We start from the raw sequence: 72,089 nt of genomic DNA, 5'->3' as shown, positions 1-72,089 counted from the left end.
CCTCACGCGAGACTGGGTCTTGTTTGTGGAGACAGCCAGGTAGTCAATCAACAATGACATTTGATTTACAGCGAAAGCAATCATCAGCCAAACATGGTTGCTTTTAATATCGAATTTCAATATTCAATATTGATCTTAATGGTGTTGAAATTAATTCCTTACTGCACTGTGATATATTCAACACATCGCAACCTTTTAAACGTGATGTCATGCCTTTTTATTCTTTCCTTATTTAAATATTTGATAAATAATTTCTTTTTAATGTGTATATATAAATAAATATATACATGTACTTTATTTCCTTTTTAATTTTTTAGGCTGATTCTATCAGAGACTAGTAGTTTTCGCGTCAAGATTTATAACACATATTGACGAGTTTGTCCTACGATTTCATGTTTAGATAAAATTTAGTAAAGTTTGATCCAATAATTCCTGTTTATAACCAAAAATAATCTCAGTCAGTTACACGAATGTTCTATCCAAATATTGAAATCTGATCTCTATATCCGTGTAAATTTACATTTCAATGATCCCCTGTTGTTGAAATAAATTCATATCTGTTTGACTCGTTACCGACCTTAGTATTGATACTCTCCGCCAGGGCCGCGCTTCGTCAACAACAGAAAAAGGGGCGATCACCGATCTAAACTTGCTATCTGCACGTGCTACGCCGACAGAATTACGAAGTGATCAGCCGACTTGTTGATAAAGCTTCCGCTAGAAGTAACAGAAACAAAGAACAAATTGAAAAACATTTAAACTGGAAGTCATTTGGACGATGCAGGGGATAAACCGGAAGTCACTTTAAACATAAAGAAAACAGGAGGTCACTTTAAACAATGTGTAAACAATGCCTTATAACCTGGAGTCACATCATTTCTCTCTACTAAACTTTGAATCGGATGTATTGAAGAAAAGAAAAAAAATACATCTAACACAAACCGGAAGTCACCATAAACACGGTATAAACAGGAAATCACCATGAAAATGATTCACCCGATGTCGCTAAGCAAATGTATGTCGTCTGATTAGCAATGGACAGAATGCAACTGTCCATTAAATGACCACTGTGTGTCAGTATAGGTCACCTGGGGCAATGTCAATGACCTGGCGTCCTGTTAAGTGTTAGTTCACAATTTAAAAATTTCTTGCCTCGTCATTCATTAACTGTGTTGTTTCATATAATGTCAAGTGATAGAGCCTTGGGGCAGACGTTTCCTAGATGTATCTATCGATAATTACGTCTTGGGATATTTTTTCCATATAACATTACAAACAATTGATTGAAATGTATAATATATACATATGTCTATACTGAGTTGTCTAACATATATTGTAAACTGATCCAGTAAAGGTGAGGTGTCTTGTCAGGAATGGGTCACGATGTTGGAACGTCCCAAATGAGCAATGAATCCCCTATCAATATTGATAACTATAGTCTGTTATAGACTGCTGTGTCTAATAATAGCATGCTGCGCGCTAGAAACATTCTATTGGTAGCACAAACAATATCAACGCCAAGAATATCGATCATTATTTCATTTCTTTGGAAGAAGAAAGTGGGAGGATGACGAAAGCAGTGCGTGATAGAATATAATCAGGACATGTTCTTCCTCATAACATGTTTGTCAACAACAGTACGGGATATGTGGATGATGAAATAAGATATTTTGAATTTGGAAGTAGTCTTTCTCTGAGGTAGAAAAACATTCTGCGATGTTTGAATTATAATTAATGTTTTAAGAAGTTTTCAACGCAATCATTTTGATAAAAATAATAAAAAATAAAAAGAAATAAATTTTTTTAAAAAAAAAAGCAAAACAAAAAAAAGAGAAAGATTTTCATGCTCCAGAGAATATTTCTACTTTAAAGTCAGTATGTTCCTTTGAAATTGCCTGTTTGGACCTTAAGATCACTTTTTTAAGTCCTGTTTTTTGTTATTTTTTGTGTTCCGTATTTTCGCGCGTTGCACTGCCAATCCTGTCCCTTTGTGATCAACCTCCTGTCAGACATGGATTTCGACCTTATCAGAAAATCACGATTATCTTCATTTAAAAAAAGTTAAATGTACAGAAGATAAACCAATTGAGGATAAAAACTGCACTCCGAAATCCGAAAAAACTGATATTGTTTCCTTTCCCGACATAATCTGAATTTTTCATCATGTGATGAAAGATTTCAAAGGTTTCATAAAACGCCTGTTTTCTCGGATCAAGAGATCAATGTTTCCAGCATATCAGGTATAACAAAATGATTCCTCCACTAAAACTGCGCTTTTTGTGGTAGAGTCATTTAGCCGATTACAGGCTTCCTTAAAGAAAATTATTTACAGGTTTTTATATGACTACAAATATTTTTGTTTGAAATTACGATTTTCTGCGATGTTAATGGCTTTAGGTACTATTTAATTCGATCCATTATGGCTCCAGTGATATAAAAAAAACAACCTGATATATATTATTGATCTGTTTCAGAGCAATCAATAAAATCTCCATCCTAGTAAAGAGTTCCAATGACCGATGTATACTGAGCTCCGGCCGGAAGTGCGTCATCACCAGTCGCCGTAGCTGGAGAAGGACGACCCGTTTGGCTCTTATATAGGCAATAAATCAGACTTGTAAACGATACAAGTGTGTATTGTTTACGTCTTTGCAGGAGGTGCGCTATCTGATATATATATAAACCTTCATTTGTGTCGTCACGGGCATCTCTAGGTTTTCACAAGTAATCACTAGATACACATCACTCACCATATTCGCTGAAATCAAATTTGTCGCCTACGTGGTATACATTCTTTTGTTCATTTGTTACTAAAGCAATGAATGTTACTGAAAGCTATTGTCAACCTTCCCCAACGATTTCTTTGATGTTTTTCGTACGCAAATTCGTCATTTTACTTTCTTTAGGAGAAGCATGTAGATACACCGTGTATAAAACTGAGCAGACAGTTCCATTAAGAATCAAACATTTATGTACCTCAGTATAAGATATCCATTTTCTTAAAGTAGAATTTGACCTTTGACCGTACAGATACCAAGACAAATAATAAACGGTTTATGTTTTTTACGAGAAGCTAAAGGCAGATCGTGTATAAATCGTGCAGAAATTACCAATAATACCCAATAAATCTATGTACCGCAGTGTACGTCATACTCTGTCATAAGTTAGAGTTTGACCTTTCACCTTTGGAGACGATTCCAACACAAAATGATGAATGGCACTGTTGACTCACGGAAGTTGAATGTGGTTTTTTCTATGTAACGTCGCACAGAGGACTTAAATCGTTTACGGACCAAGTACGTCCTCATTCACTTTAGCTTTAACTTCTGTCGTTTAGGATGAAATAAAACCATTATTTACAGATGCCCCGTGTAGTGATTTTTTATTCGCTCAAGTTCACAACCACTGTGGAGCACCCGAGTAAACATTTAAAAAAAATTCAAATCGAAATCTAGGCGTGTCTGAAGTGTCAGATTGGACTTGGTGATATGAATAAAAGGTTTGATGGTTCTTTCATTCTTAGACCACTATTTGTATTTAAGGTTCCTGATAGTGGACATACGTAAATGATATGGACAGGTAAACTTACCTGGTTTTATACAGGTATAATGTTTACAGGTATAAACACACATCTATATACATACCTGAAATACACAGGTGCTCTGTGGTAACTGTGCATGTATACAAACATAGATATATATACATACAGCCACAGGTATGCTCAGGTGTATCTGTGTACCGAGGTAATACACAGGTAAGATCAAAGCTCTCTCTGATCACAACAATTTTACAACTGTTCACACAACGACGTGCCAGAAAGACGTGGGACTATCTATGCTATGGCGACTGCTGAGGTGATTTTTCAAATTATTTGTCCATTTTTTCGCTGTCGTATATTTGTCGTATACAGGTCGAGCTTAAGACTTCAGCTGTGGTGTTTCTGATCGATCTTCGTCAACTGACCGTGTGTGGCTTTGAAGCTCAGCGTTCAGTTATGAGAGTGAAGGCAGCGCATTAAACATCACTGTAGCCTTGTTGGTTCTGTGGGAACAAGCGGGTGGCGTAATGTTGTCGCGAAGTCAATATACTTACGAACGTTGTCATCTATATATTTTCTCTATGATAAATGTGTTTTTTTAATATTTGGACATATTCTATTCGAGTGGTGAGTTATATATATATATATTGTTGTTATTTTCAGTGAAATGAAATGTTATTCAATACTATTTTTACGGAATTTTTAAAATTAGGGAATTAAATCGGTGATATCAGAAAAATATATTATAGAATTGTAAATTTCCGTTTTTAAATTTTGCCGTTATGTATTTTTTTGGTACTTTTTTTGTTGACTTGTGACAAATTTGCCTTCATTGTATTGATAACTATCTTATGATACCAAAAATATGAATTATTGAAGTGCGACATTTAAAACTGACGTCTCAGGTTTCAAAGTAATACAATAAGTTGTATATAAAAAAAACCTTGTTGGAGACCAACAGGACAAAATCTTTTTGAATCTAAGAAGAAATCGGATACGGAGCTCATGGTGTTGTTAGTCCGAAACACAAGATTGGAGGCTTTCAAATTTTGGCTGTGCTACTCAATAATTTGTCTCATCATTGTTCAGGGTTAAAAGAAATAGCTTGCTGTTAAAAGTATCAAATGTTTGTTACATGTTTTGAATTTTATCGTCCTTGACGAGAAAATCTGGCGCGGAATATATTCAACAGATAGAATCCATACACATTCTGTGTATTCATGTATATATACATATATATACATGTGTTTGACAAATCATTGACTCGTAACGAACTTCGTGTATTTACCAGATCTTAAAATATGTTATATGCATTGATTGGTCTCAGAGCCAAAGGAGTCGTTAAGTCTATTATCAATATCATCGAGCTATATTTTCTTTTATTTCAGAAATTGGACATGTGTATAGATGATGGCCGATACGCCAAACAGTGCTAGAAGTCACGCTACAACAGAAGATAGCATTGTCAGTCCGGTTCCATCCATTCACGGAGACGTTTTGTCCCGAATCAACGAAAGTTACAAAGAATCGAAAGCAAACCAAATTTTCCGGCTTCTTCAAGATCAAGAAAATTTGAATAAAGTGTTTACGTCGAAACCAGGTCGACGAAAACCGACACGCAACGACGAAGACGAACACAGTGACGATAGTTTGAGTGAGGATTCTTTGAAGGAAACTGAAAAACGACTGTCGGTTAGGTTGTCGTTACATAGACAAAAAGGCGGGAGGTCGAAATCTTCTATGGGATTTTATCATAATGGTGATGATATAAGCTCAGACGAGGACAACGAGAAAACAAACGAGATGGCAGAACAGGAAAGACAGATCAACACAAGGATAAATAGGCCAAAATCGAGCTATGTTAGGCGGACCACGATGTGCCAGAGCTACGGTGACAGTGACGATGACGCACGTGCACAGGTTCGTCCTAAGTCACGTTGTGGGATTCGAAGCGGTGACCCACGTAGCCGTCGAATGGTTCTTAAAGAAACCAGTTACAATCACCAACAGGAGGCTCCAACCAGAGATTCTGTCGACGAGGATTTTGGAAACGATTCTTTAGACGGAACACGGAATTATGACAAATATGCGAACACACGATATGCGCCAACGACTGGCCTTATTCGACAGCGGTCACGGATTCGAGGGTTTTGTGATACCAGCATGGCGACCGATATGTCAGTTTCTTCGTCAAATACAGACGTTACAAACTCTAATAATAACTGCCACATTCAGGAAGAAACCACGGTTCTCTCTATAGATCCACCGGACTCGGCACGAGAATCCTCGCCTATACAAAAACACCGCAGGCAACAACTGAAATCTGCACGGTCGAATAGACCAACATCTGAAAACGTGTTCTTAGTACGACAGCGGACGGAATCCCGTCTCCTGCGAGGATCCCACACAACCACGTCCAGGCCCAAATCTGATAAAACTTTATTAAATGCGTCAGGTAATACGAAATCGTTATTGTCAATCGACACGAGTCCAAACCAGGGTCCGACAGTGTCAAAGACTTCCCAGGCACAACAGGGCCCTATAAACACACTTACACAACAACAACGTTTTCAACGAGACAGCTATGACCGGAAACCGCAATCGAGACCGGTCTCTCGTAGGAGTTCTCTTCGTGCCGAAGGGTCAGGGCCTGTTAGAGGTCCCCCAAAGAACATGTCTGTGTACGGGGGCAGAACACAAGCAATTGGACTGATGAAATTGCCCCCTTTAGATCCGGCCGTCAGTCAACGAGCCGAACGTGCGCTAGTCATACCTACGGGAGAAACATGTGCTTAAGTAAACATGGACACTGCCACGTACTTCCTTATAAAATAAATAAGATGTACTTCCAGTCTGACATTGCGGGGAAGATTCATTGTTCGAAAATATGGAGATCCAACATATTATTCCAGCTTGAGATATACATCAAATGTTGCACTGCGTACAGTACTTTTAGGTCGGGTTGAGTTAAAGAGACATTATACTGCCGGAAAATTCCTCCCAGGAAACATGACAGAAAGACAAGTCTTCATTCCCAGCAATGGAAGAATCGTATATATGAACATTTTCTGTGGACGCATTTTGCTTACTTTCCCCTTTTCATGAATAGGAACTATGGAAGATTTTAAATGTTATGACTTTCCATAAAATTATTTGCTTGGTGCCAACACTTGTTGTCATTGCAATATAATACACTAGGTATGGCGAGACATCACTAAAGGTTCCGATGTGCAATTTCCATACAAGTGATAATTGACAGAAGACACGTGATCCTAAACGGAAGTGACAGATGTGTCTGTTTCATTTTCTGAAATAGAAATAATTGATGGATTACAATTTCAAAATCTGAAATAAATACAGGTACGTTCAATGACGATTAAACCATTGATATTTAATTTCATCGCAAATGAAACATTTAAAAGATTAATTTGGAGGAGAAAATAAACGATAAGTTCTTCAAAAACAAATATATGATCAAAAGAACACAGAGCTTGATTAGTTGTCGCTTTTCAGCCAGTCTACAGTTCAAGGTAACTTGTCAACAGACAATTACATTAAAAAAATAACGATACTGGTTATTTTCAACATATTGTCAAACAGATACAATTCTTCACTCTCAATATCAATGTTATGATGGAAATTTAAACTTGTTATGAAATCCATATTTCCCTGATTAAACACGTTTAATAAATGTTTGATAACATTGTTTGTTGTTTACTTAAGTGTTGTTCGAGTAGTTATCATGTGTATCTTGGCAACTTAATCACTGTGAACCCAACGTGACCAATTCCTTTCAGAGAATGATTAATTTGTCAATTCAAACATGATTTAAGCAGAACCTATCGACTTGATTTCTTATCTCCACGACCAAAGTCCTACATTTAACGAGAATGTGTCATAACCCGGTTTTATACAGAAGAGGCACGTGTACACATATAAAAAGTTTTGAATTAATGTTTCATAACACCATGAACTTGCATAATGTTTTTGCGGTTCCTCATTCAATTGGCATAACATCCAATCCTTGGTTGTGTATACATTGTAAAGTAGGCCCTTTAAGTATCTGTCCCCGAATATCTTTTATATTTCCGTTGTAATGGCGGTCTCCTTGCTCACGACTTTTTGTTTATACAGAGGCAATCGAGCACCAGAAAGCATCGTTATGTACTTAACTTTCGAATAATTGAAACTACATTTTTCAATGCAAGTGTGTTACATGTATCTTAATGCAGTACATTTTCTCTTTTTACTGTCACTTAAAATTCATTATCAGGCCGTTTTCAGAATAATACAGTATATTAATAGCATGTGTCATAGACACGTGTCACAAATAGGTGTCTTAAATATGGACTATTTGACAAATGTCAGCGGTATCGTAACACACAGAATAAGTTTTGCACTGTTGGCCGGACAGACGTTGTACGCCAGGTTTTGCTAGGTCATGGTCTTGGTTGGACAGACGTTGTACGCTAGGTTTTGCTAGGTCATGGTCTTGGTCGGACAGATGTTGTACGCTAGGTTTTGCTAGGTCATGGTCAGCAAGTGAAATCACATCATTTCATTTTGACGTCGGAAGTTCTGACTGGCACCAAGGACTGCAGGATCTCGGTGAAGTGTATTTGATAAGACACCAGCAGTTTTCGCTAAGGATTGTCATCAAAGACAAGCGCAATAATTAATCGTGGTTTAATGAATTCTAAAGATTCAAATTATAAACTCAAAAGTAAATTTGATAAAAGGCAATATACACTGTTGCCGCTTTTTTTCTTTCTTTTTTTTTGTGAGTCACGTGCCAATATTACTAGAATGCGGCATTATGAATATATAATGGCGCATTGGACATGCACCAGGGAAAATTGACATGAAAATGTGTTGCACATGAATGGATACATATCCTGAAGGACACAGAACGAAGAATTAACCAGAAGCCGTAGTTTGCTTGCAATTTACCTGATTAAGCTTTTGGTTTTCAGAAAATGTGGAATTGGTGGCACAAGAAGCCATTAATTATGAAAGACACAAGAAAAAGTCAACAGGATAAAATTCTTTTTGAGTAGGTGCTATATTTGACAGCATTTGACGCTATTATAAGTTCAAATAATATTTTTACCTGAGAGTCAGATCATTATTTATAAATGCGAGTTGCTATCTGAAAAAAACAACTTAACACATATACGCTCATGTATGTATAACATTGTTTACAAATCTCCATGGTTACCGCTTTATTGATATCTTTCATATCATCACACGGACTACATCTTTATTTTTCCCGGCTGAGTTTTAAACTATACACAGATATATCATACATTTTTTCAAACGCAACGAAACTGATCAAAGATTTTTAAAGCTCTTTTGCTCGTCTATTTAACGATTCAACGATTATTGAGAGGTCGATAGGAATGATGAATACGTTAGATATACAGTTGTGACTGATGCAGGGTTGTGTGTGTGTCGGAGTGTTGTGTCGTTGCTACATGCGCATACACACTATCACCACACGTGTGACATGGAGTAATGCTACACTCGACAGATGGCCTGTCGGAGCAGCATGAATAAAATATGTAGAATAACTTATTTACTTTTTAACGAGAATTTCTGATAATTAATGTCTTGTTGACATACACACGTAATGAGTCTACTATTGTCGTTATATTTGACTTGTCATGGTGTGAGGCATTCTGATGTAAGAATATTTATCTCCCATCCAAAACTTCCTAACATCAGAATTGTTTAAAAATATATATAGATAATACAGGTTCTATTATGTTGTTTCGGCAAAACTGTAACTGATAATTGCTTCTGTACATCACATTAAGATCAAAAGCATGTGGAAGGGGACCACAAACTTACAATCTAGCATTGTTCAACTGTACCTGTATCCCGTTACAAGAATTCTGGAATATTTTCGACGAAAAATATTGTGCCATTTCGTATAACGCATACAGTGACGACATCGTATGTAGTGTTTACAGATGATCCTATCTATTTGTGTAAGCTTATCTAATTAAAGCAGTAAATTTGTATATAAATATTTGAATTAGATTTGTTTGTGAGAGGGGACATTGTCAACATCTGATTGTCTGGTGATGATTATTCATTTTATATCACCAATGAAACAATCGTTGTGTGTTTTGACACTAATAAAAAGGTTCTGAAAAATAAATAAATAACACAGATTTGCTCCTATCGAAAATCCTTAATTATCGTACGAATAAAAACTCCTGTAAAACTCGACATTTTGAAAAGTTTGCGAGAAACTTGATGTAATGGGGGAAAATGACTAATTTAAAAATCGTACGAGACTAATTTCGGTAACATGTTCACAATCACCCTATGGTAGAGACACGGGGCCTAAATGGTAAGAAGTTACAACTTAAAAGACACACACATGGTGATATTGTCTGGCGAAGCTACTCAGTGCATTTTTACTATATATCATAAATCATGATCTAAAAAAGACCAATTGATCGTGGCGTATTATTCTGCTAAGCTGGTCATAGGTATACATTCTATACAAACGGTAAACTTCAAAGGCAGTTGTCTTGTGTCTTTTATTTACCGACAACACATACTTCGGACGATTAGCGAAGAATTATTTTAAAGCTAATTCCATAATTATGATATTTTAGAAATTATCTCGTAAAAATGGTATTACTTTTTTCACATATGGTTTTAGTAAACAGGTGTTGATTATAGGCTATGTCAGAGTGAGGCGACAAATTTACAGAGATGTTGTTTATTTAAAAATCTCGGTAAGCACGCGAGCTGTCTATGCGTGGACACCGAAACGTTTTAACTCTACCGTATGCTTGAATAGGGTGTCCGCCGCCACAGCGATACCAATCGTGTTGAGAAGTCTTATTGAGTAATATATCACAGTTTGATAGATTCAAAACAGGTAACTAATAGGATTTTCTGACCGTCCACTCAGATGCTACTGACGTAGTACATTTAAAAATATTATTAAATACTTGATCATAAAGGGGAAAATTGATATTGTGCGAGTGTATGACTCCGCTACCCCTATTAGCGTGGGATTATTGCATATATCGTATCATTTTTGACTGGATCTACTAAGAACACATGAACTTTATCAATTTGGTAGCATAAAGTCATATCCATACAAATCTGAACGAACAACAGCACAGATATCTGACACCGCACAAGTTCCTTTATACTTTTTTCAGTCACAAGTTCAACTGACCATCAATGGCGTAGCGATAATGTTGCTTGTATGCTTAAGCATACATTCGAATTCCATTGAGATATTTTCTTACTTTTGTTTTTACTTTACATCGCCCCTAGACCCCCGCCACCCCATCCCACCGAAGCTTCGCCCCTAGACCCCCGCCACCCCACCCCACCGAAGCTTCGCCCCTAGACCCCCGCCACCCCATCCCACCGAAGCTTCGCCCCTAGACCCCCGCCACCCCAACCCACTTAAGCTTCGCCCCTGGACCCCCGTCACCCCGCCCCACTGAAGCTTCGCCCCCTGGACCCTCTCTTGTGAAAGCATACACTTCTAAAACATTTGCTGCTCCACTGACCATGACGTTGACTTTTGACTACTTCTTTCCCAGAGTTGGTCGTTGGTTGCCACTGAAAGAAAATGTCAATCGCAAGATTTCGGCACAATCTTCAGGATTTCTAAGTCATTACAGGAATTCCCTCCTCCCCGAGATGTTGCATTTGATTGTATGTAAGGAACGACAACTCCAGGCGAGCGTAAAGAACGACAACTCTAGGCGAGCGTATGGAACGTTAATTCTGGGTAGGGATGGCAGTCGAAGGTTTACTTTAAAAGTTGTTCAGGCTTATACACCGATAATATTAATTGACTGCATACATTTACATGCTTTTTAAACAGAAAAATAGATATTGGGTTTATTTCTTGCTAGAAAAAATTATCTATATCCATAAAAATCGATAAGAAATAGGTTACAGTTTATATGCATTATTTTTTCAAGATTTTTTTTCTGTTACGTTTTGTAAACAACAATTTGAAAAGCTTGGAATGGATTAGAACTAGATCAGAGTAATGTAATTTACGACTATCGACAAGTGCAATTAAGGCCGTATCAGCATAATAAATCTGTTTTAAACGACACCGCATTAATTACTAATTATCAAGATAATATACAGGTAAATTAATGAATTTTCTTTAGCGCACTGTTTATCAAATATTTGTATAACAAGTCGATGATTAATGACCAATAATAAAACTTGATTTTAAAAGGTTTGTTAAATTGAAAAGATGTGAAAAAACGATGTCCTAAATGCATTTAATACTTTAATTCTATATTTCGATTTTTTATTTCAATGAAAATCATGGCGTTTTGAAACGAACTCAACGATTCTATCATAGGAATGAATTAATTGAATCCTTGAATTTTTTCTATTTTTTTTTTTTTTTAAATTTACATAATAAAGTAGACAGTCTATTTGACATTTTGAGTGTTAATACGACGTTGCAATAGCCAAGGTATCACGATTGTAAGCCACCTTGAATATATTCCTTAGTGCAGTAGCACTGAAAAACGAAAAATTGTAGGGACAGGTTTGGGAGCACTTATACCTAAAGTGTGAAGAAATATCAAAGGATGAAAAACATTATCATGGATGGGTGCAGGAGGTGTAACCTTTCGTTGAATCGACGCTTTTTGTGTCGTGTCCTCAGATTCCAGAGGCTGATTGTGCCTATCTTCGTACAATCGATGGCTTTCTTCTGTGTCGAGACAATAGCTTGGAGACACATATATTCTCTTTTTCAATTTGTTACAGACGTACTTCTGAAGAGCAAAGTAAATAAATTAGAAATGATGATGAAGAAGAAAGTGAGCTTTCTATAAATAGCCGACAAAGTAAGCAGATTTTTAAAGGCGCCTTCCTGATATGTATACACTATGTAAAAGTGCCCGAGAGGCATATCGACAATAGGTCCAGTGTTATAGTTCAACATACATAGGTATAAAGACAAATTACATGTACAAATATTGTTCTAAAATACTCTATGGTCATTGCGGTCAATACAGCCATTCACATGATTATAGTGGTCAGCCGGCCACATTTTTGTTTTCCCTGACCACGTACGTTCGATGGTCTAGTTTTCAAAGTGATCAGTTTAAAGGCCCGTATCATTGTGTATGTATTACAGAACCAAAATGTTTATATTAGAAATTTTTGGGGGACACAAGTCCGAAGCGAACCATATCTATATTTGTCTAACAATACACGTTTAGATCATTTACGATGTGTTGCAAACCGATTTGGCTAATTTAGCTGATCATCAAGTGACCTTGGAAATCTGGCCGTTAGCCAGTACGAATTTACACGACGTAAGTAAAAGTATATATCACAGCAGTTTTTTTTCTTTATAAACTTCAACAAAAGTTCTTGCTCGAAAGCGGAAAAAATAGATTACGATTTCTATGGTAATGCAATAATCATATAACGACCGTGGTGTACGTCATCAAAAACTGCTTTGATTTAATTCATGGATCACAGAAAACAGTGACGTCATCGATGTCCGTTATTTCACTACCATGATAATAACATAATTACGGGTTAAGTAAGAATCGGTTTCACTTTTCGTAAACAAGTGAAAATGTGGTTAACACTTGTCGAACTTAACGAGGCCTATACAAAATGATGTTTGTGGGGTTGATTTTTACAAAATATCTGATGTAAGGTAATCTGAAGGTATTTCTGTAGCGTTCTATAAATAATCATTACATTGGGATGCCCCTGAGTTCAGAACGTTATATGATCTTTCGTTCTCTACAACCATCAATCGACTTTAATGGTTGGTATTGCCATATTAAAATTGTCACGATTTTAGAAAAAGTAAAAAACAAAAGAATTTGTCTTTCATGGACCAAAAATTATTCCCACAATATCTGACTTTTTATCGAAAAAATAAAGAAACGCTACATCGAAAATAAAATAATCTTTTCACGATTTCATCGCAGGAACAGGGTAAAAAATCAATTGCTATATTTGGTATTATCATACGTTTGGCCTGTGTGCTGCGTTTCACCTAGGTATTGGTGATCACATTCAAATATAAGCATTTCGAAAACTCGCATCTGACGTGTCACACGAATGTGTATATATAAGCATATATAATGTTTAAACGATTTTCAATAGGAGGTAGGAAAATTAAACCAACTATTTTTAAGTACATGTCAACACAAATCTTACAAACATTTAACAAATACAACACTCCTACTGTCGTCAATCGTACACAAATAAACATAACCAAGTCAAATACTGTGTCGAATGGCAATATTCGAGAACCGGTGTCAGGTGAAGATATTACCCCCTGTATTAGACAAACATCCATGCATTGATACAAACAATTATAGAAGCATCTTGATAGGCATCTATGCAAGCCATAACTGACATACACTAATTGACGGACATTTGTTAAATAGGGTCATTATTCGATTACACACCGGTAAAAGGAAGTGACGTTGTCAGTGTTATGAATAAACATTCTCTCTGATAACCGACAGCGTCATTTGAACCATGGCACTACTAGACGTTTTAATGAAGTCCTGTGGAATGTTAATTAGGTATACTTAGCCAACTTTTCGTTTAAACTGTAAATGAATACGTTGTCGTCGTCATCGAACCGTCAGAGCAGAATAACGACGACATATATCGATCTATTGAATTTCAGATCGAATTGACATCGCATTATCTTAGGAACTAATAACTCGGTGGTACCGCTGATCGATAATAAAATGTTACAAGGTTATTTATAGATACATATATAGATACACATTCAAACGAGGCGTGTTTTGTCCTCTTAATGAGATACACAAAATATCGTCTTAATTTCAAATCGAGATTTAATTAATTTCAGAAGTCAACAACGTTGTAACCCATGCAATTATCGCCCGTTTTAAAACTGTTAATATTCAATTATCTCCTGGTAATTGGTACATAATTGGTACATATAAGTATGTAATTAGGTCACATATCACTAAAGGACAAATGGACATATAAGTATGTAACGAGGTCACATATCACTGAAGGACGAATGGACATAAACGTGTGTAATGAGGATTTTGGTGTTGGACGCACGAACGTATACATCTATTAAAAAGTCAGTGATATTGGATACGAAGACATAATTGTGTAATGCGGCCAGTGATGTTGGACGCACGGACGTATGCATCTATTAAAAAGTCAGTGATATTGGATACGAGGACATATAGTTGTGTAATGCGGCCAGTGATGTTGGACATGCGGACGTATAATTGTGTAATGCGGTCAGCAGTGTTGGACGCGCTTACATAGCCGGAGTCGGACGCGTGGACTATTAAGTGAGTCAAGCGCCATATGTCGTGACTGATGCGCGGACGTCGTGTCTGCTTGTATAAGTGTAATGAGTACAGCTGTTGTGGACAGGGCCCATACCCGCTGTAGGTAGACATTGTTGAATTTTGTCCAAATCGTACTGATGTTTATCGTAATTACGTATATGCAGTACTGAGAACATTCTGGACATGAAACGTTAAATATGGACAGATTGCCAGATCTTCCATTTATCTGTGTCATGTTCTATATATAGATACGTATCTAAACTCACGACACGTGCCGTACAATTCATGTGATACACAGCGGCTACGTCACTGGTCTTATCTCCAGAACCATTCCTAATACAGAATATCGTTTGACCGACTAACGAGTTCATAGAATTACATTATTATTGTACATGAAAAGTAATACCGGATCAACGGTTTTTTTAACACATTACGTGAAGCTAATACAATTTACCTATATAGGTTGCGCAAACCGAATGGTTCGATAATAGCTATTAAAAAAAGAAATGCAACTAAAACGCTCGTCTATTGTGTATTTGAATACCCTTTCAGGTTTTTGATTGTTTATTTTATTTACATGTGTTATTCGTTGTTTTGCTTCCATGTGCCTATGTATCGAAACGGATTTGATTATTAGACTCATCAGAGTGCCTATTGCCTTGCGAAAACACAGATGGGCAGTGATAAATTGAATCTCTTAAAATATTCATAAATAATTTTGTAAACAAATCCTAAATTTGTCGATTAATTGTGGAACCTAACACACTGCTAGAACAGTTACGCGGCAGTGGAAGTGTTGCTAGGGACGCTTCTACATCAAGGTTTCGTTGCCAACATGTACGACAAGTTATGAATTGATTCGTTTATATTTGACATGTAATATGATTAAATTTTAAAAGAGGAACAAATATCAATAAACATCATCATGGGATTTGGTTACACAATAGAAGTGGCAGGAAAAACGTGACGTTTCAGTATTGTCTTATTGTAAACAAATTTTTTTCACTGTTGTAATTTTCAAATGACATTTTCATGACAGGAATAAAAACACGATAAAAATGTCCGAGGAATATCTATAAATACACAAACATTTTCCTGGATTTAACGCGAAAGTGTTTCACAGAAATACAGAGTTTGGGTTTGTATTCTGTTCCTCGAGAAGTCAATGACTGACGGACGCTGGCGTGATCTTTCGCTCAGTTGAGTTTACGTTTATTTGACATGACGAGTTACGAATACAAATGTTCTGTTTCGTTATGACTTCCAGTTCCGGTTTACCTAATGTAGAAATTTAAAAATCACTTCTTTACCGAATAAAGTCCGGAAACATACCAATGAGAAGTCATTGAAATGTCTGTTTCTTAGAGATGTTATCATGTGTCAAGCCAATAAGTGCAGTACTGTCCATTAATTATACAGAATCATAGAACGGAATGAAATTCTCAGGCAATCAACCTTACAAATTACAGCATGTTTGACAAAAACCTTGGAATCCGCTTCGTCATCAAATGTGCACTGCTTACCGTACACAAATCACATCACAATACATACCTACAAACATCAGACGCGAAATAGCCACGCTGGGATGAGTTTTGGGTGCAACGGAATGTCGAGTCATGAGATAGGTAATTTTAGCCAGTCTTAATTGGACGGACAAAGGGCTTTTAATTAAACTGACAGCCTGTATCACATCAAACCGCCCCAACTATAGCATATTGCTTACCAAAAGATTGTTCAGTGCCCAAAGCGTGCCCTTATCACAAGATATCGATATATTCGTTTGTCAACAGTTTCTGTAGGAATTCTTATACCTATTTTTGTGATATCTTTTGTCTTGTTTACATTGTAATTACGGTCAGTCATCCATTGCTCCCCGCACTGGCTGACTTATCGCACGCGAAGGTAGGCTTTGGAACTGTTCGGTGTTACCTCATTTTGCCCCCTATCAAATAATCATACGAATCATATTTAAATAGATAACCGGATATTTTTGAACCCATGATATTCGACTTACTGATTTTTAATGGATAAAATATACTTTTATATATTCAAGTATGGCCTATTGGTGAAAAATATCAGATGTTTACTTTTAATTAGAAAAGATTATTCATTAGGGGGTGAAATTCAACATAACGCCGTATTTCCAGCAATCTTAGTGACGACACCCACTTCGAAACAATAACAACTATTTTTTATGCACTGCCAACTATTTCCTATCTCAAAGACATGATCTAAACAAAATACAACATGTATTCCTGACAAAATAGAAACAGGAAAGATCCGTTGGTCCTCTGTTTTGTTTACATAGAACCAGTTCAATGATGAAGTTATTGACAATGCTTTAAGTTCAAAACGCTAGGCTAGCAATATTCAATCAAAAGCAAAGACGGCATATAATTGAAATTTCATCAAGTGCTTTTATCTTCTATTTTTTGCTTGAAATTAATAAATGAAAGTGAAGTTCGAAGGAAGTTTATATTTATATGAGTTCCGAAAAGCAAAGTAGACACTCGGAATGTTTTTATTTCGACGGTGATTATTATGCCACAACATCACGATTATAGAATGATGTTGAGGAATAATTTTTGTGGTCAATTGATTAATTAATTAATGGGAGATAACACATATACATCTAGTTGATTAATAACGAAATAATCTTTAATTAATTAAGGGCGATAACTCTGTCAGTCTGTGTATATGTATATTACAAAACATCCAAAACAAATTATCTCACAAAAAAATTCAGATATGCATTGATAGTGAATACATAGTGAATGGATATGCCTGATAAATAAATAAATAAATAAATAAATAAATAAATAAATCTTGATCTGGTTCCACATCCCTTGTCGACATGCAGACACAAGCAGCACCAAGAACTAAACATAGCGATATACTTTAACATGTACAAAGTGTATATATATAGTGTGTATATATATAAATAAGCGACGATTCTGTGTAACAGTCGTTATTAAAGTAGCGTTAGATTCTAGAATAAAAAGCTACCGATCATAAAGTGTCCATTCCCAGACGTCGGTGTTACGATTTATATAGTCGTTGCCGAGATTTGCTGTTTGGCATTCATTGGAATTCGTTATGTCTAAGATTAGCCATTAAATAATTGAAAAGCGTGCATAGGTTGCTACAGAGGACGGTATGACTCACGTGACAACGTACCAGATACGGTTTCACTTGACGTAAAAGTTCCCGGAGTTTTATCTTTTCTCTATAAACCAACGTACCACTACCGGGTTTTCATCTTCAGGCTCGATAACGTACCCAGGGACATTTGATTTGTATTCAATCTAAAAGGCCATTACTGACATGACTAAACTGCTTGTGTGTTGGAACAGACTGATGCCAGGTTCTTTAACAAGACTATTGACAAAGACGGAGAATTTATGTTTTTGTTTTTCTTTTTTTCTTTTTTAATTCTTTATGAAACACTTTTCTTAGAATCCCGCAGCTAAATACCTACAATATGCAGGTATCATTTTTTTTATTTTGGTTTTTGCAAAAGCCTTAGGGAATTTGTATATTTGTTTAGGAATATAATTTCTTATAAGAATGAGTCACTGCTTGGTGTATTTGGGGACCTGATTCGTGATGTTTATCGAGATCTTCCAACACCATTGTCTTACACAATACATTATTGCATTCCCCTTCATTATCTGTCATTTAGGTTCCGACGTCTCATTCCTCCTTTTTCACATCAGACCTGGTTACCTTTGCTAAATCTTACCACCTTAGAATCGTTAACCATGGCAATGTTAGACTCGTTTACCATGGCAATGTTAGACTCGTTAACCATGGCAATGTTAGCCTCGATTACCATGGCAATGTTAGCCTCGATTACCATGGCAATGTTACACTCGATTACCATGGCAATATCTAACACACCTTAAGGTAGGTTACCATGATATTATCTTACCACAGTAACATTTTACACACCCCTGGCTCTTTTATAAACTCTTAATTATTCCAATGATATATGTATATAGATTAAAAATATTTTTGATTTTAAAGCCCTTGATAACCTCCTTGAAAAAAATCTTATGCCTGTTTATCAGATTCATGAAAGTTAAAAAGGCACAAGAGGAGCAGAATACTCATAGAATTACATATTATAAACTACCTCTCTCTGCCATGTTCTCCATTAGCCTTGATCTAGATTCAGTTAACAAAATATCATTGTTGTTTGTGTGATGGTTCAAGAACCTGTGGAACAAAGACGGCATTCATTAGTATGCTTTTATCTATTCTCAAAAGTACGAAGGGAACATGATTTTGGATAACGTTAGCTTTATCTGATAGCAATCACCTACTTCCTGATAACAACCACTCACTTCCTGATAGCAACCACTCACTACCTGATAGTAACCACGCACTACCTGAGAGCAACCACGCACTATCTGATAGTAACCACGCACTACCTGAGAGCAACCACTCACTACCTGAGAGCAACCACTCACTACCTGATAGTAACCACTCACTACCTGATAGCAACCACTCACTACCTGAGAGCAACCACGCACTACCTGACAGCAACCACTCACTACCTGAGAGCAACCACTCACTACCTGAGAGCAACCACGCACTACCTGATAGTAACCAAGCACTACCTGAGAGCAACCACTCACTACCTGATAGTAACCACGCACTACCTGATAGTAACCACTCACTACCTGATAGCAACCACTCACTACTTGAGAGCAACCACGCACTATCTGATAGCAACCACTCACTACCTGAGAGCAACCACGCACTACCTGATAGCAATTACCTATCTCCTGATAGCAACCACTAACTACCTGATAGCAACCACTCATTACCTGAGAGCAACCACTCACTACCGGAGAGTAACCACTCACTACCTTATAGCAACCACTCACTATCTGATAGCAACCACTCACTTTCTGTTAGCAACCACTCAATACCTGATAGCAACCACTCACTTCCTGTTAGCAATCACTCACTACCAGATAGCAACCACTCACTTCCTGATACCGATTCAAATCGGACGTACATGTGTTATTCGTGTCTTTAATGGAAATCCAGGAAATTAAAATGTCTTCAATCCATAAAATGTTTGTCCTGATGATCTCTTTAACAGTTGTGTATCATTCTGGTTATGACATGGATGCTTAAGGTTATTTTGTATCCTATGGTTACCAAACGTTACTCTTGTTAGCTGATTTACTGCAAAAACGAAACGGCCTTTTAGACATCCTAAGGGAAAGTTTGTCGTCGAAACGACGCGATTTTTTCTTGTGGCCTTGTGACTAGCTAAATAGTTTGCACCGAATGCACACTTTTTATAGCTTACTCTGAATTTATACAACCATAAGTTTTATTAGGTATAAAGCTTCTCATAATAAAATACACTTTTATGACTGTTGTCTGTATGTGATATTACCAATAACAAATCTTGTCTATATGCATTGGTGACGTCCCGTGTTATGTAATCAAGTGCATTCAATAATTCATCATCATTCGTCAGCTCATTTTGTATGGATACACCTAGTAACGGAAGTGACGTCAGGTAAAATCCCTTGAAACGTGTGGTTTATTCTATCGCTTCCACTGTCGATGTCTTTATAGATGTATTTCTATACATGTTAATGAGTATCTATAGCAATATTACCGCAGCTGTGTAGCGATGAATGCGGCTGCATAGCTCAGTGTAAAGATGATTAAGTCACGAAGTGTTTGGGTATATATATGTAAACAATAAGCATTACGTTGTGTCACGCAGGCATAATACTTTAGGTATTTCAAATCTATTTAAGAACCACATGCAAAATTAATTTTAAGAAACTGCTTCATCATATTTGAGATCCAAGAATATCAAGACGAGTCATTGGAAGCGCGGTCACGATGTCCTGTTTTGGAAAATCTCGGAAATCATTAAAACGTTTAACTTAACCAGACACCGAGATGTGCATCATTTAATAATTCATTAGAAAATCAAACTATTTGTATGACTTGTTAGTCACATTTGAACTGTGGATTAAGCCGAATATTTTTCCTCGTTGGAGGCGACTAATGTGGGACCTCTATGTCATCTAATTCATCGAAAATGGCGATTTTTAAGTGTTTTAGAAATCCACAGAAACTATTTCAATCCTACAAAATAACGAGGAAACGAAATGCTAAAAGATAAGTGATTTCAAATTTAGATCGATAATAGTAGGAAAAACATGAACAGAAGGAAAAGAAAAAACAGGAGACGAAAGAAAATGATCCGAAAAGAACACCATTTCTTTTCCCCAAAAAAGTTACACTTGTAAATCTAGGCCAATCATGAGCCGTGATACGCCCTTCAAATTGAAAAATGAGTCTCCAAATACGATAAACAGGAGGTCGATATATTCACGTTAACCTTAGACGTGTGATCCATGGAGCATATTGAACATTAGAGATAAAGCTTTGTTTGTATAGGGACTCAGCAGTGAAGACAAGCATGCATCAAGATTCACCGACTGATGTAAGATCGCCCAATATGTTGTATCTATTGGATGAAAGGATAGAGATAGGATTATTAACACTGTCAATCACAAAGAAGTCTTAACCCGGGCAGTTTACATAATAGTTAGTTGAAAGTGTTGTTGAAAACTGCCATGGACGTTGGGATTACTATACTTTGAAGTATTGCCATGAAAAACAGATTCGTTTTTGACAATCATAATCTTGTTTAAACTAGAATGAGACGTTTATGTATGATGTTTGACGGATTTAGTACTGTTAGAACAGGTGTCAAACCTATTTCTTCTTTAGTTTACTCGATTTTAGCGCATCATTACGAAGTGCACGAATCTACAACGAAAGAATGGTCTCGTTAGTTGTTGAATTTGATAAGTCCCCGCAGTTCGTCGTGACCTCCATGTCACATTCGTTCACTTACTCGGTTCAGAATAGACATATGATGATTTTCTGAAATGATCATATACATGAAAAAATACGAGATTTATTGAATTTTGTGGCTTGTTCCTCTCCCCTTCTAGATTTTGACGTTTCTTTCGATCACTTTGATTTTCCTGCCCTTTAGGTTTTAAATTTAGGCTGTGGAAGCATGATTGACGAGTCCTACAAGAACGAAACAGCTGTATGATGCAGTTTTACAAAAAATGTCTAGTAATATTTTGGGTTTTATTTGATAATGGTTCACAGCTACTCCACTTGCACAGCATTACATTTGATGCTTAGTCAATATTTTCTTTCAACTGACTTGTCAGTGGTGCTGACATCCCGGTTCCCGTTTTGAGAACATGACATTTACAAGAGTTTAGCTAAATTTTGTAGAAATGACAGAAAATTTAGTTTGTTATCCACGTGCATTTTATTGAAAATATTCATCATCAAACAGGTCGGTTCTTGTAAACATTGCACATGCAGTGAACTGTTTAAGGACGTGTGGCAATTTGATGTTAAATGACGCACCTGCTGTGGAACATTAAAGTTTCATATATACATGTACAACAAAAGAAATTCAGTGTTTCAAAACAATTGAATAAAACACCTAAAAATGTAAAATAAACATTGAAAGTAATATTCTCAGTTTACAAAATGATATTAGGAAACATGAGAGTATACCGTTTCTGTTCAATAGGCGTGTTGAACTATTAAAATGCATGACAATGGAATATGTAGCTTAACATGATTAATGTGGCATGTTTTATCGATAATATCTCCGGAAATCTACCATGGAATTGATCGGTACAGTGTTACGACAATGGATGAGCGGATGTGCGGTCTGGACTCCATTAGTGATCAAACTCTATTAGGTATCTTGTTTTTAATTTGACATATTAGAATAATAGGACCTCAGGATTTTTATTTTAATTGTGTGGGGCGAATATCGTACGACGCAAAATGTGTTTGTATTGTTTTCATTTAGGATAGAGAGAGAAAATGTTTTCGGGGGTGGGGGTTGTAGGGAGGTTGTAGGGCTGATAGGGGGTATCAAATTACTTTTTCTGAAACATTTCCTTGCACATCGTTGAACAGTATTGTTTTTGTGCGGCCTTAGTACTTTCTTTAACTTATTTTAAAATCAATTTTCATTATGACTCCCTGTCTACTTTTCAACTTCCAACACAAACCTCCGGATATGAGACCAAGATACAGCTTGTCAAATAATCATTTATGGTCAATGTCATCCATGTATATTCTGTCGGATGCTGAATTCCTCACTTTCTCTGTCTTTGTAATGAACGTTTTTAAAGTCGTTTTAGATAGAAACTAATTATGTGCTTGATTACAAACTTTCATTTTTTGATACAAAGTAAACAAACTGTGCGGTGAAATGTTTGTTTCTGTAATCTCCTTTAAGCTAGTCATCCTTTGATCTCATCTTAATTTGCTGGAAAGTTTGGTTTTATTTATCTATTATTAGCCGAATATCTGACCAGTGGCCACTGCTTGCTGGAGGAACACGGCTGGACAAGAGATATCCGGATAAGGTTTGGTGTAATTGCCTCAACTTGGCTGCAAATATTAACGTGAATACTGCCCTTAACTAAACTCGTGATATTTTCTATTATTTTTGTATTACAGGTTCTCATTTATAGCGCCACGTTAGGTTGGCTGTTCTGCTTCACAGCAATCTAATTTTATAGATAGGTCCACGCAAAACGAGGCGGTATTAATAAAACAAGTTCTAAATCATAGGTTTATTGATTTTAACCCGAAGATCAATCATCCTTATCAAAAGATTTTCATCTCGACATAGGAAACTTTCTCCTGGAGATAACAAGTTATAGCTGTATAATTCACGCGGTAAATCAATTTATAATATAATGTTCCCCACTCATTGGCACGTGGTTGTCATCGACGCTTATTGAAATCGAAATTGATATGTCAGGTAGCGTATCACGGTAAACGTGGCTACACCCACTGCCAATTATTATAGGAACATCACTGAAATAAAACATGGCTTCCGGCCTTCCCATAATGCCTTATCGCACGAAAAAGGGGAAGACCGGAAATCAAACCACACTACAGCGGTGATTTTAGTATCAGGAATAATTTGTGGAAAGACAAAAACAGCGATACATTTCATAAATCATAAATCGATCAAATGAATTTCCAATCTTTTATCTGTTTGAATCATCAAGGGAGAGCGTGTGGTATCTAGTTATACTTAATTCCAAGACAATTCGTCACAAGACAACAAGAATATGCTATTAATATTTGATATAATGAGGACAAAATATGAACAAAGGAAAGGTTTACACGGAGATATTTGAAAAGGTTCAAAGAGAATGAGATGATTTGTTCTGGAAAGGTAGTAATGTTCTGCTTCATCGACGACGCTTGACATGTTAATCTAGATTAATCCCAAGATATATTATAAAGAAAATCAGATTTAGTAACGACAAAATACTTTAAGGCACCGTGCACATCTAACTTCACATCTTACAAGAAAATGGAATCCTCACACTGACCCTAATCCTTTAGCAACAAGTTCATGACCACGAAACTAGCCCATAGTCTTCATCAACCTATATACATTGCAACCATTGTAAGTGTTGGAAAAGCTTAAATTTATCATACTTTACTTTCAGATCTACGTGTTTGTTTTCTTCTAAGCAACGAAATTAAACTACTAGAAAAAGTACAGAAACATGTGTAAATATAACTTATATAACATATCTTTATCTCTGACAAATATATGTGAAAATCAAAAAGTGACTCATAAACCTTAAAAAGTAAACCGTCATTCTCAGCTGTAGGCTGTCTGAATTCTTATATATAGTTCTGTGTTCAGCTAGCCACCAGACTCCGCTTCAAGCCATGTCTGTTGACGGAGAGACTATGTCAGTCAACAAACACACTAATAAATCGTGTTTTACACCTACTGCTTGTGTTGAGAAATCACTGAGGAGTATGTGTATATTTTATAAAAAACACGTTTCCTTTTTTGAGAGAATACCAATCAGGTATTTAAAGTTAACATCTGATTGTCGTAATTTCGTCGTTGAAAAAAAAAAAAAATATGATTTGATTACATTACGGTACTTCTTGCTTGTAATAACAGTGACATTAGCTACAGCTAATGACGTCATTGTAAACATACATATTTGATAAAGTAGTATAGACATCGAAAAATAGATATTGAAATCATAAATTTATAGATTATAAACGGATATCGATTGGAATATCAATCATGGATTTCTATTCAAATGTTTCAGTAACAATCTGTTTGGCTATAAATATATATGCCCTCTGTCTACAATTATTTGTTTTGTTTTTGCGTGTGTAGTTAGCTTGGCGATCGATTTCACTTTCCACATTAAATAAAATAATTTCTTTAAAAAAATGAATTTTGTTCGTTGCTTAAAAAAAAAAAAATAATAAAAAACACCTCCACAACCACCACCACCACCACCACATCAACGACGACGACGATGACAACAACAACAATAACAGCAGCAACAGTATTGAGCTGGATACTCCAGTGATAGAACGTAATTGAAATTTTTGCTTTAAAAGAATGTTATATGTATTTTCGCTATTGATACCAAAACTAGTTTTAAACTTTGATCTAAAAGTTGACATAACACGCAGGCAACTCAATTATTGTTATCAATTTATCTGTTGATATTTCATCGAATTCTTGATAAGTCATTAACCTTCATATTTCATTTGAAGTGTGAGACATCTTTGTGTAGCTATACAAAGCGATTCTGCAAGTTTGTTTGCATTTCAAAGTGAAAAAACGGTTTCTTTCTCTATGTTTGGACCTTGGAGTTAAAAGGTCGATACGAGTTTTTTTTTCAGCTGGCGTTGTCGGCGACCTTCTATTGATAAAACGACACAAAATACCCTCAAAGTGATGTACGATTGTCACTGTATTTGTATGTAAATAGCTAGGTCCGTGCTGGTGCGACGCCAACACGCCATCAAGATATTGACCGTGTAACCATGGACGAGAATGACCTATGTGATTTATACTCTCAAGGTTGAAGTACATTCTACATCTGTGTGATATGTTTCTATAATTCAATATTGCTTCGATTTTAATACATCCATTGTGAAGATATACGTACAATGACGTTAACGAATAAGGACAAAGTTCTTTAGAAAGGATTTTGATTAATTTGCATAATTTCGTTATTTTATCAAACGGACTCCCAGTATTGGTGTAGAGACAAATAGAAGACTATGTCAGATTCCCAGCATGGGTGTATAAACTCACTCAAGGCTATGTGAGACAACCTACATGGGTGTAGAGACCCACACAAGGCTATGTGAGACTACCAGCATTGGTGCAGAGTCCCACACAAGACTATGTGAGACTCCAAGCATTCGTGTAGAAACCCACACAGGGCTATGTGAGACTCCCAGCATGAGTGTAGAGATCCACACAAGGCTATGTGAGACTCCCAGCATTGGTGTAGAGACCTACACAAGACTATGTGAGACTTCTAGCATGGGTGCAGAGACTCACTCGAGGCTATGTGAGACACTCAGCATTGGCATGGAGACTCACACAAGGCTATGTGAGACTCCAGCATTGGTGTAGAGAAACAAACACAAGGCTATGTGAGACTCCCAGCATTGGCTTGGAGACTCACACAAGGCTATTTGAGACTCCCGGCATTGGTGGAGAAACCCACACAAGGCTATGTTAGACTCACAGCATGGGGTGTAGAAATCCACACAAGACAATGTGAGACACTCAGCATTGGTGTAGAGACCCACTCAAGGCTATGTGAGACTCCCAGCATGAGTATTGAGACCCTCTCAAGTCTATGTGCGACTTCCAGCATTGGTGTTTAGACCCACTCAAGGCTATGTGAGACTTCCAGCATGGGTGTAGAGACTCACACAAGGCTATGTGAGCCACTCAGCATGGGTGTTTAGACCCACTCAAGGCTATGTGAGACTCCCAGCATTGGTTTAGAAACCCACACAAGGCTATGTTAGACTCAGAGCATGGGGTGTAGAGACCAACACAAGACTATGTGAGACTTCCAGCATGGGTATAGAGACCCACACAAGGCTATGTGAGACTCCCAGCATGGGTGCAGAGACTCACTCGAGGCTATGTGAGACACTCAGCATTGGCATGGAGACTCACACAAGGCTATGTGAGACTCCATGCATTAGATAAGATACCCACTCAAGGCCATGTGAGATTACCAGCATGAGTATTGATACCCACTAAAGGCTATGTAAGACTCCCAGCATTGGCTTGGAGACTCACACAACGCTATGTGAGACTCCATGCATTAGATTAGAAACCCACTCAAGGCTATGTGAGACTACCAGCATTGGTGTAGAAACCCATACAAGGCTATGTGAGACTCCCAGCATGGGTGCAGAGACTCACTCGAGGCTATGTGAGACACTCAGCATTGGCATGGAGACTCACACAAGGCTATGTGAGACTCCAGCATTGGTGTAGAGAAACAAACACAAGGCTATGTGAGACTCCCAGCATTGGCTTGGAGACTCACACAAGGCTATTTGAGACTCCCGGCATTGGTGGAGAAACCCACACAAGGCTATGTTAGACTCACAGCATGGGATGTAGAAATCCACACAAGACAATATGAGACTTCCAGCATTGGTGTAGAAACCCACACAAGGCTATGTGAGACACTCAGCATGGGTGTAGAGACCCACTCAAGGCGATGTGAGACTCCCAGCTCGGGTGTAGAGACCCACTTAAGGCTATGTGAGACTCCCAGCTCGGGTGTAGAGACCCACTCAAGGCTATGTGAGACTTCCAGCATGGGTGTAGAGACTCACACAGGGCTATGTGAGACACTCAGCATGGGTGTTTAGACCCACTCAAGGCTATGTGTGACTCCCAGCATTGGTTTAGAAACCCACACAAGGCTATGTGAGACTCAGAGCATGGGTGTAGAGACCAACACAAGACTATGTGAGACTCCCAGCATTGGTGTAGACACCAAAACAAGTCTATTTGAGACTTCCAGCATGGGTATTGAGACCCACTCAAGTCTATGTGAGGCTCCCAGCATTGGTGTAGAAACCCACAGAAGGCTATGTTAGACTCACAGCATGGGGTGTAGAGACCATAACAATATTATGTGAGACTCCCAGCATTGGTGTAGAAACCCACTCAAGGCTATGTGAGACTCCCAGCTCGGGTGTAGAGATCCATTCAAGTCTATGTGCGACTTCCAGCATCGGTGTTTAGACCCACTCAAGGCTATGTGAGACACTCAGTATGGGTATTGAGACCCACTCAAGTCTATGTGAGACTCCCAGCATTGGTATAGACACCGACACAAGACTATGTGAGACTCACAGCATGGGTATTGAGACCCACTCAAGTCTATGTGCGACTTTCAGCATGGGTGTTTAGACCCATTCAAGGCTATGTGAGACTCCCAGCATTGGTTTAGAAACCCACACAAGGCTATGTTAGACTCCCAGCATGGGTGTAGAGACCCACACAAGACTTTTTGAGACTCCCAGCATTGGTGAAGACACCAACACAAGTCTATGTGAGACTTCCAGCATGGGTATTGAGACCCACAAAAGACTATGTGAGACTTCAAGCATTGGTGTAGAGACCCACACAAGGCTATGTGAGACACTCAGCATGGGTGTAGAGACCCACACAAGGCTATTTGAGACTCCAAGCACGGGTGTAGCGACCCACTCAAGGCTATATGAGACTCCCAGCATGGGTGTAGAGACCAACACAAGGCTATGTGAGACACTCAGCATGGGTGTAGAGACTCCCTCGAGGCTATGTGAGATTACCAGCATGGGTATTGATACCCACTCAAGGCTATGTGAGACTTCCAGCATGGGTGTAGAGACTCACACAGGGCTATGTGAGACACTCAGCATGGATGTTTAGACCCACTCAAGGCTATGTGTGACTCCCAGCATTGGTTTAGAAACCCACACAAGGCTATGTTAGACTCAGAGCATGGGTGGAGAGACCAACACAAGACTATGTGAGACTCCCAGCATTTGTGTAGACACCAAAACAAGTCTATTAGAGACTTTCAGCATGGGTATTGAGACCCACTCAAGTCTATGTGAGGCTCCCAGCATTGGTGTAGAAACCCACAGAAGGCTATGTTAGACTCACAGCATGGGGAGTAGAGATCCACTCAAGGCTATGTGAGACTCCCAGCTCGGGTGTAGAGACCCACTCAATGCTATGTGCGACTTCCAGCATTGGTATAGAGACCGACACAAGACTATGTGAGACTCCCAGCATGGGTATTGAGACCCACTCAAGTCTATGTGAGATTACCAGCATGGGTATTGATACCCACTCAAGGCTATGCGAGACTCCCAGCATGGGTGTAGAGACCCACACAAGACTATGTGAGACTCCCTGCATGGGGTGTAGAGACCCACTCAAGGCTATGTGAGACTCCAGGCATGGGTTTGGATACCCACACAAGGCTATGTGAGACTCCATGCATGGGTGTAGAGACCCACTCAAGGCTATGTGAGACTCCCAGTATGGGTGTAGAGACCCACACAAGACTATGTGAGACTCCCTGCATTGGTGTAGAGACCCACACAAGGCTATGTGAGACTCCAAGCACGGGTGTAGCGACCAACACAAGACTATGTGAGACTCCCAGCATGGGTGTAGAGACCAACACAAGGCTATGTGAGACTCCAGGCATGGGTGTAGAGACCCACTCAAGGCTATGTGAGACTTCCAGTATGGGTGTTTAGACCCACTCAAGGCTAAGTGAGACTCCCAGCATGGGTGTAGAGACCCACTCAAGGCTATGTTTGACTACCAGTATTGGTGTGGAAACCCATCCAAGGTTATGCGCACATAGTGAAACTGAACAAAACAAGGGCAAATTAATGATTAATACATGAAAGTATGGTAAGAACGGATGTTCTGCTTCATCATCGACGTCTGCGCTAGAGACTTTGTCCAATTTTATCAAATGTCTCCATGGTCGTATGCGAACATCTGGACCATGGCAGAAATATTCTTCTCCGACTCGTACACTGAATAAGACAGCAGATACTGCTAATAATGTTTGTTTAAGATATCGTCCACAGTGGATCCATTGTTAGCAAATAACGTCGCCTCGGTGGATACGTTCGTCAATGGAACCCGTCGTAATTGTATACTGCCGTCAATGATTACTGACCTTATTGTCAATGGATGCTGCCGTCAACGGATACCGTCGTTAAAGGATGCCGTCATCAAAGGATACCGACATCAGTGGATACTGCCGTCAATGGATGCCGTCGTTTATGGATACCGACGTCACTGAATACTAACCTTATCGTCAGTGGATACTGTTGTCAATGGATACCGTCGTCTATGGATACCGTCGTCAATGGATGCCGTCGTTAATGGATGCCGACGTCAATGGATACCGTTGTTAATGGATGCCGACGTCAATGGATACCGTCGTTAATGGATACCGACGTCAGTGGATACTGTCGTCAGTGGATACCGACATCATCGGATACAGGCATCAATAGATACAGACGCCAGTGGATACTGTCGTAGATGGATGACGTTTCAGTGAATAGACAGAGCAAATACTAAATATTTCAGTAGTTTTGCCAATATCGTGCACTAGCATGTTCTAGAGACTGGCGCGCCACATTTAAAACTGAATTCTATTTTTGTTTTGTATAAGTGACAATAAATCAAAGCACGGCTCAATCGTAAAACACCTACTGTAATGTTACCTAGGTGACACACACGTAAAAGTGTAGTTAAACATGTACATAATCCTCCTTGCCATCAGAACCATCTATGTACGATCGGTACACAGTTGAATTGAAGCAAATGGATAATCTGGCTAGGCAGGTGACAGTATAACTCGTAGATAACCTTGGAAAGCTGATGAAAATTTATTGCCTGGATTAACATCGCGCAAGGGACCGTTTCAGATGCCTCTGGTGACAGTCAAGCGGAAGGCCTAACGACGGCATACGTTTGGATTACTAAGCAGGAGGAACCTAAGTGTTTGCCCTAGAATTGATCGCCCACATGTTTTACCAGGAGATCTGATCGCAGGCAAAAAACCTAAAAGGTGTTGGAGTAATAAGGTCTCGGCCTCCACTTGCCATATTTTAGAACCTCCTTCAACGTCATCAGGACACAGACTTGTTGCTGTTGATCAGAAGAATTAATTTTCAATCCTTTTGTGCTTTATTCTGAGATGTAATTGATTATTCATTTGGCACAAAGAACACACAGGATATAAAGATTTTGCATTAGAAGTTAATAAAAGAAAAACCGAATAAAACTGTTGTTTAAGTCATGTGAGAACTCTTGATTAGTACTAAAGGAAAAACGGCACAGTAAACAGAAAGTCAGGAAAATATGACTTAAAGATTATCAAACTAGCTGTTGCATTAACTCCCGTATTGCCCTTACCTCAAAATGCAATCACCTTTTTTAAGTTTGGAAATTGGATAGTTTTGATAGCATGTGGGTGTATTCTGAACCAGTGTAAGACGTTGTATGATAGTCTGAGACAAATCTCTAGCACCAGGAAGTAAACGAAAGGAAGGAAACTAAAGCTTACAAAGACTTTAGATAATGATTTTGTCTTTAGACTTTCAAGGAATTTTCATGTAAAGACTACGTTTCTCTAGGGTTATGATTTTCGGGGTTTTCTTATGCTGGATTCATTACGAAGTTTTCTTTCTAAATATTATTGTCGATGAATCTGTTTTTCTTGTATCTTTTCGGAAAATGCCGTAACCATGGAAATTGGATTTTCGGCTGACTCCGACTCACCAGAGATGCTAAGGGGCCTACATTCTGATAACTTAGAGGCAAATGAGGAATTCAAAAGCTGTTCGAAAGAGTTTTAGATTGGGATATGAACTAGCACCAAAATCTAATACTGTGTATTTCTTGAACCGTGCTTGAAATCGAATGAAATTAACATTGGCATTCAGGTTACGGCAAACTTCGAGGAACATAAGCCCACCAGCAGTTTGTAGCGTATATCACTTATTATCTGGAAGATTATACAAAAGACACATAAGTGAACAGCACCTTTCAATATAAATTCAGAGCTACGAACAGTGGAGCCAATGAAGAAACCAATAACTCTTAGTGTGTATGAAACCAATTATTTGTATCTTAATAAGACAAATCACTGCGTTCATATAAAGATTAAATGAAATTTTGATTAACAGAATCTACAAAGAAGTGTAAAAGAGATGATATTTTTTATAATATTACATATTATAATAGAGAATTTATTGTTGCACATCAGTGCTTTTGATATTTCGCTTTCGCTTGTATTATACATAATGTAGTTTCTTACCTATCATTGGCTCTCCACGCGTATTAACGCGAAAATAAATACCACGCGAAATAAAAGTGATTTAAAGTATGTTACAAAAAAAACGGGTGACTGACAAAAAAATGCGTCTATTTTTAGACAAGCCGTATCAGAAACATGTTTGTATATCCGCAATATTCATATATGTATTTAATCATAATAAATCATTTTAATGTTCATTATATTGGAATATTAAAGCCAAATTGTGTTTCTGAAAATATATCTAACAATATTAAGATCTCTATTTGGGAGGTAATTGGTCTGTTCAAGGTAAAACGTTTTGTTCTCGTCAAACTAACGTGTACAGGGATGATTTAACACTAAGGTAGACCAAAGTATCTGTTGTGGGAATACAGATTGACTCGTCCCCAGGACAAACTTGTTTTTGTTTATTTTAATTACATGAGCTATTTCCTGAATTCAACAAATTAATTAACGACCTAAGGTCTACAAAATGGGTGCCGATTTTAAATTTAGTATATCAAGTATGCGTCTACCTGTGATTAGAGATAAGATAATGACCACAGACTGAAGAGATGGATTAATCAAACCCTCCCGACAGGTGTGACCACGGACAGACAGGTAGGAGCTATTAATATTGACAAGGTACTCGTGTTTTGTTTTAAAATCATAAAAAAGAATTTTTTTAATCAGCAGGTATCCAATTGCCATCTCTATGTAATTAGGGACATTGGGTACACTGATGTGACTTGACGTCACTTTAAACCTGTGTATTGTCAAACCCGCCCTCTTTTGTCCTGGGACCATTGCACATATCTGAGGTATTGTTGTGTTTTTTCAGGGGTATGATCTCGGTTCATTAGTCAACCTGTGTAGATGTAAAGGTTGTCTTCTTAGGGCAGATTTTAAATATCTTTCCCTTTGATCAAATCCTCCTTGAAATCTTACACTAACGACTCTGGAAGTATTCGTTGTTATATATGCAGGTTATGTCCCGTCTTCTCTTACCGCCAATAAGACCACACGGACGATCACGTGTTCTTAAAACTTCCCGTAAATAAATACTGTAATACCATAGTAACAGTGCCTTTGCCCTTGATGACCTTTCTTCGCCGTACATGGAGATTTCTGTACCAATAAGTAACACACGGGGTCATATTTCGAAAAAAATAATCTCACAAGTGAAAAGCGAAAAAGCGATTGAAACGTTGAAAGTGCCGCTTTTCCTGTCATTTACTTTATTTAATATAAAAAATATCGATGAAAAAAACATTCTTTGAGACCGGAAAGGAATTGTTAGAATGTTAGAATACCCTAACAGTTTAAAAGTTATCTAGGAAATTAAATAATAAGTTTGCCGTTTACTATAAACGATCTCATGTTTCCATTTGAAAAAAACCAAACAAACAAACAATAATAAAAAAGAAGCACACACACACACACCACCTCACACACAGAGAAAATGAAATGTAATGGGAAGGCTTAAAATTAAAATCCGTCCACTTTCGCGAAAATTTATGTGTGGTTTTCGTCGATAAAGATACAAAAAATCATGTCCAGGTTGGAAGTAAAAAGTTAGTAAACAAACGTCTATTCAATTATTGATATTGCTGAAAAAATTATAAAGATTTTTTTTTCAAAACGTTGATATTGGTGGCTTGTTCTGTGAACTTTCAAAGATGTACTTTTTAGTTATTAGTGGTTCGTCAATAAAACACGATAGTGCGGAACTGTAATACGTCACTGATACACAACACAGATACTCGCAATGAAATCGACATCATTTGGTAAACAATACCAGTCCCTATTTTGTGTTTTCCGCAAATTCAATTATGTATAATCAAATGGAAAATGGTAGACAATATATGCAGCGTAACCAAGCCCTCGGCGATATTTGAGATTTTCATTAATTATAAAAACTAGACAGAGTTGCTTGCTGTCAGAATCGCTCAAACGACACGACCATAAAGTAATAGACATTTCTCAGGTGATGTCGATATTCAGATAGAATCAATTTCATATCATCAGTTGTTTGTCGCAACGCACCTTATCTCTATGGCAACCAAATCGTTTCCAAAGAATTTAGGAATAGATAAAATATTATGTAACAAAAAATAGACCATTATATACGATAAAATGTCATTTAATGTGAAAGAGATACTAAAACAATAAGATTTATAGATTTGTGCCGGAGTCATAGATGAATGATTTGATTATATAACATGCTAATTAATTGGATTACAATCTGCCAAATGCTTTTTTACATGTCGATATGCAGTGAGGCTATCACAGGCAGAACTCCTTCAAACACAGCTTAACGGTGTATATTCCAAGCGGGCAATGAATGCGTGTGTCGATTTTCAAGAGAAATGTTGACAAATACGACGTCACCGAATACAATAATTTTTTATAGTTGACAATAGAACACAGGTTCGGTATACATCAAATAAACCGTATGCATGATGTAACGGCTTAGTAAGCCCTTTATGCAAATCTCCAGAAGCAAACTCCTTGGCCGTACGGGTTTGTGATAGTCTCTACTGCCTACCAGGCAGGCTACTGCCAACAAGAATTGGGGTATTTCTAAATGGTGCTCTATGACGTGTTCAACTATTTCTCGATCTTGGATCTGACACGAGGTATCGAGGGCGATCTGTGAGTGTACGTCACTAATTGTACAGATAGATATTCAGTGCTGCGTGTTTTAATGCTGCCCCTTAATTGACCAGATTTGACCTTATGACAAAAATAGCATTAGATCTAAGTTACAATCCTGATTGCCGTGTTTCGGAACAAAAAAATGTATTGTTTTGTACAATAAAGACGGAGACATTCCGAAACTCGAGACTGATGTGATAGCTTGCACAACAGTCATTGGGTCACACAGTGCGAATGTAAATTAAGAGAAAATTTTCTATTTACGCCAAAATTAAAGAAATGTTTTCTTTATTTTTCATCCTTGGGTAAGAAAACCTTTGGCCTTAATTACAAAGAAACACTTTCCACTTCGAAATTGATACACAGTAATCGGGCCGAAATAGTAAATCTAGACACTTGTGACAAGACGTTTTCTAAAGCTGAGAGATGAACAGAGATAACTCTCTTCAAACGGTGATTCGTCTTTTTAAAACATATCTCATTTAATTTATCACTATATCAGGCTTACTTTGGGGAAAATCTTTATGATTGTCAACCATAGTAAGGAAATTCTTCTTGACAAGTCATAAAAGCCGTTAAAATGATTTCATAGCTCTGTATATAAGGTTAATAGACTCTAGTCCTCATTTTCATTCTATCCGAAAGCGATCGGTTGTCCTCCTTTAGGAATCCGTTGCATTCACTTGTATAAGAAGAAATTCCACTTAGATATTTCTGTGCAAGAACAGGCGTGGTGAAACGAAAACTTTGATTGTCAAATGATTTTAGTTTGTTTTGTTGCTAAGATAATGTATTCTTTGGCTGCAGTTCTGAGACAAAACATCTGTAAGACCTTGTCACAGAACTGAAGTTCTTTTGAAATAAATTGTTTGGCGTACATAACTACATCGTTAGATCATACCAATTGTCTCGAACCAAGGAATTATTCGTAAAAAAATCCTTGTTTTCTGTTGTGTTTTTTTTTCGAGAAAAACATTACCAATTTGCGGGTGTCGTTGTATCGTTTCCAGTGGTGTTTGTGTGGCCATCCGATCTTACGCTTTAATAATTTTTCTATAACTGTAAATAACTTTTTTCAAGAGTTACTTTTTTTGCGGTTTTACGAAAGTTTGAAGAAAAGGAGATGTTGTTTTCGTGGAAGTTATAAACAGGACAGTCGTTCTTCTTGATCAAATTTATCTTCAAGATATCTTTTTTCACAGTTCAAGAAAAAAGCTAAAATAGGATCCCTCGAAAACAAACCTTTACAGTATGCTATCATTTTTGTCACTAAATTATTTTTAACACATTACACGAGTGTGAGATTATTCATTATGTAACCCGTATATATGTAATTATTTTTGTCAATAAAAAAATCTTTTGTTGGCGATTTATTAAATTTCATATTACAATAGCACAAGTGTAAAATTCTATTTATTGATAAACCCATATTTCAAACAAATTAGCAAAAGCTTCCAATATATCAGACTTATGTCTACGTGGACGATAAAATCACTTGACGTCATCAAGATGTGACTTATTTATGACGTCACAATATTGCTATTCCACATGTACCTTACGACATATGACACAACAGGCCAGCTATGTGATAAAGCTAGAGGTAACCTTTTCTCTTCGCCGTCTTTAGCTATTTGTTCTTAGATAAGGTACCAGGGTAAAAGTCTACATCATGAATATGGTGTCGCCTAAAAAAAATAAGAAAAAATGAGGCACACCAGCCGACACAGAAAACAATCAAAGTTTCTAGATAAATATTTCTTTATTATCGAAGTCTGTAGAAAATGATGACATGACACAAATGCAGAGAACTTTCAACATCCCTGAGAAAATTCAGTCTTCACTTCGGTACCATGAATATGGAGGCAAGATACGGATACACGCTACAGTGTCACCTCGTTACACTGCCCTTCGTTTCAATGCTCATTTCACAAAAGTATATCATTTTCCTTTTTCTACCTGACAAATCCTTTGACATGTTACCGAGACCAATTCTGTATGGGCAGTGTAATGAGACTTTTACACTGTAGCGTCATGACAAAACAATCGATGATTTAATGTATTTTTTACACCAGCAAAATCTTTTAAAGAGGGACAAGACAGTTTTACAGATACCTTACTATAGAGATATATTTACACGCCGAGATAACATTCAAGACAGGACTTTACGACTTTACCTTTAGAATCTGAACACACTTATTTCTTTGGGTTTTGGTAATAAAGAAAAACCCGTGTCATATTTCACAAATCAAGAACAGACATATACGTACATATCAGTAAAAGATTAAATACCCTCAACAGGGAGATATTTCATTTTCTGATCGTAATCATTGCAGTTACTAAGTAAAAAGGTTATTGAAAAATAGCCCAGTCATAATCCAAGTTAACATCTGAAAGCTATTTATAAAAGCGTGTTTATTTCTGTCTTGTTGGACTGTAGGTCCTGTATCGGTTTTAAAGGGCATTCATTTCATTTTTGACTTTTTACCATGACAATCAAGTGATATCAAAAAGTTAACAGGTACAACGGAAAACATACACAAGTTCTGACTACTCCGCCGTTGCTGGGCTTTGTCGGGGTGTGGTGGAGGGGTTGGGGTGTGAGGAATGGGGTATGGACATGGATGTATGGGGTTTGGAGCATGGGGAAGTGAACAAGGAGTGTGGAAACGAGATATAAGGAGGCGAAGAGAGAAAAGCACTGAGGATACTGGGATACTGCATGTGTGTATGGGGGGGGGGGGGTGATAGCGAAAGGGACTTGAAGAAATTGGGGAGGGAAGGGGAAGGAGCATAAGACAGGGAATTGAAGACAAAGACATCGGGATGGTGAGACTAAGAAAGAGCAAGGGCAAGGGCATAGGGACAGAGGTTTTGGAACGGGAAGGGAGAGAAGGGACAGGGTAAAATGACGCGCAATATTCAACTCTGGCGGACACTAATATGGCACTTTAATTATTGGCAGCTAATTATAATGGAATAATAATTAAATGATATGCACGAAGTTTATCGATATTGCCCGATGACACTGGAGTTTAATTTGGAATGGGATCAAAGCAGTGTCTTATCAACCTGCTTGTGTGTAGGTCGTCTAACGTGGCACCGAATTAAATCATATGTAGTAGATACTCATAATACATGTTTACAATAAAAAAACCTGCTTAAATTGAACAATTTCTAAATAAAAAGGTAGAGTTTAGAGTGGTTATGTATATCTGCCGCGTGATTAGGACATAAATCTCCAATTTAAACAGGTTTTCACTTCGCACTCTGAAAATTGATTTAATGAGTTATGAAGTTCTACAGACCACCTCTGTTCTTTCACAAATGTTCCATCTCACGCGCACAAATTCGTCCGTCTATTTTAAAGCTATCTTCGACAACCCAACATGCTTTTTTTTGTCTTGGGCTGGTACCTGACACAAATGTATCAATCTTTTTTCTGACGTCCTGGCAGTATATCGAGTTGAAGAGACCACAGAAACATTTTGAACACATTTTCACAAGTCGATGTAATCCACAGGCTCTTCAGCAACAAAACTGTCATCAGAACTATTTGGATATGGCGGAGTAAGTGACGGTGATGGGGCAGAAGGCCGCTCTGGAATATCTTCACGTGATATTGGCGGTAACTGCTTAGAAAGTTTTTTCATGTTAGCTCTCTTTCCATTTAATTTTTTTGATGTTTTGTTTGGTTTGTTGCCGAAGTCATTTGGTTGCCGTGGCAACGCATTATTTCTGTTACTGTCAGAACCAAGATTGCCATTTGGCATTTGACCGTTCCACGAACTGAGAATAATGTGATCCTTAGTTCTCTCTCTTGCTAATGTAAGCACTTCCTGTAGCACTGGGTCCTGTCGAGGGTCAGGTTTATTGTTCAGAAAAGCTACTTCATTGTCAATCAAAGCATCATCATACGGAGAATTAATATTTGCTCTGTCAAAGTTAGAAGTAACACCGACCCGCGTGCTTTCACCAATGCCTGGAAGGGGCGCTCTCTTCTGTAAGCGAATGTTTGTTGGTTGTCTTTCATACTGATATTCGCGTATGAATCTCATGAACTCTTCCGTGCCGGGGTCAGGTCGTTTCATTGCCACTTTGCGACTATGATTTTGGGTCTGGTGATCTAGTCTCGGAGACAATGATTGTTGTGGTGGCCTCATGTTGTCGCCGTTCAGTCGTTCCATCAACTGATTGGCCCTTCGTCTTGGACTCAGGAGTTGGAGTTCCTCCACTCCCCCACAGTCCTCTCCAGCACTACTCAGCACCTACAAACATACATAAAAATACATTACAATAGAAGATAACATAAAATTATCATGTTTTTCAAAATTGTGATGTCAAAACGAAAAATGCTTAAAAACGTTAATTTCTTAAAATCATGTGAACAAAAACAAAAATACATTACAATAGAAGATAACATAAAATTATCATGTTTTTCAAAATTGTGATGTCAAAACGAAAAATGCTTAAAAACGTTAATTTCTTAAAATCATGTGAACAAAATGGTGGAATAATGTAATGATAAATGTCAGAAAAATGTTGATTTCATTCTTGAGAAATACAATATACAATTACATTTCCAATGCATAAAAGGTTTTGTGTGGACGAAAAGGTTTGTTCTGTTTACATTTTAAAGTGGAATTCGTTGATTTACAGTGTACATTAAACACCAGCTGGTGTATTACTCCGCCCTGGTTACTTTTCGGATAAGTTGGCATTATTCCGCCAATTAACTTTTAAAACAAATTTGCATTAATTTGATAATTTACATTTATGTCTCGAATTTCACAGCTTCATTACAGTACGGACTAGCCTGTTTTGAATTGGTATTCATTTGTCATCATGGATAAATATCATTGGCCTAATTTTGACTTAAATTACTTAATCATATAAGACAGGTTTGAACAATTTCATGAATCTTTCAGCTAGATAATTTACCTTCGATAAAGAGATAAATAAAACACACCGGTTTAGTTTACATGAGGAATGTTAACATGTTAACAATCGGCTTTAAATCACGAATATTCATCCTGTATCTGCCAGGACCTGATGATCCAGAAAACCTATCATTATTGATATCTATATAATAAGTTTGACAATATGGTTATATTTAAATTTATATTAGAATAATATTATTGATATTATTTTTTCTAAATTTCAAAAGGTATCATCCTTCCAATAGCGATGAAATGTTTTGATCAGAGTATACCTGTATTTCACTAAATTAAACTGCTGTACATTTCACATGCAGGTATAAATTTCAAAATGTAGATTATACATGTGTGAATTACAGAGTATATATTACACATGTATGAATTTCAAGAATAAATTACGTAAGTATTCATCCACACTGTAGATAACTCAGGTGTGAATTACATAAGTATGAATTTCATGAATATGCCTACAAGTCTGAATTACATACGATTGATACAAACAATGTGAAATAGACAGTGGTCTAATAACTACAACTGTATTGACTCGAATTGCATGAACCAATCAATTTACACATTAAATTGCATTTCACAGGTGCGTGTGCTATCTATATGTACATAACGTAAGTGATAAGACCACTCCTAATCCACATTGAAACGTGCTGGCCATTAGTGTTTACCACTGACCATAAAAACTGTTCATGTTAAAAATGGCAAATGATGAATAATGAAACATCGTCGTTTGTTTCAACACAACTGTAATTTGAAGACATAAAACATGACATATTTAAGCATCATATTATTTTCTAGCTCAATAGTTTGTGAAAATGGTGAGCAACTCATGTTTTCGATACAAATTGACATATAATAGAATATTTCTACCTGCAAAATACAAAACATAAATGCTACCTTACCTAAGTAAATTCATATGAATTAATTTTTCCGCTTAACACGTGCGAGCATATCACTCATGAGTAACCGTAGCATTTTAGTAATCGGCAATCCTGCTACAGTTGGAACTATGTACGGAATATAACGCCCCACAATCCCAATATTCCAGTTCTCATCACACGGCATCAATCAAATCTCAACCTATTCATTTTGCAGACCATTTACATGCTGTGAATATTTAACAAAGAAATAATGTAAAACCTTATAAAAGATAGGAAATTACCTGATAGACCATATTGAAAATCTCAGTCAGACGAATTGCTATACAATAACGATATAAGAAGGCGTTTTATCCGTCCCTAGGTCCGTATCACTGTATCCATATTAAAGCTAAATGTCCACAATGTTTCTTTGCTGGCAAGCTATTGCCTTTGTGTGTATTCAAAAGTCCAATGATAGCGAGTTGACCTTTGAAATGAATGACTCCCACATATAGAATCCTTTTTTCATCAATATTCGTCAGCTACAGTAAACTTTTATATACGATATTGAACCGAATGCGAGTGGTTGTTCACTGGATACAAGGACAGCTTCTCTCGTATTTAGATAGATATATGTTGGATTCTGAATGCTTAACTGTTTTTCACGTCTTTGATCCGTTAATGTACAATCAGTTCTGATGGTGTTGAGACCCAAAGAACGGCTCCACCCGATTTGCTTATCTGTCGATCGTGAATCGGCCTACGTAACTGTAAGCACAATGGTTGGATATTTTATATATATATATATATAATGTATATAGGTATACAGCCATTGAATATTAATGCGCAAGTCGTATATTGGCTACATAAGTAAACACGTATTATATATAGACAAACGAGACGCATGAGTAGATGACCAAAGCTCTGTACGTTAATGATATCTTCAGTGCTGTAGACAAAGACCTGTGTGAGTCAGCTCACCTCTCGTGTCTTTTACCAATATAATTAAATGTCGGAGTATTTTTTTCTTTTTTAAATGTTCCCAATAGACGCCTTGTCATGGTTTGTTTGGATACAGACCAAGAGATTACCAACACTCTTCATAATTAGTGCTTGTTAAGAGGTCAACCAAGGAGCAAAGATATCATTGGACCCCTTCATTGCTCTTTATCACAGCCAACTGATAAACGGCCCCCGTTCGTCTTGTACGGAGACATAAAAAACTTTCCTGGAGGTCGCCCTAACGTTTTTATTAGTCACAATTAACTAAGACACTTGTGTCATATTAGCTTTGGTTAATTCCAATCAAATGATAAACTTTCTTGTATTGAAATAACTAAACGGCGTACGAAAACGTTTAAAAAATATTCATTGAGATACTTATCAGCCTAATATTATAATGTCAGCAGAATCTTTAGATATCAAATCATATCATATAACAGTTTTTTCTCTTTTCTACTAAATGGTTGACAGTACCATTGACGACTGTGATAATAAGGACTTCTCCGTGTCGATCGGTGTAGTTTACGTCCAGGGTCAAATACATTTGTGCGTCACGGTTTGTATCGCTTGTCGCGTATCTTTTATACACTCTAGATGTGTTGAGGATATCAGGGCAATGTTAAAGACGCTGATTACAAATTCGATTTCCTTTTTCTTTTTAACTTTACATGTATCCAATCTTGAAAGATATGCCCATTGATGGAGGAGAGTAAACAGGAAAGATGAAGAATCTAGAAAGACATGCTCAGAAATATTGGACAGTAAACAGGAAAAGCTGAAGAATCTAGAAAGACATGCGAATTGATGGCGGGCAGTTAACAGGAGAAATGAGGAGAGTAAACCAAAGCCAATTTACTCTGACACCTCACACTTACAGGAGAAAAATCTGTTGAATGTAAACCATCAAACCGTTTGTTAAGAATTTGACGATTTACTCTATGCCAACACATTCTATTTAAAACAGGTGCATAATTGTTGTGCTTGGTATTACAATGACGCTATGTATAATTGATATGACCAATATTGAAAGCGACTGTAATAAGGGATCAGAATAGATTTCTATAAAGGCTGGTCATCAGTTCCACTATCTATAAATTAATTGTCACAATTATTACTCATGTTGTACTCCCAGTCGTATTATGACGGTGCTGTCGTGCAATATAAGATTACTGATACAATGGACAGACAATCTAATGTATACACAAATGAGGCCTATTGTTGTTTTTGTTGGTTAAAATGTAAAATTGATATTGCGACTGCATCATTATTGAAAACATTCACATACTCAAAAAAACAAACTATGTATTCACTCGATTTCATTTGAGTGACAGTTGTTAGGTTCGAAATGAATACTGATACTCTTCCTTTTATTGTCAGGGCAAGTGAAGGTCGGTAAGTACACGTGCTCTCACGCGTATTTTATCTCTGTACATATGAGACAATGACGTCATTTGTTCTATTTAATTATTCATGTATTTGACTAGTTATATTTATGGTGGTTTTTTGTTATTTTTCTTGTCAACTATGATGTATTGACTGTGTGTTAATGCTGGAATATGTTTATGGTTTTATGTTAAAAAATTGTTGTGTATATGTTATCTTTGTGGTAACCCTATGGCGTCTTATGTCTTTGTTATATATCTGCGGTAACCCTATGGCGTCTTATGTCTTTGTTACATATCTGCGGTAACCCTATGGCGGCTTATGTCTTTGTTATATATCTGCGGTAACCCTATGGCGGCTTATGTCTTTGTGTATTGACACTGTGCTATATTCCATCCTTGCGTGTTGATAATGTGGTATATTTTGTCCTTGTGTGTTGACAATGTGGTATATTTTGTCCTGGTGTGTTGACAATGTGGTATATTTTGTCCTTGTGTGTTGACGATGTGATGAACTATCGATTTACAAGTACAATAGCTTGAAATATAGGAAACACAACACATTTATATCTCAATATACACAAATAAAACATAACAGTACCAACGGAATAAAAATAAATATGTTTGATATTCAAGATCTGATTAATCAGCAGTGTTACGTTTCAGTGATCGAATTTCAGAACTATATAACATTCATATCAAGAAAAGTATAGAGTGAAAAAGTAACAAATAAAAAGATATCAGATTTCCTACTTGTCTGAAATATGTATTACTTGCCATAAGATATACATAATAAAGCATTTCTACTGATCACATGACGGACTAATTTGACTGTAGTAAGATTGTTTATAAATAACATGACGTATGTGTCCGCCTATATCTGGGACATAGATCCCTTCGTCATCACGTTTAGTCTCGCCTTCGTACTGATGGCGCGGGGCACCGTCATGTTGATATATATTATTCTGAATTCATCCATTAGAGCGATGCTTTAAATTGTTGGTGATATTTATCAACAATTATTGATCTCGGATTAACAATAACGATATATGATATCGATCTCCAAGTATTTCTGTTATTAGTATTATAAAATTTATTCATTGGCCGTGTTTTAATTCCGGAATTGGCAGTTCGTACCTGATATGAGTGATGTATGGGCGGTCGGTTTTATTGTTAGATTTCTCTTGGGAATATGAGGTAATCAGATATTTGCTATGTTTAGGCTTGTTATTGTTTATTTTGATGTAGTAAATAACAATTGTTATTAGCGGAGTTAGGAGGACCCTAGATACCAAATATGCATAGATGATTATTATTGTGAGAGTTAACCACTGGGTATAACAGTTAAATCAGGGCACACGATAAACTGGACCAGAGATCCTGTTTAATTTTTTTTTATTTGTCAATTTCTAAATGGTAAAGCCATAAGGTTTTAAGCATCGATAAAAGAAATATATCAACATATCGAACGAAAATGACAAGAGGTCCCTATATACACCGCGATCAAGTACAGACTGTCTTGCACAAGAACAACATAGACCACAAAATATAAAAAAAATGACAAGAAATATCAAAGTTAGAACAAAATATACACATTTTGAAGTAGAAAAGTAGACCTAGATAATGAATTAAACTGTATCACAAAGCTGGTCTGCAGTTAATACACAATTAATGGGGCAGCATAAAACGACATCAACGAGCAAAGTATCAACAAGCTTGCCACAGCAGGTTTTCAATCACATTATTTACAACAGGTCATCTGTTATCTCACCAATATAATATAACACATATCTGGATATAAATTAACAACAAGACAATGCCAACATGTAAACAGAATTATAAACCATACTCACATTCAATATATCTACGGCAAAACCATTTACAAAGGGATTCATGAAAATGTACAAGGAGAATAAGGCTAGATGTTCCAGAAGAGTAAGCGTCTTCTGCTTCATCGACGACACCAAGTAATGTCAAGTTCCCAAATGAAAACAAAATATACAACAACGGAACCAACTGACAAACTAACGAGCAACAAACACGTCCAGTTTCATTTTGCGCAAAAAAATAGAATATTTTTAAATAAGATAGCTATGACGACCGTTACCTATACCCGTAATTTTCATCAACCTGCATGTTTTTAAACCCTTAAGATATACCACAACGGAATATGATATGTTACAGCATCATCAATATACATTAAGATCTATGCAACAACGGCGCCATGTTGAAGAGGATTCAATAGCGTCAAATCTACCACAGCTACATCACACGAAAAGCAACATAGAAAGACAATATAAAAATCAACACACAAGTAATAAAATTCAGTAGCCCTGGCTTCACAAAGGAAAATACCAGTAATAAAAGTAAAAAATCCTTACCAAAACAAAACAAAACCAGTGATTTATGTTTTCAGGTCATGAAAGTTCAATAAAGCACATATACACCTGATCAATTTTACATTTTAACAGCTATCATGTTTCACAAAGAACCTGATAAACATTCACGCCTTCATGTAAAGTTTGATACTGCTAACACGAAAACATCATCTCGTAAACCATGATGAAATGATACAGAAGAACCCCCTCTCCACACACACACAACATGCTAATTTCTTGGCTATCGGGTGTAGTATTTAAAATATTGAAGAAGTCAAAAGTCTACTTTGTGTAAAATTAGAATTCAATAATACTGAATAGTGTATTCTCAGACATCTTGACAAATGCCGAAACAATTAAAAGCTGGTTTAAGTTAGTGAGTTTGATGAATACGGCTTCCACTAGCTCACGATTATTTTCATGTTAGCTTAACAAGTTGTCATCTAGTTCAACTAAGACGATTTGGTGAGTTTAAAGTGTTGTTTTTAACACGTAATGTTTGTCAAGATGGAATGCTCATGTCGACCTAAGTCTGTTTAGAAATAAAAAGATTTTGGATTATCATTTTATGTTACTTTTTATCAGCGGAACAATCTAAATCCACCGGATTCGATGCAGAAATATATTTTCTTGCCTAAATTTTAAAAGTATATTTTGCTAAGACTAATAATAAATCCTAATTAGTTTCCTTACTTCCTTCTAGATTCACCACTATAGGTCCCTAGCATCACAGATGAGCCGTTTAAGGATGAATTTGGTCTGTGATGCGATTGACAACATGTATCAAATAGTACTACTCTGACGTCTCTTCCGTCAAATGGTACTTATGGAATATAACAAGAGGTTGTCTCACAATAAAATACGAACATCTACCAAAATTCTTAAAGAGATATGTATGTAAATATAAAAGTTTAGCATGAAATAGTTTTCTTAATGTCACTGATTTAGATCGAATCGAATACCGTTTCTAAATACAGTATAATATATTTACGGTGTACTACAATATAATATATTTACGATGTACTACAATATAATATATTTACGATGTATACAATATAATATATTTACGTAATATATATTTACGATGTACTACAATATAATATATTACGGAATACTACAATATATATATATATTTAATTACGGTGTACTACAATATAATATATTTACGGTGTACTACAATATAATATATTTACGGTGTACTACAATATAATATATTTACGTTGTACTACAATATGATATATTTAAGATGTACTAGAATATGATTTATTTACGATGTACATACCAATAAGGCTCCATTCCCTCTTGGTAACCATAGAGCGACACAGCGCCCTTTCGGAACGTTTAGTAATCCCCCAAAGTTTGTTAAACACTTCACAAGAGTGTCATTCGTATTTGTGTCCTCTTTACCTTTGTTATTCTACTGTTAACAATGTCACAGGAATGTCCGGGCCACATATTCAGGACTTTTTACTTTGTATAATAACGAGATAGGTTAGGGATCACGTCAGACAACATACTAGTGGTAAACCTTTTGACCTTATATAAACATATTCTACCTGTCCTTTGTTAATTTTGTAAATATTTTCTCATGTCTTCGAACATCACTTTAAGCTGGGTTATACAATGGATAAAACATGTTGTAGGGACGGTATTTGGTGGTGATCACATTTTACGGTAGTGTATGATGTCCCTGGTTATCACAAGATGAAGTCATTTCTACAAATAAGTTGATGGCTAACTTTAAATAAATAAATTCGACAATTTAAAAAAAAGGTAATTACTTAGCACACAATTACCTTCATATTTTGCCAGTACTTCAAGCACGGGCAAGTGACGTTTCCAAAATAATTCTGCATTTTTTGAAAATGCAATATACTTATCAAGGATTGAAACCGAGGACCTCCCGATCTCCGGTCACATACGGTCACTTAATCAGCTGAACTTTCTATCATGGATGAATGACCATGTGCACAAACATTCTACAGCAATTAACCTACGAGTCCTTATTACAGTACATGACATTTCGCTGACCTCTTGAGCGATGGTCAAGGTTAGTACTTACCAATTACACTCGAGCGCTTCCCATCATGACTAAGTACTTTTACTGTTTATAGTAAAAGTACTGTTAGTAATGGACAGTTCATCATACTGTCCAAAGGGAGCGTCATTATGATACAATAGATAGTTAACTCACCTTGGGCAAACTGGTCTAACATTAAAATCCAATAAAACGACAGAATCACATTTATATCGTCACGTCTAGGACCGATAATTTATTCTCCTTATTTAAGAAATATTAGATTAAAGTAAATTTTTATTGAAAAGGCAATGCGTTGCTGAATTCTATAATTCCTCGCGTAAGATTTTTATGGACAAAACATATTCAGACATGTGTATTAGTATATAATGAACGTTTACATATTGTGTTTCTAGATTTAAGGTTTCTATTCTAAGTTGAATTAATTTATATTTTCTAATATTATGAATAAAGTAGTTAGTAAATGATAAATCATTTAACACGATACCCTCTTATATGTACAACTGTAACATATATGTATATAAAACAATGTGTGAAAAGAGCTGGAATTCTTTCTCATTATACCGAAAAGCATATCACACGATGAATGAGATTTTTCAATCCAATTTGCTGCAGCAAGAAACAGCAAAAGAAACCATACATCGGGCTGTGTTGTAAAATGTACATATTTCATTGAACAATACTATAATATTAAAAAATATTAAAAATCAATCAATAATGATATAAAAAGAGAAAAGAGAGAAAAATGAAAAACAAAGAAAAAAAGAAAAACAATAAATAAGTAAAACGGAACTCTGTTGAGGTTAGAAGTTATAAATAGCAGCATAGGTGACAATGATAGATATGAAAAGATTGACATGGTTGTGGAATATCATTTCGCAAAACGTTATAACTACAATTGTTTTTAAAATATTGATAGGAAGGAATGAAGCATGGATATATCAAGGTCTGTTACTGATAACCATCTCCTCGTTAACAATCCTTATTCCTCTAACAGTGCAATTTGAGTTTATCTGTTATATCTCTACTTCACACTTGTCATGCAATGATGAATATTCTACACGTTCGTAACAAATGTCTTGTTGTGAAATATTTCTTTCACGGTTCACTAAACCATTATGGTAGAGGATATAATTTTCACAAACTCAAAACAAAAGCGAAAATTAATAATGTATTCGCTAAGAAATTGTCAAGGAATTGTTTTCCCAGTTATTGAATGTAAATATCTAATGAAAATGAGTTCTCATATCAATATATGACATCAAGGTTAGTTTGTAAATACCCAAATGAATAAATTATTGCATATATTTCTGAATATTTCATCGCAACTACTTTCAAATAAATATTACTGTTGTTAAACTTCAAATGAAAATTAATTTCATTTATCATATTAAATAAAAAACATAATTTTCATGAATGCTGAAATGTTGAAATGAAATCTATTTTTTTCGGAAATGGTCATACAGAATCATAGACGCGCTCAGATTTGCCATCACTAGCTTAGTCAATATTTATATTTCAAAAGCCACGATTTTATAATGTTCAAAGGAAAATACTGAAAACTTAAAATTACCTGTCAGGTGTGTTGTGGCGACAGTATCCACACGTGATAATGATTGAATAAATTTCGTGTGTGACTTCCTGGATGTAACGACTCAATTACATAACGATCACACATAGTACCTGCATTGTATCATTTTTACCCGGTTGTGACAATAATACAGAAGATTTCCACACACCTGATGGGCGTGGTCCCTATCCAAACCGCCACGACTGTAATATAACACCCTTGATAACATACAATAAAACCAAGATCCGGTCTATTAGGTTCGAACGGGACTCAGACACGAGCGGATCATAATATTTAGTGGTTAGCACTCACTTTTTTCCTCTTCTGTTCCATATTTGTTTTATTGGCAATAAAATACTCTATTGAATCAAGATTCTATTTCAGTTAATATCCGTTGATTATGATGAAACTGTTGACTTGCCAATTCTGTCGCATTTTACTGGTCATGTTACAAGTGCTTATTTCACGTCGTCATGGTAACTGTATCAATGACATGAAATCTGAATCTATTGTCATGGAGATAGACAAGATTTAGAAAAACAATCCATCAATGCAGTATAACGTTGCTGTGTTGTGACGAAGAGAACACATTATACCTGGCTGCTTAATGTATGTATATTCGATAGAGAATAACTACAAATCACCATGCAAATGATTAATTATATATTTTTTTATTTTACAAGAATATAATTTATCCAGATTTGAAATTTACTGCTTCGTATCGAGGAGAAATACACTAAAATGCATAGATAAATATTTTCGATTCATTTCGAGGACTTAGTACATTTTATCATAAAAGTAAATATAATAAAACAAATTACTAGCATCACAATAACGCTGATTACTTGATTGATGAATTGATCTATCGATCGATCGATCGATCTATTGATTGATTAATGGGCTCATATTGATATTGGGTGTCTCATTTTGCCTGTCTCATATCTTAAGTGTTTCAGTAAAATACTGTACGAAGTGTACCTTGCACACTTTAAAACCCCAAACAAGTGTCTATTGCTCTCTCGGATATCCTGCACAACGCCTGTGATTGATAAACTCCAATCAGGCCTGCACGGAGTCACCGGGGTATTTCCAGCCGACAAATAAGCATACACTAATGTCGATTTTAAAGTTGATAGGATCACAAGAAATGCATACTTCATACAAACTGAAATTTTCTTTAAGAAAGTCAAGGGGGATAAACTTTTCCCCCTACAGATTTACATGGACGGACAACACTAGACTGTTCCATGCTTCGTGAGAGTGATTGAGATATAGCGATAATGCACATTCTTCTTAACAACTGAACAACATTGTCAGGTCATTAGATATGCGGTACAAGTGCTTCAGATTTCCCTCTAGGCCTATAAAGGAGAACTTGATTAAAATAACAAAAACTACGTAACGACACGGGTGGCATGGGTAAAAATTTGATAGGGTAGAAAATAAATTATGTGAACAGATATAGGAAATTGCCAACAGTGTACAAGTTACAGGTGATTGTTGAGGAATTGACATGTTCCGAAGCTATAAAATGTCAGCTGATTTATTCCAATAGATATTTGATGTCGGCATACAATAGGAATTGAATTTAAAAAAAAAAACAACACCTATTAATGGACGAAGCTACATTCATACGGGTGGTTTTATATTACTTTCAATCTCTTACATAATTCAGAAAATCGTCTCATGTTCCACACAGATAGATGATAATTCTAACATGATTTGTCCCTGATGCGATTTCTAAACAGGATATTTTTTGTGTACAAATCACACCAACCGACAGGTTCGTGCAGTTTATATTCATGGCGTCAAGTTTTTGATTTTTATCAAATGAATTCGGAAACATAAAAATCCCAAAGGGAGGTAAGTATTGTTGTTGTTTTCAACATATTAAAAAAACATTTCATAACGAGATTTATACAATGTATTGTACTTGTTTACATTCGTAACTTCAATCAGGATCGACATTAACGTTTGATATCACACTTTGTCATCACGTTAAGTCCTTTGAAGTAGTGCATCGCAAGAAAAATAAATTAACATTGCGCACAAAACATCAATAACATCTGACATCTTAAAGCAGACCATCGATCAAGTTGACATTACAAATTTATAATCTACCAATGCAGGTTCATTCGTGCCGTCATTATAATTTTCCTTTAACAAGGTTTATTGAAATTAAATATAATCGGCTATGAGTAAATATAGTATCATTTAAATATAAAAATTGAGAAGTTTAATGATAACCCTTTATTGCCTGTAATAATGGGAACAGCCAGGTGTACGTGCTACTTTTGCTAAATACGGATGTAGTGATAGCGGCGAGTCGGTGATAAAGATACTGGCTATTCTGTACAATCGTTCTCTAATTGGAAATACTATTGTAATGGTTGAAAGTGTTATTGATCATGGGCATTGTAAGGTAAATACTCAAGGATTATCTTTGATTTTTATCATTGATTCTAGCAACTGCAAATAAAGACAGGAAACGTCAAACGTTATCACATATTTATCTTTCGATGAAAGGAAAATAGGCCCCGGAATTTCTTGGATTTGTTTTTCCGGTTTAGAATATCCGGATCACGCCATTCGCCAATCAGATACTTAATTCGATATCAAATACAATATAAAGGATTCAGCGAGTAATATGTCCATTTATGTAGGCTATAGTAGCCGTGTCAGCTGGCAGATGACACGATAACAGAAACGGTCCATTTAATCACGTATTTGTTTGTCATTTACTTAATATGAACTAATAACAAAATGTTGTTTGCTTTGTTATTTCGGAGGGAATTCGTAGTTATGGATCAAAGATTCATATTGACATAATCAACAATGCGATATTAATTTTTGTTCTCCATCTACAGCTGGAAACATACCATTTTAAAAGTGCAGTATAACCTAAGGTTTTAGGCAGTACAAAAGACACACACGTGCATATCACTTAACAATACAAATCTGGAATGAGATACAATATAGCAATATGATTTCTTACACTGTATCGTACAACTGTTTCGTCCTTCTAGGACTCGTCAATGATGCCAAGGGCTTAAAATCTGAAGCCTAGGAGGCGACTGAGGAAAATCCAAAAAGGTAAAAAGAAATGTGAAAATTCAGATAGGGAGATGCATTTTCCTCATCATTCAATAAATTTATAAATAAGTACATGTGTATATTCTGATCTGTGACACCATTCGAATGAATTAAAATGTGGAACGCAGGAAACGACAAACCGTGGATACTAAAAGTCCACCAGTAGTGTCACAGGTATAATATGTAACATATAAACTTAACTCTAACATGAATCACAGGTACAATGTGTAAGGTAGTATATATCCTTAAGTTTAATATAAATCACAGGTAGAATGTGTAAGGTAGCATATAACCTTAAGTTAAGATGGCATGGACTCTAACACAACCCAAAAGTACAAACTGTAATGTAGAACATAGCATTAACCCTATCACAAATCACCGGTATATTGTGTTAGGTAGCATAATGCCTTAACTATGACACCAATGGCGTCATATATCCGAATCTCTGACTTAAAACATTTTGATGTGTCATGTGATATAAAATCAATTTTCCACACAAGTTCTGTGTATTACATTTTTAAGTATCAGACTGCATTAGTCTACTTTTTAGAAAATGCGAAATTATCTTAGTGTCATGCAATAAGTAATAATAAATAGCTGTATCTTCTGTGGTACCATACACCCGAATCACCGTAATGAACAGTACCTAACATGCATCAAACACACTTATATTACTAATGTGAAAACTGTGCAAATGCCAATCAATATCAATCATGTTTAAAACACACGAAGAGAATGAAACCGTTCCAAATGAGATAATTACAAAATTGTATAATTTATTGATACCAATTTCATTCGTGCTAAAGCGTATTTGTGGACATCCATTTTTTCCTTGATTTTATCTTGTGAAATTATTCTACAAACAAATGTTTTATAATTTATACGATTGTAAACCCTGATATATTGATTGATAATGCCTTAGTTTCTTACTTATTATGTCTAGGCGGAACAACTAAATCAACGAGAATAGGGATAATACGAACAGACTTCTGAGAGAGCATGTGAACTGTAGTGCATCTGAAAGGCATTTGGGATGCGACATAATAATACTCAACGTTTCCTCTAAAGCACGGAACATCCCCACTTATGGCTAATGAAATGGCGCCCTGAGAAGACGACTCAACATCAAACAGAGGAATATGTACTTTTTCATGGTATACACTGCACGTTAAGGATGACTCTACACCAGAAGACGAACTATCCTTGTTTTATGTAAAACATTGGCATTGGCTTTATCGAGACGTCACTTTATATCTGAACGTTCACAATACAAAGCTACGTGCATAAAGGTTAATTCGGCGTTGTCAAATATGTCGGGGAAAAAATTGACCTAATTTCATCAGTTCTGTCTCCGAAGATATATCGATCTGGTGAATATTGGAACCATCGAGTAGTATTATAAATGTCAATTTCAGTGCTTCACACTTTGAAATTGATCAATGTCATGTGTACCGTAGTGGAAATTATATATAGATACCCAAATAACAAGATAATAAAACTCTTGAGTAAATATATTGATAAATCACACAGAAAAGAAAACCTGAGCACAGCATTCTTTTCAGAATGAGAATATCATATACCTATTCACGTGTGGTGATTCCGAATACAACAACCTAACCAACCACCCAGGAAATAATTGGTGTGGCCTTACTAGGTGACCTGAGGTGTCAAATCAGCTAATAATACCAGCCTGACTTATTTTTCGAACGAGCTAATCGGATGATTTATCATTCCTCTTGTAATACCTTTCAACATTGTTACCAGGACAACCAAGTATTTGTTATTGATCAACAGCTTGACCCCAAGTTGACCACCTAATCATGACAATGAGTTTATAAAATAATCGTAAACATCCCCGAAACAAATCAAGCTTCTATGGGTATTGTTCAGTGTTATAACCGTATAATGAATGGGCATTTGATGTTGGAATGTGAGCTCTGATGTCGATACCATCACTGAGATAATGATCAGGTCATTAGTTCAACCAAATTATTCCTTAAAAAACATTTTATGATTATTATTTTTTATTTCTTTCATTTGCTTTGTAAAACCGTAATAATTTATAACTTTACGGATTTTTTTTAAACATTTAGTTCATAAATCTTGTTTTTGACATAATCCTGAGAAGTTGTTCTGACACTGTAAATGGTTATTGCATGGTAAAGATACGGTATTTCCTGTGCCCAAAGATAGTGTCATCTTTGTAATAGTAATGACATCGAGGATGACACTCATTTAATATTATGTCCAGTTTACTCAGAGCTCAGAATCAAATATATTAAACCCTATTATTTCCGTCGTTTGCAAAACTGTGAAGGATTTGAGAAATCTGAGTAAATATTTGATTCAAGCTACTTCTTAAAGAAAGTCTCTTCTTAACATTTAATCAAATGGTATATTTTCTAGCTTATAATGCTGAATGTCACGGTAGATTTCCATTGGCACACGTATGTTGATGATGTTGTAATGTCCTCCTCCATCTCGCTGTAATGATATTTAATATTTAAATATGGCCATTTGATAATCCTAGATACTAGTCGCATTTGCAATAAAGAAATAAAAAAGCTATAAACTCCCAGGAAGTTTTGCATGTTTGGATATTAGGCTTGGTGTGTGTATTTTATGTGAATGTTTGTTTATGTAAAGGTGAGATCACCTATTTATATTTCCACAAATTGATTTAATGACATTTATAAAAGTATTATATTGACAGCAATAGATATCAAAATTTTACATTATACATATATCATTATTGTCCAAATTATCATTAAGCCGGAACAATAAGCATTAGGTATATAAATCTTCAAGATAACGACATTAACTAAGTTAATTTTATTTTTGCTGACGTATTATCAACATCTTTTACGACGGCTGTTTTAATATCTGGTTTGTTTGACAAATGAAGTTCAAGGAAGTGCTGAATACATTAAGAAAAAGACATGCAAAGGTCAATGAATAATTAAGATTGTTATTTTTTATCGGTTTTTCATTTCATCAATATTTTTCATGGCGGTTTTTACATAAAGTAATAACGACTAAATTGGACAGCTCTATGTTAATTTACTGCGTGATTTAAGCACTAACCTATCGGCAGCATTATTCAAACACTTGCAAAATGTTCTTTTCATCCTCTTAGAGAGAACAGCCATTTTTAGTACACGACCAGGGCTGTGTGTGGCCTAACACGCAAAGCATGCACGTCTGATGTGTCTAGATAGGTAATCTCTGCATACACATGTGCATTCGGCAACATGTTTACACCTCTTATGTCACGCAAACATCGGATGCACTACTGCCCATGCGCAATCATTACGTTCGACATTGTGCGCGAGGTAGAGAAATGACATTGTTAAGTAGCGGATAGTACATCCATGCATAATTTAAGAATCAACACATAAAAAGGTTACATGAAAAGGACAAGAGGTCAATAATCTTTGTATAGTAACTAACACAATCCCTACACTGTATTTTTTATATTGTTTATCGGCTATCAACTATTGGATCGGTACCTAAAGGTCACCGCCGGTTATGGTCAAGGTCACAATTTGTGTACTGCAATTGTAAACAACATATCCATTAAGGGTATCCCTTTTGTCGCTGGTCATGGATTTTTTATCAGATGAGCAAAAACAAACGCCGATTCCAATGGCTAACCTTGAGTTTGACGAGATCTTAAGCACGCAACTACAACCATTAGACTACTCAATAAAGCGAAACTGATTTGACAAATTATCTAAGGAACTAAATTATTTATATCCTTCAATACTTTAACACAAGACAGACCTACGTCATACGAGTTGTTGTGATGCCTCACTGATCTAATAATCCGTGACAAATACAGGTGTTCTTAATTGTTAGTCTATACAGAACAACGACCTATTCACGAAATATCAGTTATTGTCTGTTGAAAACAGTTGTTATTGTTGACAATTTTTAACATAAACTTTCTACATAAAATATGAAATATGGACCTAATACACGTGCCGGTGTGAAATCACCACACCCACAAGTATGCCTTCGTGCACTCACCACAACGAAAACATCAAATGCGATCAATTTGTTTCGGAGAAATATATTTCAAAAGAGTCAAAGACCAAATATATTTATATATCTTGGTAACATACCGAGATTGACTAAAACATTTTAGACATTTTAATCACAATCTCCCATACATCAACTTAGGACGGTTTTTGTCCCTGAATATTTGTGTTTTGATAAAGGAGTAGATTGCCTCGATAATTTGATAATTCACTTGTGCGTACGGTCGTTATTACTTCATTGATTATATATTATTCATATTATATCTTTTATATATATATATATATATATGAAAAGTTTCATAATCTTTATAAATTGTAAATATTTGCTGTTATTGGTAAATATGATATATATATGAAACTTTTCTTTTATAAGAATACCTGATATTGTACATAGAAGAGCCTCGTCCTATTATCTAGCTCTGAGTAAAAATAGAACCTTCTATTACAATACTGCTAACTGTACATCAAAACAAACTATAGAGAGTTTTCTTTTAATTAGAAGAATAGATTTAGTTTATGATTGTCAAAAAATGACACTAAATACAGGTTAAGAACTTTCAAGGACTGAAGTGTCTTAGAAAATCCTATCAACAGCTTTATGTGTATATAAGTTGTTCCTTTATTTGCAGGTCAACATTAAAAGTAAACAACTCGAATAATTAAACGACAAAGTTGGTAAAAATAACCCTTGGTACAGGTCAAGTGCAATGACCATCGGTAATTTAAAACCATAAACGATGATTTTGTCAGATTAAACTGCCATTGATGTTAAGAGGTCAATATCCTTTATTAGGGCCCGCTAAAGATATCTTTGTGCGAATGAGTGTGACATATATGGAAATTGTATCAGGATCTTGTACTGGATGTGTATATGGAGAACTAAACTGTAACGTTCACACGATGCACGGTACTGTTTTAAATAGCGCTATACTTGAGAAATTTGAATGATTTCCTCAGAAATCACGTGTATGCTAAGAAGTACACCTTGAATTATATATTTGCTATTATGTCAATGTAATCCTAGTCCTAAGATTGACGCTTCACATATTCTCGACCAACTCGATAAGAATTGTTACGCTTCGGCATATTGTTAATCGAACCCTCCTCGCTCCATCCTCCCTCCCCTTCCCCCCTCCCCCCCCCCCCAAAAAAAACAAAAAAACAAAAAACAATAAGCAAAACAATACTAAACAAAGAAACAAACAACAATCCAAGAACAAAAATGAAAAAAAAAAAAACAAACAAACAAACACGACAATATTATTTCATTTAAGACGGATATAAACAACATATTTAGAAACAGAAAAATCAATAACGAGAGAAAATGTCTATAAAATATATCAGATGGTTACCAGTATGGATCAAGCATCAAATCGGAAGAAAGAGACCATGAACCTCACACAGACATTACACACGAGAACCCACATTGGGTTTAAAACCAATTCAGACACTAGAATAAACCGACCTACCTCGAAACCGAAACGGAGGACTCCACGTGGAGGGTGTTTATTCTAACACAGTGCGTTATAATGACATTTTGATAATCATCATGCTTCTTTGAACACTGTTACAAGCTTGACTGACTCTAGCTGCTAAATATAGCACGCCTGATCGGTCAAAGTCCAAATAATAATCTGGGGGTTTGAAGTTATTGATGAATCAAAAAGCATTTTCTGTCTATGCGTGATTTTGATCAGAGGATGAAAAACGATAAGGATTACTAGTAAGTTATCTACTAGTACTATTGCACTAAATCAGTATACTGTTCATCTTTGGATTTTCCTCTATCGCCTCCTTGGTTTAAAATTTAGGCCGTTGGCATCACTGACGAGTCATAGAAGGAAGAAACAGATGTATGATGCAGTTTAATTTATTGGCTCTACTTTATTTTATCAAAAGTTGTATTAAATTGTGCTATTCACTTCTGTGTCTTATGTATTACTAAGATATGCCCATAAAAAAGGGGGTGGGGGTGGGGGGGGGGGGGGGGGGGGGGGGGGGGGGGGGGGGGGGGGGGGGGGGGGGGGGGGGGGGGGGGGGGGGGGGGGGGGGTGGGGGGGGGGGTGGGGGGCAGAGGGAGGAGGGGTAATTTTAACCACGGATTCTAAGGCTTTGAGTTGAAGTTTAAATCTACGGTATGATGCTTTTTGGACGATGTGTACATTGGTGGAACATATTTATTTTGATGGGAGGGCGAAAATAACTGTGAGCGAATTCTTCCGTTAGCACAGCATTTCTATTTCACAACTTGTGCACCTTGTGGTAAAATTCATTATTTGTTTATAAAAGATATTTATTAGATACTACAGACTAATTGTCATGCAACAACATAGCCAAGTCTAAAAATTCTCCTTCAGTCAATGCTTTTAATGACCTATGTGTTCCTACAAATTTATCATTAGTGTCTTATTCGGTTGAGGTAAAATATGATTAAAATAGAGTCGATATTATATCGTTAGTCAAACATCAATGTTCGGTTTCTATATTTAGAAATTAGTTATAATCTGTTCAAACAGAACGTTCGCTAATGAGAAGCTGCAATAGGATATGAATAGGTTAAATATAGATCACCACGAGTTCCAAGATAATCTTTAAAGAGGAATCCCGAGACGAATACTTTAATAAGTAATGTAATATTTTACCGGTATTCACAATTTAATGCCATAGATTGTTCTGTATTTGTACAATTCCATTTGTTTTGTAAATCCTTTTATTTAGAATACTGCAGCTTTATCAGGAAACAAAGGCCGTAAATAAGACTTATTATTGAAAAAGAAACAAATAATTCCCGACAATATCTAAATATAGAGCGGCGAAATTAACATCGGTATACATTTCTTTTTCTTTTTTTTATTCTGAATGATCATGCTTAGATACATTAAAGCTGAATTTAATCATGACTCCAAATGCATCATACAGTTGTTGTGGCTCTGAAGGATTTTTCAGTGATGCTAGAGCAAACTGAAGAAAACACTAGAAATTGCTATAGGTCAAATTATATACAACTGTAAGTTTTGCAAGAAATTGCCAATGTTCCGTCCAAAAACTACTCAAAGTCACTGTTTTTTTCAAAACCATGCCCGATTTATTCAATATGCGTATATATGTGTGTACAGAAATACAAGTTCGAAAAATCGTTCATTATTGACCAAATTGTTTACTCTATATCGATTGCCGATGTGATATCTCCTTAAACCTTTGAACTTCTTTGTGTACATCTACACTTCAATGTTGACACAAGCGAGACGTATTTCTCTCTGTATGAAAGTTTTAACACTTTTGAGGAATAGATACACCTATGATGTTAATTCTCTAACACGTTACCTATTGTTTGGTTCACAGGTACGATATGTATCATGTCAGTAGACCAATAGGGGTCCTTACTAAACAATCAAACACTTGTGATACAATTCAGCTGAAATTATGAACAGATAAAACCATTGTAAAATGTAATAAGGCCACAAAGTTATTGTGATGTATATTTTCTTGAGAAGTGAAATATGTACACATGAGTTATAAAATAAATTTATAGTTTATTTGAAAAATATGTGATTTTTTTTCTTATCAAGTCAATTAGGTGATACATCTATGAACAAGATCGTGGGTAACAACATGTCAGGTATGTCTCGAAATATGCAGAGATAGGGTATTATATAACACCGGAAATTATCAAGACGTTTCAACAATATATGACTTGCCAAGGAACTGTACACACTGTTTTGCTTATCAAACGTCTATTAAACTAGAAATGATAATAATAAATGATGTCTAACTTCTTATCCTTGACGAAACCAATTTACTGTAATTTCTTTACATCATGCTACAAACAAATTTTAACTTGGAAATCGGGAACTAAGTCATGTATTCAGCACATAAAAAACAGCAGAAGCCGATAAATTAAAAACAAAAATAACCAGAGATTGTATAACATTTTCAAACTTTCCAAAAATACTGCCAGCATGGTTTACCTCACAAAATGTAGTCTCCACTTTAAATTATCATAATATACATAATGTAGGTTGCACATCACACCCAAAACACCATTTTCAACATCAATGTATTCATGTTAACGTATTTAGCTTTCAAGCAAATTTAAGTTACATCCTTGTTTACAAAAGTCTTTTAACGATATACTTCAGAAGGATTCCATAATTTAACGTATTGAGACATATTATATCAACATTAAAGATCAAATTAACCTCTTTACTTTTGCACGGCGAATATTTAACTACTCTACTCGTCTATATTTTAACACTCTTTGCAGACATTCGTCTAGACAATTTTAAGTTATTTATGTAGTTTGGTACGTAGATGTGTATTTGTACCATCGGCACCATTATCGTTCATAGAATCATAATAATAATGTACTTTTACGATACGTTTACCATTGTAAATATTAAAAAGGCATCTGGCTTACGTCAACATTTTATAACAATTACATTTCATTTGAAGTTTATATGCACACTGGTATTTAGAATTGTCCAGTTTTCCACAACACAAATGAACCAAACAGAACCTAATACTTCATTACTAAAAGTCAACTGGAAATATAAATTAAATATTTGTTCCCAACAAAACACGTAAGAATGTATAGAAAGTACAAAAACGAATACTATCAATGGTTACGGTGTAGCTTTTCCTTTTCTGGTATGTTTTGTATGTTTGGGTTATGAAGCAAACACGTCTCTCCTTAGAGTCTACATCAAAGAATTGATATGAATGTAAATGTCTTCGTAAATCCATACAACGCTGTGTCACTAGCAGAGTGGGAATAACATACATTGGTTTCGCACGACTTGCAGTACACAGTAAGTGAAGATGATATCGTATGTTGTAACATTTGATAATGGCCAGAATATATACAGACATTCTAAGTCGGCCAAAGCATCGATAATATTTTATATATCATCTAAAAAAGAAAATAATCATGTCGAAATTCTTTAAATTTTTTAAGGTGAACTTTCAATTCGGAAAAGATATTCGATCATACATTTCTAACTGTTTGACTTTTTTAAATAGTGTATACGGTGATAAGATAATGAAATATCATTTTTTTATGTTCAGCTGACTGTTCAATGCATGGTTGGCTTAACAAAATTTTTCATCGAAAAACATTTTTTTATTATCTTTTAATATCATTGGTTAATATTAAAATGATCATAAAAATCTTGTTTCAGGACAAAAATGATAAGAATCGGTATAATAAAAGGTGGAAGGCTGTTAGGCCATTCAGCTTCAGCGATTAAATATTTATAAATAAAAACATTTCAAACTCACCTAAAATTCATGAAGTTGCCCCAGGGAGCAATAGTCTACCAATATATGTAAACCTGAAACAGAAATAAATGTAGTTAGTAGAATGCAAGGAATATCGTTATATACTAATGTCTTTCACATGAAGATAAAATCAGTTGTTATTAGGGCTTGTTGACTTAGATTTAATTGTAAATGAGATGTGTTGTGACAGCACAACTCAAACACGTGATATGTCTAGCGTTATGTACCAGATATGCTTCAGTGGATATTGGGTCATCATCATTATCTGATGTCAAGTCGAAGGACATAACGAATAAAGATTTATTTCGTGTTAACTTACATTTTGTATAAAATTTTCCGTATTTTGCGAAAGATATGACGATTGCCAGAAAAAACCTCCGGCGAACTTAGGAAAGAAACATTTCCTAAGTACCCGAAAATGTTCAATGTACCTAGAATTCGTGCTCTTAAAGTTTACTAGCTAGTTTTAGATTTTCAGAGTATCTAAAAGTCTTACACTTTCGATATGACTTGAAATCGTACATTTCCGATGTAGCCGTAAATGTCTTGTAGAAATTAATAGTTTCCTCTCAACACCCGTTTTGGACCCATGATCAGTCACTTATTGATGGTCTCGATGTAAATAGACAATCTAAAATCACGTGGGATTCGTCTTTTGCTAAATAGCCTCTAGGAATTCTTACTTTCATCGACAACCATGGCATTTTTCTCACAAATAGGCTGGAAAATATGGTAATTATTCTACCTGTACTACAACACTTTCAGATGGATGGGAACATTTACCGACCTGTAATGTCGAGTGCGGAAATCGTTCCAATCGAAGATACCCTAAACGTTACCATCGTTCGCCCCCAAAGCTATTGTCCTCGATAATAAAGTGCTTTGACCTGAAAAATGGTAACTAAATCGGAAACCTCCCTGTTTTTATGAAATGTTTATGGGGAAATCATCCGATTTGTGATGAAGAAATGGAGAACATTATCAGCCATTACAAAAATAAATATTCAGAGTAATGTAATTTAAAGCCGACTAATGTAATTTTATATTTAGAGGGTGTCGATCTTTTAACAATATAATGGAGTGAGGTTTATATAGTTAAGGTCATGTGTTTACTGTGTGGGATAACTAAGTACAAAAATAGGCTTGAACATCTAATATATTTTCTTTTAATTATTGGGACATATTATTACTGTTAACGACAATATTATGAGAAGCGAATTACAGAATCTCCAAGCTTTACCGGCCTGATCGATACAGCTGACATGAATAGTCAAATTAACCTTGTCATACCCGCTGGTTTATCTGACGAGTTGACAGGGCATTAAAGGTCTGAGCTTAACCTCCAGAAGAATAGACCACCCCTCATTCTCCAAAATAGGATTTGACAAAATCGTATCATTATCATATTAAACATGCCTAGGTAGCAGTAGTCGGTTAGATTTGATATCAGGAAATTGATAGCTTATGAAATATATTCATAGATATTTATTTCCTATTACTGACGTTTTATAAATGTGCATTGAGGTTGAATATGGCGGAAATGGTTACTTTGATAATTCTTTCACATACAAGTTCATCCTGAAATTTATCATTTTTCTAAAATATTATACTGAGAAGGACTTTGTCTCTATGAACATATCGTTAAATGGTTAAGTGACATGGACATGGGTACAACTTTAATCATGAAATGCATTAAACAATATCACTTAGATATAAGAGGATTAAAATGTGATAAGATCATTTTAAGTAAAGCAGTTTAATTTTCAATGAAAGTCTCCCTTTTCGTATGTATCTGCATTGGTTTGGAAGAAATAGAGACTTGCACTCTTACAGAAAGCATACTTAATATAAACTTACGTAGGCGCTATATTGTGTATTATGCACTGTTCAATCAATAACATTTGCCCTGGAAAAACGTTGTTTATTTTTTACAATATCATTGCACCGGTTGTTAAGTCGGCCCAATCGATGTTTGACCCTCTTGACATAAATAGGTGGATTAGTTATTATATCCTTTTGAGTGACATGTGAGTTTTGATGGAATTAAGTGTTGTTACCAATTCTCATTTTATCAATAAGCTGATTGTTTTGCAGACATCAGATGTTTAGGTGTGGAACAGACATATTTTTGATCAATAAGAGCGAGATCTTACGTAGAAATATGTCTAGATATGATAAAGAATTTTACACTTTGATAAACGTTGATGTAAATATTGCTATCATGGAGTCGCATTGTTTTACAAAGAGATGCTATAAAAAGGGAAATGACACTAAATGTCCAATTTGAAACACTATTTAGAAAATATGTTTGTTAAATCTAGTCTCTGCGTTATTTTACAAGGACAAAACGCATACAAACCGCTAAAACATCTGTTATAAGACAAACGGATATCGAGAGAATGAAAAATTACTTATAACTATTCAAAACCTACAAAGATGGTTTAGTAAACAAACAAAATTTGGGTATCGACATGCAAGCTCTAGATATTGATTGATATGCAAACAGGGAAAACGAGAGAGAGAGAGAGAGAGAGAGAGAGAGAGAGAGAGAGAGAGAGAGAGAGAGAGAGAGAGAGAGAGAGAGAGAGAGAGAGAGAGAGAGAGAGAGAGAGAGAGAGAGAGAGAGAGAGAGAGAGAGAGAGAGAGAGAGAGAGAGAGAGAGAGACGGGGGTGGGGGCATACAAACAGGACAATGATGAATAGTGCTTGCAAAAATGGTTTCATAGATCAATCAAAGACGTTGTGTCCTGCTTGTGATATGATACGGTGAATGGAAAAACATTAAGCTGACATGTATATAGTGAATATTACATGTTTTAGAAAGCATATAACACCTGAATACCTGGTTTTTTGATAAAATCATGTAAATTTAGTTTCTTATTTAAGATAATCCAATATATTCTATTATTATCAAACATTACGTTAGAATTGTTCAGCATGTTGTATCAATCATGCCAATTGTCTGTTGTCATATGTAACTCAAAAAAGTTTTTTGTGAACTAATAAACCGAAAATCAAATCCATTTAAGCAAAAAATAAAAACGAGGATATAGCAATAAGAATTTGATACTTTTGTAGTGTTTGGAAATAGATATACAACATGGGGTCTGATATAACATAAAACATTACCCAAGGTCAATATCAACGTTTTCATGTAGTGTTGAAATGCATTATTGTCGTGGGAGACACATTGTGTTTGTTGGTCATTAGTGCGACGTCACACAAATCACCGACTATTACCTGTTTATGAAATAAGTAGCGGTCTGTGGGTGTAGTGGTAGCTTCAAATGTTGTTGATAATTGATGTTACCTACATTAAAAACGACTAGGAAATGTTTGCCAGACTTGGTGTAACTATACACAGAGACTGACTTCACATGTTACCTACTAAAATATTACCAGTGCTGTGGTACGTTTACGTCTCTTTAAAAATACATTATCTGTCGCTAACGATATTTTTATCATTCTGAATCTATAATTTAAAACAGACACTGTAATTGTGTATCATTGTAGAATGTTTGTTTGGTGAAATAAATAAATTAACACACAAGTCTTCAATCAATATGGCTTTGGTTCAAGTTTTCGATCATGCATGACATTATTGAATCACCGTATTTCCCGCCAAAAAGACATGATAATTATGTTTATTTATTTTGCTCCTCACTGACGTAAACTAATTTTGATCAGTTATCGGAACCAATATACGACTCTCTGCAGTACAGGTTTTAAAACATTATACTTCACACTTCTTATGTGTACTATACAGTGTACATGGGTCACACTAATCATTTTCGTACGACTGTTTCCATATTAAGTAGTAATATCCTGATTTAAAGGCAATAAAATTGTTATTGGTTTAACAGACATATATTTATGTTTTGGCTTTAAAATTAGTCTGAATAAGTTTTTTCTAATATTTGAGACACTTTTTCATCGTTAATTTAAAACGAATAGCCCATAAATATACCATTCGTAAACATTGTGGCGTTATTTTAAGATAACGTTTTATTATTTTACTTAACTGTAATAAAAGAGACCCCTTAATAATAATGTATATAAGTAAACAGTACACACATTAAGTTGATCACAATATACCTTTGTAAATAAACAAGGTGTATTATCAATATTTATGAAATTCACCGAAGCGTTCCTTAAAATGTCCTTCTATGATTGTCTTCTCTTCATACTTCTATGACAAATCAAATATTCTTGATAATCATTATTGATAATCTTCAAGTATTCACAGAAGTAAGATATTTAATTTTGACACGATAAAAATCAGAATATGTAATGATACTTGTACGAACACGTGCTTATATAGTTGCCAACTACTTATCTTGGCAATTTTATCTTTGTTATATATTATCAATATTTCGCTTCTTCTTTTCATAGCCTTTTACCTAGTCCTTAAAAAAACTTGTTTATTTTCCTATCAAGAATGCCGAATCGTTCTTGAATCGCTGCTTCAGTGAATAAACACATTTTTCATTTCCAAGAAATGCTCCAATCACATATGATGAATAAAAACTTTTCTCTGTGTTTAAACTTGCTGAAAACATGTCTTGGTAACACATTTCAAACATTCAGATACCATAAAGTCAGGCTTATTCGTGGGGCTAAATTTCCTTGATTTTAAATATAGCTCAATAACTGTTATCATACTTATATTAACAGAAGAATTCATGAATTTAGAGTACCTTCGAAAATAAATTTCAAATGAAAATGAATGATTTTAAAGTATGCAGTAAACCAGGTAACGCACATTGCTGTAATCATTGTTGATATATTTTATCTTTGTTACAAAATATTTCGTGAAACCTCTTTTTATGCTTGCATTGTTACTAATGAGATCTGATTCACAAACCAATCAATTGAGTTACTATTTTTACAGCGTTTTTTCATGTTCCTTTCTAATTGCTATATTTCACTCTTAATTGAATAAATATGAGGTATCGCTTTCAAATGAAGCCAGTAACAGGTACACAATAATATATAAGTTTTAATGTCATCAGAAAAATGGACAATATTCATTATTTCAAATCCTTATTAGTAATATTGTGAGAAATGGTACCGTGTATAAATTGCTTTTAGATTTTAAATAGATGTGTATTGTACAATAATCGCGAGACAGAATCAAATAACTATGATTTATGTCCATAGATGCGTAATATTGTTCCTTGAAAACCCATATAAATGTTAACGACGAGAAATAAACCCGTACAAAGTCTTTAATATGCGCCACACGATATACAAATAGGTATTTAGAAGATTCAGAAAATCCCAAATGTATTATGGTTTATTGCAATCAGCTATGTACCATGGTAATTTATTCAAATCTCTCTCTTGGACATCAAAGCTTATCTCATCAGGAATGCGCCAAAGTCACGTTATCACTGTCTTTGATTGTTGAATTGATGCCATATCATAATATAGTAATCTGGATCAGAAAACCAATCTAGTCTTACCATGGTATATACCCTCGTCAAGACAAGGACAGCCTAGCTATTATACATCAGGGTTTATTAAGATGAACACATATTCACAAGTACATGGTCGATCACAGCAACATAATCCTTTATGACGTCAAAAGATCATCCCTCACGAGATAGATTTTTCACATTCAGTTATCATAGGTGGTGTCCTTTCCTTATACATCTTATCTTTGTAATAAACCAGTCCTTTGAAAGTTTTTGATATCATGGAATCCTCGTTACCAAATTAACAAGGCATACATTGTCTTCCGCATCGGTCGACATCAACTTACTAGAAAGTAGATGACACCATGGTTTTGGAGCATGTAGAGGACTTTTCATATTATTTTGCTACCGAAATATATCGTAATAGACAAACGAATCATATGTTCTCATAAAAGTCAATTTCATTTCATCCTTATCCAATGTAATCAGATGTTAGACTTAGCATCACGATATTTCCTGTTCAAATGTATTGCCTGTGTAAGCCTATCATGAAAATAGTCAAAGTCAATTTGTAATCCATGCATCCAGACATCAAACAATAGAGACACCAACAAGCAGGACAACATCGTGAATTAAGGAGACTCCAATTTCAATATGGACGACAGCAATCGAAAATGCGAAAACCCCAAAACAAACAGAAAATTAAAAAAAACTGCAGAAACCTCCATCCAACGTGGATTGTTTTATCGCAAGTTTAAAAGTCGTACCTGTGAATATAATGGAAAAGCCGGCCTGTGAAGCTTTCATCTTCATGTCAACAATAAGTACATTCGGGGTGATCAACATGTTTTTCGCTTGTATAGTGTGTTATTGTTGTTAAGATATTTGGAGGAACCATTTCTACGGATTATTAGGATTTTAATCTTTTTAATTTGCAAAATACGAATTAATGTCTTTTTTATTAATAGTTTGTAGATGATCTTGATAATATTAAATTCGGATGCAAATTACCCTTAAAATACCTCAGATTGAAAACACAAGGAAGATGTAAGAGCCTGACAAGCATTAAAAAGAAAACTCCAACCTAATACGTCATCATCACTTGTGTTCTTCGTCACCATAATAGAATTACACTTACACTGAAAACGTCCGATCAAATTAAAACAGAAAACAAGGATAGAAGAGATGATTAAGACAAAACAACAGAAGACAAGATGTATTTATGTCACAGACGTCCTACTACTATTACAACGAGTGATTAGACCAATTCAATTTCCGCGGTATAGAAATGTCTTTACATAATGATACATTTGGTATGGATTTGTTTTAAGTTAGTAGCTGTGTCTGGATTACAAAAGACGAGTGTTAATCTATATAAGAAAATAACTAGCATTCAACACGCAATATCTACCCAATCACGTGTGGACTTTCAGCTTCATATGTTATATAATTGACATTCAATGCGATATCACTACGCCAAGTTTACAGTCGATTCATAGTACTATGAACAACGTAAGACATGTGAAAATGTCTCTCCAAATTTAAGCAAGATACGTTATGTAATGTACATGCGAGATGCAGGTAAACTGGCGAAGATTTTGGTCATACTCTTTTGTATAATCTTGCAGACAATCTAAAGAAATGTTCTTACACAACATCAGTACACATTGGTATCAGCACCAAGGAAGTTTATTATTATTTTTGGGGAAAGAAATGTCGATGTTCATGTTGTACCTACCAACTAGATGATACAATGAGAAAACCAAAGCATTTCTCCACACGATATCAATATAGTTAAAGTTAGAGGTATATCAAATGTCTAAAGATGTTCACCTAGACTTCACAAATACACGGGTGTGAACTATACAGAAGCGTATTTCGTAAAAAAAAATACGTCTAAATCAAAGAAGAAATTATCGAGTTTTTGGTTAACAACATCTTCGTTGAGATTTGTTTCCAACAGACTATTAGCATACCTAAGGGAACTAACTATGCCGCTCTGTTAAATGATTTTTTTGTTTTCATACGAGGCTGAATTTATCGAAGAACTTACCAAAACAGGCCACAAAGACCTTGCAAAGTCGTTTAAAATCACTTTCAGATATATTATATCAATTGTCTAAAACACATGTACACATGTACACCTAGACTAAACATATTTCAACAAAGATATTAAAGTCTTGGACTCGATTTTAAAATATCAGCATAATTTAAGCGATATTAGGACCTTGCCTCACGAACTTATCTTTAGGATCAGGAGAGGATTCTTCACTTTTGAACTCAAACCATATATTTTATATTCATGTATATATTCCAACATTCCGTCACACAGAACAAAATATGGATATGAACTTACCTGCACAGAATACGTACATGCTATGAAATAATTATAAATGCAATTAATGAAATTTGATACTTACCTTCTTGTTCAGAAAGGAAACTTACATACCTCGAAACCAATACGAATCCAAAATAATACAGAGAATATTTTTATCGATACACTTAAAGAAATTAGAAACTTATCATTATGTTAAGAAGATAAAATGCCCAACCTAAATTTCAACAAATCATGCGTTATCGTCATACAATGTCTATTTTGTCAATGTATTAACAAAAATAAGGACTTGCCTTTCTGTTCAGAAGAAATGAAACTTGCACACCTGGCCTTTATCCCGGAGCACGTTGTAGAAAGCGACATTCATATCGCACATTCAGTAGTAGTCAGGAGGCGGTCGATACCTGTCACTAGAGCTCTGAGGCCCGCTATCTGTTACCCACGGATAACACTGTCACTGACGAGAGTAAACTGAGGTTCTGTCACATACCCGGTGTACATATGCACACACAGCACACCTCAGTCCTTAGACCTTACCTCACCGCAGTAGTGATTCCCACAGTTGTGTATAACTCAACCTATAAAAAGGTCACATTTTTCTTTGTATCAAATTAAGACTATGTACTGTTCACATTTCTCTGTGTCTGAAAAATTTACATGTGAAAAAAGGACATGATTTTATTTATTTGTGTCTGTTTATTCCAAACATTGATGTTTTTCAGTGATGCACAATTGCTTTGACAACAACTGTCACATTAACTTATTAAGACTGACAAGTAAATGATATTTTTGTATTTAGATAGAATTGTTATTCAACCCTCTATGTGGCATGTCCTTTAGTTACGGTAGAATTCTGTTGACAGAGTGTATTTATATAGTTGACAGCAGTTGTACTTGTCAAATCAATAATTATTTAATATTATAGGTAAGAACCTACTATCGACGCATGTTATCGATCACTTGCATTGTTCTGTCAGCCGTGCTACCTACATGCAAACAGCAATTTACTCCAGTAAACGATTTTAGCAACAAAGATTTTTTCATTTAATGTTTGCAGCACTCAGCTAGCGTATGTTTCCAGTACTGTTTAAGAATGTATACAGTCATTACAGGTTATTGGTTAAATATTTCTAAAAAGTACACTGTCTTTCTCTTCATTGTGGTGTCTTTTCTGATTTCATTTGTGGTAATTTCATAGTCTGTACTTTGCAGCTACTAACTACCGTTCTTAGCACTATCTAATCTTCGTAACAGTCTATTTGTGATGCTGTGTATTCAAGAACGTAATAGTAAGTGATTTATGAAGAACTCAAAAGAGCTTTTGGCCAATCTTCAACACCCTTTTCTAAAATCAATTTCTTCTATATGAATGTTTGATTTTTTCACCTTGTGCACAACCATACCCCATTCTTAACTGAAAGAACCGATTCGCTCTCTAGTTATAAGTGTTTTCATTTCTACGAAAGATAACCGACTTTACAAATACATGGGTGTGAACTATAGAGAAGCATATTTCGTGAAAAAATAAGTCCAAATCAAAGAAGTTGTCGAGTTTCTTGTTGACAGAATCTTGGTGGTAAGATCTTCCAACAGACTATAAGCGTACCTATGGGAACTAACTGTGATCCTCTGATGACTGACTTATTTTGTTTTCATACGAGGCTGAATTTATCTAAGAAGCTATGAAAATGGGTCACAAAAACCTTGCAAAGTTGTTTAATTTTACTTTCAGATATATTGATGACGTCTTGTCTTTAAATAACAAGGTATGTAATGACCACGTCCAACGTATATACACACCAAATTTAAGATCAAGGACGCGACAGACTCCTCTACATTAGCTGCTTATCTCGATCTTTTCCAACAACGCAACCACCATGGATATCTTTCCACCAAGCTATATGATAAATGTGTTAATGAATTGTCCATTTCTGGACAGCAACATCCCTAAATCTCGAACAGTGTTACACACACATTGTTATTGATTCTTGTACAATTCTTATGCAATTATGGGGAAGTGCTACGGTCGTTCATGTGATCTCATTGGATAATATTCTATTTCTTTATGTGATGAGAATCTGTACGTGTATGAGGCTCGTTAGTTTGCCTGTAGGTTCCGTTGTTGTTAACCATGTTTTCTTCTGAGAACGTGACATTACTTTCTTCGATTGACCAGAATTTATATGGCGGGTGTCGTCGATGAAGCAGTATGCGCTTATTCTTCTGAAACTTATTTCGATATTCTACTAGCACTTTTCAGTAGTCTCTTTCTTAAGTTCAAAGTTTGCCCTAGTTTTATTGAATTTGAATTTGGATAATTATGTTGGTATTTTCCTGTTGTTTTTCTACTCCCTTTCACTCTTTACATATCTTCACAGTTCTTGTTGTGCCTCTCTTTGTTTTGGAGTCTTTTGCTGTTGCGTCCTCTTTCGTTTTTGGAATTTCTTATTATCTTTTGTTTTATTTTTAAATCTTATGTTTTGTCTACCGAATGTAGGCAATTTATTGATTTTCAAAACAATGTAAAACTCGTTTTCGATTAGAAACTCACCTTCAGTGAATCATTTATGCTGAATAATGACTAACGAATATATCATATAGGAGATAACTGTCATTTAGATGAATACTTTATGTATAATTCAATCCATACTGTATCTTTGCCAGAACAGTCGCGTTGAGTTGGCATCTGTCAACACTGTCTAAATGCCACAAAGAAAGTTGACCTGAACACGATTGAGGATATTTCTCAAAACTGATATGTTAGATTGTCCAGATTCCACGTGGATTGGATTCTTTTTTACATCGAGACTTTTTTCGTTGTTTATGAATAGAAAAGATAATTTACTGATTATTTTAAATAGACAGCGTTGTAAATCAACAGCCATGCGAAAAACAAATCGAAACATACAAAAAATATCTCAAATTAATTTCTCCAGAATATCGTTTCTTGTTATTTTTTTAGTTTTATAAACACGA

General features: G+C 35.6%; 3 protein-coding genes across 3 annotated transcripts; 2 read left to right on the top strand and 1 right to left on the bottom strand.

The window, feature by feature from the left end:
- The first annotated feature begins 3,763 nt into the window (after positions 1-3,763).
- Positions 3,764-6,450, top strand: LOC132543602 (uncharacterized). Its single transcript, XM_060207116.1, has 2 exons — positions 3,764-3,854; positions 4,927-6,450. Exon 2 carries the CDS (start codon positions 4,946-4,948, stop codon positions 6,332-6,334), a length of 1,389 nt encoding a protein of 462 aa, XP_060063099.1. The 5' UTR covers positions 3,764-3,854; positions 4,927-4,945; the 3' UTR covers positions 6,335-6,450.
- Positions 6,451-16,474: 10,024 nt separating this feature from the next.
- On the top strand, positions 16,475-19,934 carry LOC132543576 (uncharacterized). Its single transcript, XM_060207091.1, has 2 exons — positions 16,475-16,493; positions 19,183-19,934. Exons 1-2 carry the CDS (start codon positions 16,475-16,477, stop codon positions 19,932-19,934), a joined length of 771 nt encoding a protein of 256 aa, XP_060063074.1.
- An 18,334-nt stretch (positions 19,935-38,268) lies between these two features.
- Positions 38,269-40,895, bottom strand: LOC132543491 (uncharacterized). Its single transcript, XM_060206997.1, has 2 exons — positions 40,884-40,895; positions 38,269-39,043 (listed from the first exon to the last, which is right to left on the bottom strand). Exons 1-2 carry the CDS (start codon positions 40,893-40,895, stop codon positions 38,276-38,278), a joined length of 780 nt encoding a protein of 259 aa, XP_060062980.1. The 3' UTR covers positions 38,269-38,275.
- Positions 40,896-72,089: the final 31,194 nt, after the last annotated feature.

Source organism: Ylistrum balloti, unplaced genomic scaffold (assembly GCF_031769215.1).
Source record: "Ylistrum balloti isolate Yb309-2 unplaced genomic scaffold, AGI_CSIRO_Ybal_v1 Utg369758, whole genome shotgun sequence".
Classification (NCBI taxonomy): Eukaryota; Metazoa; Mollusca; class Bivalvia; order Pectinida; family Pectinidae; genus Ylistrum; species Ylistrum balloti.
Note: the sequence above shows the minus strand (reverse complement) of the source record. Positions and strands in the feature narration are given on the sequence as shown.

What these genes read in the sequence shown, in the direction of transcription:
- LOC132543602 (XM_060207116.1), top strand. Translation starts at nt 4,946, where the DNA reads ATGATGGCCGATACGCCAAACAGTGCTAGAAGTCACGCTACAACAGAA.